This window comes from Macrotis lagotis, chromosome 5 (assembly GCF_037893015.1).
Source record: "Macrotis lagotis isolate mMagLag1 chromosome 5, bilby.v1.9.chrom.fasta, whole genome shotgun sequence".
Taxonomy (NCBI): Eukaryota; Metazoa; Chordata; class Mammalia; order Peramelemorphia; family Peramelidae; genus Macrotis; species Macrotis lagotis.
The window spans coordinates 224,223,384-224,295,472 of NC_133662.1; the positions used below are offsets into that span (position 1 = coordinate 224,223,384).

Sequence of the window (72,089 nt, forward strand, 5' to 3'; positions counted from 1 at the left end):
ATGGTCAGAGTCTCTAAGCGGATAGATCATGACCTATAATGTGGTTTTGTCTATATAACTTAAGGGAAGAATAATGTTAAGACTGTTCCTTAAAATAAATTGACACCAGCCTTGGAGTCAGGAGTACCTGGGTTCAAATCTGGTCTCAGACACTTAATAATCACCTAGCTGTGTGGCCTTGGGCAAGCCACTTAACCCCATTTGCCTTGCAAAAAAAAAACCCTAAAAAAAATAAATTGAGGCTGGAGGGGGGATGGAGGGCAGATCTTGCTGATGAAGGAAGGGAAAGAGGTCTAAGTGGCAGAGTGGGGTTTAGGCCCTATTATAACATTAGCATCAGGAGACATAGATCGTATGCTTTCCAGGTGACAGAAGTAGTCACTGTGCTCCCAGCTAATGAACTGAACAATGGGGCTAAATAACATTATAAGTCACTTTGTAAAATGCAAACTTTTTTGACCTTAAATTCAAGGCCCTCTAAAATATGGTGCCACTTTACTTTTCAAATGTTACCCCATCATACTTCTCTCTACATACTCTGGATACTGACCGGTTCTCCTATGCTCCAACACCCTCTCTGCTCACTTACCTCCATATATATGTGTGTTGAGGTTGCTCCCTGAACCCTCTCTCCTCTTTACCACTGAGTTCTTGTCTTTCCTTGAAATTTCTTCTTAGGCTTCCTTTGTGAAGATCTGCTGGATCTCACTGATTAATAATAACTTTTCCTATACTTCAAATAAACTTTTCCTATACTTCAAATAAAACTCCATCTTTCAATTTTCTAATGGGTGAATGAAGCTTTGGGATGTGGCTGCTATGCATGCAATAGTTTCTTGGAGCCACAGGAGAGAGCTGGACATCAAAGGTGGAAAAGGACCTGGCAATTCTCACAACAGAGGTTCTAACCTTCCTTGAGCATACCTTACATCCCCTGCCGACTCTATTCAGTTCATTTTTTAAAAGAAAGTTAATTTTATTTTAATCAATTTTGTTAAATATTTCCCAATTACATTTTAAGCTGATTCCCACCACAGTTGAAAGTATTGAGGGTCCTTGGTTTGATATTTTACATTGAGTATATATTATCTAATCTTTGTCTTTCCTAACACTTGTCATAGTAACGTATAATAAATTTGATTTTTTAATATGTTAATTGCATATAAAATAATTTTAACATTTATTTTCTTAAAATTTTGAGTTCTGAATTATCTACTTTTCTCCTCCCCTCAACTTACATTGAGATTAACAATAAGATATAGTTTATTCTTGTGCAAATCACATTTCCATTTTAGTTGTGTTGTGAAAGAAAACCCAGACCAAAAATATACACATACATACATATATACATACAGAAAAGGAAGTGAAAAATAGCATGCTTTAATCTGTATTCAGAATCCATCACTCTTTCTCAGGAAATGAATGGCATTTTTCCCCAAAAGTCCTTTGGAATTGTCTTGAATTGTTGTATTGCTGAGATTAGCTAAGTCAGTCAGAGATGATGGCAATTATACAATATTGCTATTACTGTGTACAATATTCTTCTGGTTCATTTTGCATCAGTTCACATAAGTCTTTTCAGATTTTTCTGAAGTCATTCTGATTGTCATTTCTCATAGCACAATAATATTCCATCCCAACTATATATAACTGGTTCATCTATTCCCCAAATGATGGTTATCCACTCAATTTCCAATTCTTTGGCACTTTTATAAAAAGAACTGCTATAAATGTATTTATACAAATAGGTCTTTTTTATTTTTTGTGGGGGGAGAGTAAGATAGGAATCTTTGGGGAAAATAAACCAATTGATGGTATTGCTTGGTCAAGGAGCATAGCTTTTTGGTTCTTTGTTCATAGTTTCAAATTGCTCTCCATAACTAGATCAGTTCATAATTTCAATAGTAAAAAAATTTTCCAAAATGATCTACATTTTCTCCAACTTTTGTCTTTTTGTTCCTTTTCTGTCACTTTATCCAAACCAATAGATGTAATGTGGAACCTCAGAGTTGTTATAATTTGTATTTCTCCAATGAATAGTGATATAGAGCATTTTTCATAGGACTATAGCATTGGTTTCTTCACTGAAAACCTCATGTGGGGCAGCTAGGTGGCACAGTGGATAGAGCACTGGCCCTGTAATCAAGAGGACCTAAGTTCAAATGTGGCCTCAGACACTTAATAATTACCTAGCTGTGTGACCTTCAACAAGTCACTTAACCTCATTGCCTTGCAAAAACTTAAAGAAAAAGAAAATCTGTTTATATCCTTTTACCATTTATAAAATGGGAAATTACTTACATTATCAATATGACTTAGTAATCTATATATTTAAAAATTAGGTATTTATCAAAGAAACTTACTATAAAACTTTTCCCAGTTTCTGTCTTATTTCTAATCTTGACTGCATTGGATTTGTTTGTGGAGAAAAAAATTAATTTAATGTCATCAAAATTATCCATCTTACATGTTAGCAATGCTCTCATTCTCTTGTTTGGTCAGAAATTCTTCCCTTATTCATAGATTTGAAAGGCAAAATATGGCATTGTTTCATTATTTGCGTATGGTATCACCCTTTGTTGGCATCGCACTTTGTGTAGCTGTGACTGATCAGCATCTCTACTATTCCTACTATGTTCTGGATCACAGTTACAGGGAGGAAAGGAACACTTCTTATCAGTCACAAGGTAACAGGAGCCCTTATTTCACTTCCAAGGCAGGCAAGAGCACTAGGACTTGTAGCTACAGGAGATCAGGGAATCTAGTCACAATTCTAGGGTCAAAAGTAGTGCTAACTCTTGCAGCTACAGGGGAGCAGAGTGAAGACCGACCAAAGATCAAACCTAAAGTGCAGTAACCACACCTCTGCCATGATTATATCATCTTGGAAGTACCAAAAACTTGTAAACCTCCCCCCAACTCACTCTGAAAACATCAGTATGAAAAAGTCGGAAGTTTGGAATAGTGCCTTCTCATCCTGAGGTGAGAAGAGCCCACTTTTAACAAGACATTCAAAGTCAAGAAATAGACTGGGGAAATGAACAAATAAAAAGCATCTATGTTGGCAGAACATCAAATCCAGAAGAAGATAATAATGTAAAAACAACTACAAGCAAAATCTCTAAGAAAATGCTAATTAGACAAAAGTCCAGCAAAAATTTCTCTAAGTGCTGAAGAAAGTCATATAAGTGAGAAAAAAATGGGGGGGGTGAGATTGAAGCAAGAAAATTTTGAAAAGAAAATTAGTAGATTTAAAAGGCACACAAACCCTGAATAATATAATACCTTATAAACAGAAATGTTTTAATGGTAAAAGAGACACACAATTTCATTGAAGAAATTGACTTCTTTAAAAGGAAGATAGACCAAATGGGAAAAGATTTAAAAAATTCATGGAAGAAATAATTCCTTCAAAATTAGGATTGAGCAAGTGGAAGCTAATGATTTTATGAGATATCAAAAAAGAAAGAAATTTTTTTAAAAGAAAGTGTGAAATAACTCACTGGAAAAAACAACTTATCTGGAAAATGGAGGAGAGAAAATTTAAGAATTGCTGGTCTATTTTAAAGTCATGATCAAAAAAAGAGCTTAGATATCATCTTTCAAAAAAGTATTAAGAAAAATTGCCCTGATATATTAGGTCCAGAGGATGAAATTGAAAAATTTCACTAATCACCTCCTGAAAGAGACTTCAAAATGAAAACTCCCAAGAATATTATAGCCAAATAACAGAGTTCACAGGTCAAAGGAAAAGTACATCCAGTAGCCAGAAAGAAATAGTCAACCATCATTACAACATTGCTGTTACTATGCATATTGATTTTCTAGTTCTTCTCATTTCACATTTTATCATTTGGGATGAGGCTTGCCATACTTTGTTTTTCCAAAGCCATCCTCCTCTTGAAGCACAATAATACTCCATCACAGTCATATGACTCAACTGCCTTCTTAGGAGGTGGAGGGAGAAGAGGGAGGGAAAGAATTTGGAATTCAAAACTTAAAAAGAAAAGAAGATTATGAATAATTTGTTTTCATTTGGACAGCTCTAAAACTATTATATATTTGTTATACCTAGATGTGGTAACTGCTCAATATGTTTGTTAATTTATTGAATGATTTTGCCCATCCATCTTTCCATTGATTTCAGCAACCTAACTTGGGATTCTTGAACAAATTCCTATTTAGAACAATTGCATGTTAACTTTCTCTGATGAAGCTGTAGGAAACAGGATACAGAATTCTCTTTGCTCTACTGTTCTCAAGAGCTGGATAGCATTCTATGCTTCCACAGCTGTCACATTCCAACACTAATACAAACACATGTGTGTGAGTATAAGCTAAAGGATCCCAATAATGTAAAGAGTTTATTTCTTGATCTGTCTAAACCCTTAAAGTACTATGAGATCAGCCAAGCCTGAAATGTCAAAGTACAATTTTGAACTGTTATCACAAAGGGTATTGCTTAAAACATGAAGCTTTTCTTTATTTCAGAAATTGCACTATTTTTCTAAATTTCTAATTCATTTGTGTTTTCTGTAGTTTCAGATTTACACAGCTTTCCCTTCCACCATTCAAACAGTCTTGTGAGCCAGGTACTACAATTATTATCATTCATATTTTGCAATTGAGGAAACTGAGGATCAGAAAGCTTAAGAAAGTTAAACCTGACTGTATGGTTAGTAAGTGTCATCAGATTTGGATTGTGACCCCAGGGTTCTGGAGTATAAATGAACTGTTTTTCCAAGACACTCAGGGGATTGCTACTAGGGTTCATAGAGGCAATTGTCAGATTTTCAGTGTAAACATTTACACCTTGGAAATCAAAAGATACCTCAATCATGACTTGATCTATTGTCTTAGTCCTTCAAGAAAATGTTAATTATGATGAAGATTCAACTTTAAAATGTGTGGTACATGCATTTCTTTATGAGGATAGATTGTTAAACATTTAGCAGCACACTTCTAACTACATAAAACTGCTGTTCTGCTAACATGACACTAAGATTACCAATGAATGCAGGACAAAAACAAAGCAAAGAAGAGGTTTCGTTTAGACCACATAATTGGTGGAATGATTTTTCCTCCAATTTCAACTAAGCTATTTCATCATCCTATATATAGGATTTCTCTTTCCTACTTGATGATCAGTCAAGAAACATTAACTAAGTATGTACCATGTAGAAGACACTCTGCTAAGTGCTCAGGATACAAAGAAAGGCAAAAGACAGTCCGGGCTCTCAAAGAACTCACTGTCAAATGGAGGAAACAAAATCCAAACAACTGTGTACAAAGACACTATGGACAGGATAAATGGGAATAATTAACAAGAAGGAAGAAGGGGCCAGAAAAGGCTTCCTGGAGAAGATGGGATTTTATCTGGGACTTGAAGGAAGACGGAGAAGACTGTAGATAGGGATGAAAAAAGAAAGCATTCTAGGCAGGAGGACAGCCAGTGAATTTGCCTATATACAAGATATGGCATGTCTTCTTCATGGAATGGACAGTAGTTCAGTTTCACTGAATCAAGGAGAATATGTTATAAATTTTAAGAAGACTGGGAAAGTCAGGGGTGGGGGAGTATGAAGAGCTTTGAACATTAAATAGCAGATCTTTTATTTAATCTTGGAGGTGAAAGGAGTCAAAGGAGCTTATTAGGTACAAGGCTAACACATTTAGACCAAAATAGAAAGGCACCTTCTCTAAGCATTATTGATACTCCTCAGAATATGGAAAAGTTAATAGATATTTTGATCCTAGATATTCAGAAGCTTCTGAACAAAAGTACTTGAAATGGAGTATTCATCATTTTATAACTGTAATAATAGTAACAAGGGCACATGATTTGAAAATAGAAGACTTGACTTCTAAATATTAGTTCTGTTTCAGTCTACCTACATCATTTTCTGCACCTCAACTCTAATCTTGACTGCAGTTTTGACTAGAAAAAGATTAAAATGGGGCGGCTAGGTGGCATAGTGGATAAAGCACCAGCCCTGGAGTCAGGAGTACCTGGGTTCAAATCCGGTCTCAGACACTTAATAATTACCTAGCTGTGTGGCCTTGGGCAAGCCACTTAACCCCGTTTGCCTTACAAAAATAAAAAAGAATAAAAAAAAGAAAAAGATTAAAAAGATCTCCAGAGAATAGTAATTTTATCAAGATCCCAATGTGGACAGATTAACAAGTGCTGTGACTTTTTAGATAAGAATACTTCAAAATAGACAAATATCACCATGGGTTGGTCATGTGCAAAGGATGAGAGAATGACTGTACTATTTTAAGTGAAACAAGTTTCACATATCTTGTATTAATTTTGAAAATAATTATATTTGAAAATAATTAAATAGAATTTCATAGAAAAGGAAATAAAAATATTGCTTGTTAAAATTTTTAACTTGCTCATCAAACAGAACTGCAGAATATTTTTTTCTAAAATTCAACAACTTGCTAGGCTAGAATAAAATTTACTATACTTAAATTAAATTCAATTAAGCAAGATTTTCAAGAATTATTTTAAATGACATAACAATAAAAAGAGCCAGTTTAGAGAGTCATACCTGGAATCTACATTATGATTAAAAGGATACATAATGAAACAACTCAATATAAAATGCACTGAATGTCATAAAATCTAAGTACTTATGAAAAGAGATATGAAATGCAAAAGAAACCCCTAAATAATAACAGAATTTGAAAATGACTTTGCATCCATTTTTCAGAAGAAACTATTAGGAAGACAAAATAGCAAAGAAGGAAACTATATTTTTGAATAAAATTATAAAAGTTGAATTTGATAGGCTTACAGCAATGTTTAGTTGATTTTAAAAAGCATACTAAATTTGTTTGGCTTTAATATTTTGCTTTCAAAAATCGATAGTGCTAAAATGGATGGAAGAATAGAAGAAAAGAAATGAGGAAGGAAGGAAGGAAAAGGGAAAAGGTAGTTATTAAGTATCCATGTGCCAGATACTGTCCTAAGCCCTTTAAATCATTATTTCATTTTATTCTCATCTTTGAGGTAAAGTAAATGTTATTCCTATTTTACAGATGCTAAAAAAGTGTGATAGATACTATTAATTTCTAGCATTAAAAATAGAGAATTACTGTGTAACTGAAATTCCCTTCTCCTTCCAAAGGAAGCTCCCCTTTGATATAGTTCTCTGTTCATCTCCAAATATTGATGTTTCCTCCTTCCTTCTCAAAGACCATCATGTAAGGGAGATGATACTATGACAGACACTTGAACTGGATTTGAATGAGTGGTGTTGTGCTAATCACCAGCCTCACTTTCTCCTCCAGAATCATCTGGATCTAGTGCCCAGAAATGAATCAGGATAACAGGAGATGGCCCTGGATGAAGGCAATCAGGGTGAAGTGACTTGGCCAATGTCAAACAGCTAGTAAGTGTCAAGTGTCTGAGGCTGAATTCGATCTCCTGTCCTCCTGACTCCAAGGCCGGTGTGCCACCTAGTGGCTCCTCTCCAGATATTATTGCTTTCAAGGAGACCAGTGCCAGGGCTTCCCTCCTCAAGGGATCATGGTTCCCTAAAGCTGTCTTTCCTCAGATGACTATCATTCCTAGCTAACTTTGCAGTCTGATAATTTTGGCAATGGACGAGCAGAGAGAAATTCAGTTTGGCTGGATTATAGAATGTGGGAAGGAGAGCAATGTGGAAAAAAACAGATTAGAATCTAACTTAGTAACCTAAAGAAGTTTAACAGTCAAGCAAAGAAGTTTATATTTTAGACTAGAAATGATAGGGAACCATTAGGGTTTACCAAACAGGCAAGTGATATGGTCAAATTATCATTTAAAAATAAGTTCTGGAGTAAGGAGAGATAAATAGGTGTCAACTTGAAAGGCCATTGTAATACTGGGTAAGAGAAAATGAGGCTTTAAACCAATATGGTGACCTTATTGGTTTATAACATTTGCCTAGAGGCAATATCAACGCAATTTTTATATTTACTCTCCATAAACATGGTACATATAATGTTTTTAAATGAGGCGAAGAATATTAAAGTGGTGCCTTGTCTGATAATGAGAATTAGCCTACAAATGTGTGCTGCTCTGCCTCACTGAAGTTCAATTCATGTACAAGTCAAGTTATGACTCTTGTGATGTCAGTGGTTTGCTTGGAAGACAAAAGATGAACAACTAGATGGAGCATATACGGTAATCTCTAGCGTGACTGAGTATATTTGACTGAACTCTTCTCACTCCCCCAGTCTTGATGGACTAAGAATAAGGAATGACAGGAAAGGAAATAAGCAGAGGAGAAAGTTCTGCCCTAGCCAGCCTAGTCAGCAGAAAAGGACTATGAAGTTTTCATCTCTGTCTTTTTCTGGTTGAGAATGGCAGAAATTAGGATGCAAACAGTCAATATATTGACTAGGATTTCAAACATGTTGAGTTTGAGATGTCTCCAAGACATTCAGTTGGAAATTTTCAATTAACAATTGGTAATGTACTAGTGAAGCAAAGGGGTGACACTAGAATAGTATATAAAGACACCAAAGTCATATCCTTTGGGATGATAGTTAACCCCATCAAAAATGCTGAAGTGATTAAGATAAAGGGTACCTAGTTACATTTCTTTATTTTGATTAGGCCATTAAAATGTTGATAACCACACATTGAATAGCAGGAACTGAGTTAGAATCTTAGGGAATAATCATAATTAAGGGAAATGGTATATGGATAATCATCCAGAAAAATAACAGGCAGGTCAAATGAACCTGAAGAGGGTAGTATAAATTAATAATTAGACAGTGAATAGAGGAGAAAATTTGTAAATGGCTCACATCCTTTGACCCAGATATCCCAATACTGGATTTTTACACAAGGCAATTAATGACAACAAGAGAAGACCCATATGTACAAAATATTCACAACCGCCTTATTTGTAATAACAAAAAGCTGGAAACAAAATATGTGCCTAACAATTGGGAAATGGCTGAACAAATTGTGGAATGTGAATATAATATAATTTTACTGTTCCGTGCAGTACAACAAATGAGAATATTTTTTTTCAAAATGAAGACTTGCTTAAAACAAAGAAAGAAAATTATAGACCTATCTCCTTGATGAATATAGATGCAAAAATCTTAAATAAAATCTTGCAAAATGATTACAACAAGTCATCACTAGGATAATACATTATGATCAAGTAGGATTAATCTCAGGAATGCAGGGTTGGTTCAATATTAGGAAAACTGTCAGTATAATTAATTATATCAATAACGAACCTGTCAGAAATCATATGATCACATCAATAGATGCTGAAAAAGCTTTTGACAAAATACAGCACCCATTCATACTAAAAACACTAGAGAGCCTAGGAATAAATAGCTTGTTCCTTAGAATAATAAGCAGTATCTATCTGAAACCATCCACAAGCATTATATGCAATGGGGATAGGCTTAAGGCATTCCCAATAAGATCAGGGGTGAACAAAGGATGCCCATTATCACCACTACTATTCAATATTGTATTAGAAATGTTAGCTGTTAGCTTCAGTGATAAGAGAAGACAAAGAAATTGAAGGAATTAGAATTGGGAAAGAAGAGACAAAACTCACTCTTTGCACATGACATCATGGTATACCTAGAGAATCTCAAAAAGTCATCTAAAAAACTACTAAAAATAATTAGTAGCTTTAGCAAAGTAGCAGGATAAATCCTCAACATTTCTATATATGACTAGCAAGATAAAGCAGAAAGAGCTAAAAAGTGAAATTCCATTCAAAGTAACCTCAGAAAAAATAAAATACCTGGGAGTCTACCTGCCAAGGCAGACTCAAAAAAAAAATTTGAAAACAATTACAAAACACTTCTCACACAAATAAAATCAGATTTAAATACCTGGGCAAACCTCAACTGCTCATGGATAGGCCAAGCTAATATAATAAAAATGACAATTCTACCAAAACTAAACTACCTGTTTAGTGCCATACCAATCAAAATTCCAAAAAAATACTTTAATGAGTTAGAAAAAATTGTAAGTAAATTTATATGGAGAAATAAAAACTCAAGAATTTCCAGGGATTCAATGAAAAAAGTGCAAAAGAATGTGGCTTAGGCTTACCAGATATAAAATTATATTATTAAAGCATCAGTCATCAAAACTGTCTAGTATTGGCTAAGACATAGAGTGGTGAATCAGGGGAATAGACTAGGTGCAATAGCAGGAAATGATTATAGTAATCTGATGTTTGATAAACCCAAAGAGTCCAGCTATTGGGATAAAAGCTTGCTCTTTGATAAAAACTTTTGGGAAAACTAGAAGTTAGTATGGAAGAAACTGAGATTTGGCTAACACCTCACACCCTATACCAAGAAAATATCAAAATGGATACAGGATTTAGACATAAAATACTATTATAAGCAAAGTAGAAGATCAAGGAGTAGTTTACCTGTCAGATCTATAGAAAGGGAAGCAGTTTATGACCAAGGAAGAGATGGAGAACATCATAAAAACAAACTGGATGATTTTGATTACATTAAATTAAAAAGGTTTTGCACAGACGAAACCATTGTAACCAAGATCAAAAGAAATGTGGTAATTTGGGAAACAATTTTTACAACTAGTATTTCTGACAAAGGACTCATTTCTAAAATATACATAGAACTGAGTCAAATTTTCAAAATTACAAGCCATTCCCCAATTGATAAAATGTCAAAGGATACGCAAAGGCAATTTACAGATGAGGAAATCAAAGCAATCCATAGTCAAATGAAAAATTTCTCCAAAACACTACTTATTATAGAAATGCAAATTAAAGCATCTCTGATGTACCACCTCACACCTCTCAAACTGGTCAATATGACCAGAAAGAACAAAGATCAATGTTGGAAGGGATGTGGGAGATCTGGGACACTAATACATAGTTGGTGGAGCTGTGAACTCATCCAACTTTTCTGGAGGGCAATTTGGAATTATGCCCAAAGGGCAACAAAAATGTGCATGCCCTTTGATCCAGCAATACCACTACTGGGTTTATACCCTGAAGAGATTATGAAAAAAAGGTTAAAAACATCACTTGTACAAAAATATTTATAGCAGCCCTATTTATGGTGGCAAAGAATTGGAAATTAAGTGAATGTCCTTCAATTGGGGAATGGCTTAACAAACTGTGGTATATGTATGTCATGGAACACTATTATTCTATTAGAAACCAGGAGGGATGGTAATTCAGGGAAGCCTGGAGGGATTCCTGAACTGATGCTGAGCAAGAGAAAAACACTGTACATCCTAACAGCAATATGGGGGTGATGATAAACCTTGATGGACTTGTTCATTTCATAGGTGCAGTGACCAGAGACACTTTTGGGCTGTCTGCAGTGGAGAATGCCATCTGTATCCAGAGAAGGAATTGTGGACTTTGAACAAAGATCAAAAACTATTACCTTCAAGTTAGAAAAAAGAGCCATTATCTTACTGTGTAATTTTACTACCTTATACTTTGTTTTTCTTCCTTGGGAATGTGATTTCTCTGTCATCACATTCAACTGAGATCATTTTATACCATGAAAACAATGTAAGGACTAGCAGAATGCCTTTTGTAGAGGATGAGGGGAGGAAAGCAAGAATGAGGGGGAAATTGTAAAACTCAAAATAAATAAAATGTTTCTTAAAAAAATAAAATGAAGACTTGAATAAAGTTATACAGAGTGAAGAAAGCAAAGCCAAATTAATAATTTATACAATGACCACAATAATGTAAATAAAAACAGCACTGAATGACAAAAGGCCTCTAATAAAAGTCAACAAACAATGCTGGTGCCAAATAATTAGTATTAAAACATCTATGTCTCCTTTTTTTGTTAAAAATGATCAACTACAAAATGAAAAACAGTCATAATCACCCTATTATTTGGTTTTGTGAAACTCTTTCAGAGAATGTACTTTGTGGAGAATTACTTAAGAAAATATTAAATATTGTGTCAAAAGAATTATCAATTATTAAAAAAATAAAGCATTTGCTTGGGAGCTCAGAATTTAGTCCTGCAGCATGGCCTTGATGACACTTGGGTTCTGTGCTCTTTGAAGGCCTGGGCCCTCCAGAATGTAGAGTAGTAATTCAGTCCATGTTGATGGCCAATTTGGATTTGATTCAACAAATAAATCTTTGTTGAATTGAATTGTGTTGCATAATTCTGGCACTGAATGTTAATATTTTTTTGGATCGAGTAGACATTATTGACAATATACACAATTTAGGTTCCTAGGTGATCACCCACTCCTTTGTCCACCTTGCTTATTCGGCATAGGAATCAGAATGGGACTTGAAGTCAGAGGATCACAAATTTAGAGTTGGAAGTGACCTCATACCTCAGGTCCAACATGTTAACAGTTGGATAAAGTGAGACTCGGAGACGTTAGGTGATTTGGTCAGTATCCCATGATAAGTATATACTGGAGGCAGGATTGGAAGTCAGGTCTCATAGACTTCAAGCCCAATGCCACTGAATTGGCAAAGAGAAGTCTCAAGAATAGTTGAACATTGTTCTCTACCATCTGAATAGTTCCACCTTATTGTTATTGTGAAGATCAGCTGAGAGAAAATAGGTAAAGAATTTTGCAAACTTTAAAGCCCTATATAAATGTGAACTATTGCTATGATGGTGGTGATGATGATGATGATGATGATGATGGTAATGAGGGTGATGATAATGGTAACCACCTTTGAGAATAAAATTACTCTCCATGCACATCCCTTTTGATATTGTAAAAGGAAAGAGGCTGGAAGTAAAGAAAACAAAGAGCACATGATTGATTTTCAGCTCTGATAAGCCTGAACTGAAATACTCTGAAAAATCACATTGAAACAGTTCCCTCTTTCTAATAATATTGCTATTTTTGTTCTAGTTTTTAAATTGTAAGGTAATTTTTAATGAATTTCTCTCCTTCATCCCTAAAATAACTAGTCACTAATTGCCTATTAATCATTCTAAATGTTTTGAATCTGTTCTTTAATTGCAGTCCCCATGCCTTAAGTCAAGATAAATTCACCTCACATCTTAATTATTACAATAAATGACTTCCAGTTTTTCCCTCTGTAATTTATCCTTCTCCTTCCTGAAAAGTTAATCTTCTTAAAATATTACTTTCATTATTTTACTCCTCTGCTAAAAAAAATTAATACCTCTCTATTTTTTGCCACATCAAATCCAAATGCCTCTGCCTAGCTTTCCAGATTCTCTTAAATCTGAGCCTCTTCTTCATCTCTATAATCCCCAAAACACTTTCCCCACCAATCAGGGGAAACTACACTATAACACGCCTACCTCAGTCTTTAACATAGTCCCCCCCGCCAAGGATGCTATACCTCTCCTATCTTATAGACTTCTTGAAGGGGGATAACTTTTTTTCAGTTTTACAAATTGTATTATCAATAATAATAGCAACTTTAATGCACTATCTTTTAGATATAAAAGGGGATGGGAAAAGATCACTGATCCCTACCCCCCCCAAAAAAACTACATGAACCAAGTCTTTTATACAGCAGATCTCTTAATTGTTTGAAGTCTTAAGTTTAATTATGAGGCATTAAACTGATTTATGAATTGTCACTTACAATTGCAATAAATTAGAAACTAAAATGTTCTAATTTTTTCTTTAGTGGAAAAAACTTAAAGCTCCACCAATTATAAGAAAGTATTCAAATACATACATATATGTATATATATATATATGTATATGTGTATATATATATATATATATATATATATATATATATATATATATAAAGATATACTTGGTACTTCAGATCTTCAATAAAATGTGAACAGGAAAAGGTTTATCAAAGACATTTATATGACTAGGTTTAGCCACTTTTGGTGGTCCATATATACAAAGATTTCCACTCCCCTTCTCCTCCAAACCCCAACTCCCAGAAAAACACATACCAGGAATGTTAGAAAATTTGGTTTGCTCTGGTTTTTTGGTTTGTTTGAGGTTTGTTTTCAGTGTTATAAGGGATCCCAGGGCAAATTCTTTACACTTCAATTGCCACTGTCAATAGAGCTAAACCTAGATCTGTCCTTTGGCAATACATAGATGTCTGGAGATTGAGAGCTACTTGAAGACCCCCATTTCTGGTCCTTCTCAGATCAGATTTGATAAGGCTCCAACTTCTAGATTTTTAGCTATGAGAATGAGATGGGCTCCAGATCCACAAAAGCTCCTAGTGAGGAAACATGATTATCTTCTCAAATGATTGTATCTTTTGCTGCCTTCCATCAGTTTAATTTTTTTCCACTTATTTCTCTTCCAGAAAATTTTTCATTAGCATCTTCTAAGTCACTGTAAGAGGCAAACCCAACTACCCCTTAGCTTAGTTTGGAGTCATAAGCATATGCAAAAATTATGTTCCTAGCTTGCCTCATGAAATCTCTGAGTTTCTACCAGTTGACTCATAAAGATAAATTCTCAAGTATAAGACTATTTTCTATTTGTATAGACAGGGTCATTTCTCCTATTACTTCAAGAATGATAGCTACTAAAATGATTAGAGAATTGCCCTCTTCCTTGTCCATCCCCAGAAAGAGCTGTAACATGTTTGATTGTAACTCCTTCACTGCAGAGTTCCTTTCCATTAAGTTTATAAATAGCAACATCATCCTACCTTGGGTCTTCAACTTCAGCACTGATCCATAGCTTTTAAAGAACCTTTCTACATCTTTTTTTTTTCTTGCTGCTGAATTTAGCCTCTCTAAGATATTCTGTGTCAATCATGTCCCACTTTTAATTCTAATATAAATAGGTAGGTTTTACAGCATCAGATCCAACAGAGGTAGATATAGCAGAGTGGTCAGAAGTCCACAGATGTCATCCCACTGGAGGAATGGGCCAGATGGAGGGAAATAGAAGCATGGCTGGAAAGAGATATATGTTTGTATATGGGTCTACAAAATCAACTTTCTTTTTTTTGGAGGGGGGTTGCAAGGCAATGGGGTTAAGTGATTTTCCCAAGGTCACACAACTAGGTAATTTTTAAGTATCTGAGTCTATATTTGAACACAGGTCCTCCTGTCTCCAGGATCAGTGCTCTATCCATTGACACCTAGCTACCCCTAAAATCAATTTCAATTGTTTAGGGAAGAGTGGATAAACAGGGTAAATTGCAAATCAACTTAAATCTCTGACCAAAGTGATAAAACTACAGGGAGTATCTCTTTGTTTAGGAACAAATAAGGAGTGCCTTAACCTGGAATATAATCATGCTTATTGGAACTATACTAATTGGACTTGAGTGACTGGAAGTGTCTTGACAATGATCAGCTGCCCCTCACCATAGACTATAAGAATGAATTGTGCTCTCTCTTTTTCTTTCTCTTTCTCCTTCTGTAAGTTTGTGTAAGTTTGTGTCTGTATCTCTCTCTGACATACTCTCTCTCTGACATTCTCTCTCTCTCTCTCTCTCTCTCTCTCTCTCTCTCTCTCTCTCTCTCTCTCTCTCTCTCTCTCTCTCTCTCTCTGTCTCTGTCTGTCTGTCTCTCTTGCACCTCCCACCTTCCTTTGCTATTTCAGAAGATGGACTGCAAACTGAACTGGAATTAAGGGAAATCATTTAAAAAACTCCAAGTACAAAGGTGGGGTATATAAAAAAATAAAAACCTTCCCTTTCCCACATCCTCAGTCCCATCTCCCATGTTTTCGTACTGACCTTCATAAAATCACTCATTGCCCGAGGTCAATGGTCACCAATAGCAAATACCCCTAGAAACCCCAATTGCCTCCTTTCTACCCCTCCCCCATCTCTTGTTATGGATAATGAAAGGATGTGATAAATCTTACTTGAAAGGACACCAAGATTACTTCTACCAGGCTGTTTTATAACATAAGGCCTATGGACATTCTCTACATACATACATACATACACACACAATACATATACTTCTCTCCTCTTTACCACCTCCCTTTTCCCCTTACCCAACCCCCATCTCCACTACCCCTGTGAAAGCTGGCACCAATTGTGGTAAGTTTCTTATGGCCATCTCTGGGAAGTGGAGGGAAAGGTGCAGAAAAAGCAGCCCTATCTACAGCTCCCTTCTCACAAGAAGCATGTATCCAATTAAAGGATTTTAATTAAAATGCTTTCTGTAGCATCCTGTTTCTACTCACTGCTGTAAATTAAACTTGACATATTCTGATTTAACAGGTGGGTGAGATTATTCTGAAAGCTGCCAGATGGAGAGAACTAGAAGGAGGGTTAGAAGGAGATGGGTGAGTGTGTGTATGTGTGTGTTTGTGTGTGTGTGTTTGAGAGAGAGAGTGTGTGTGTGTGTGTGTGTGTGTGTGTGTAGGATTAACTTCCCATTGTTAAATTTCAAGTAAGGAAGGGGGGAAGAGAAGGAAAAAAGGAAAGGGAAAAAAGAGATGGAAGGAAAGAAAGGAAGGGAGGAAGGGAAGGAAGGAAGGAAGGAAGGAAGGAAGGAAGGAAGGAAGGAAGGAAGGAAGGAAGGAAGGAAGGAAGGAAGGAAGGAAGGAAGGAAGGAAGGAAGGAAGTAGGAGAAGGGATGGAAGGAGGGAAGGAAGGAGAGAGGGAGGAAGGGAGAGAAGGAAGGAAGGAAGGAAGGAAGGAAGGAAGGAAGGAAGGAAGGAAGGAAGGAAGGAAGGAAGGAAGCAAGGAAGGAAGGAAGGAAGGAAGGAGGGAGGGAGGGAGGGAAGGAGGGAAGGAGGGAAAGAGGGAAGGATGAAGAAGAGCAAACTCTTCAAGTACAATGATGTACAATGAAATTTCTTGAAAATGCAACCTAAAGGGACAGGTTAGGTGGTACAGTGGATAGAGCGCCGGCCCTGGAGTCAGGAAGACCTGAGTTCAAATATGACCTCAGACACCTAGCTGTGCAGCCTTGGGCAAGCCACTTAATACCATTGCCTTGCAAGAACCTTAAAAAAAGAAAAAGAAAAAACACAACCTGTGTCTATTCCTTTCTTTATTCCCTAAGCTAATTTTTATCTTCAAAAATTGCAAACAAAGACCCAGAAAGGTTCTATAATCTCCATAAGATTTTTCTCCCCCGAGAGCATTATAAAATTTCAGGGTTCCCTTAAAATGTCAGGGGAAGGGCAATAGTAGTACTACATTGGAGGTTATAGTTTGTAAGCCACATTTTAGTCATATGCCCAAATTCCAGATTACCCACAAGCGGACATTTGGATGGGAGGAAAGTCAATAGCCAGTTCCAAGTAATGAGTTACTTTCGATGGTCCATTATGTCCTAGGAGCTGAGAATGATTTGAGGGAAGCTATAATTCTGATAGATTGCAAGATATCACTCACATCAACTGAATTAATATGTCCATTATCTCCTCATTAATCCTTTCACCCTCAAATTGGTACAATCAACCACAGTCAAACACAATGTACTTTGATTCCAACATCATGAGGTCATTTTTGGTCCTCTTCCAGTAAGAATGAATAATTTTCCCATCTCCTTATCTCAGTTTCCCCCTACACTTAGAATGCCCTTTTCTCTCCTCCAAATTCTTCCACCACCCCTGCCCATAATGAACACTTTCTCCTCTGAATTCCAATAGTACTCAAAGTCAGCACTTATTTCACACCTACTTATGTATTATATTCTGAGTACTTTATACTATTATATTGAACTCATTTACTACTCATTTGTTACTCACTTTGCATATTTAGATGCCTTATTTCTCCAACTAGATTGAAAGCTTCTTGAGGATTGGGTCATATACATTTATATAATGACCCCATGATGCCAATCATAGCACCTTGCAAATAATAACATCATAGTAGAAGTCATTTACTAAACCAATTCACTGGTGAAGGATAAGATTAGGACTTCGGTGCTAACTCTGGAAGATACCATATCAATATTCCTGACTTCTATTGGCTATATTCTTTGTCTCCATACCTCTATGGGGGTATGCATATATTTATAGATAGATGGAGACTGAGATAGAGAGAGACAAAGAGACAAAAACAGATAGGAAGACATAGATAGACACATCCAGAGAAACAGGAGAGATAGAAGCAAAAGAGAGATGGAGATGGAGGGGGAGGGGAAGAAAGAGGGGAAGGGGAGGGGGAGGAGGAAGAGGAGGGAGTGAATGAGCCTAATAACAAGGAAAAGCATAAGAAAATCAGAGACCTGGAGAAGATCCAAAAATAAGCAACAAAATGATCAAGGGATTCCCGTATTAATTCTGACTATCAAAGATTAGTCCTTGTCAGCCCAGAAGAATCAAGGTTGAAAGGTAGTATGATCAAAGTCTATAAAATCATGAAGCTTATGCCTGGTATGAAGAATAATCAGGGCTTATATTTTAAAGAGTGCCTTAGAGATATACTTTACAGGAAGGACCTGGTTTGGAAACAGCACAATGTGGCAGAATAGAGTCAGAAGTGAGTTCAAATTCTAACTCCACCAGTTAATAAATTGTTAACCTCTGACTCAGTTTCTATAGCTGTAAATTGGAAATGATGATGCTTATAGTTTGAAGAATTGTTGGGGTAGGGGAGATAATGAAAAGGGGGAAGCAGTACAAATCTGCCCTCCCTACCCCATGAGCCTCCCTAAACTTTGAGGAAGAGCACCAAACTGAGTGAGGAGTGTCCTGCCTGAGTTCTGAGGTGGGAAAGAGAGAATAACATTTAGTCACCCTAACTTGATTGGGAGAGAAGTCCAGAAGTCCTTGGTTGAAGTAGATAAGTAAGGAGGGATGTTTTGGTATAAAGGAAAGGATTACTTAAAAAAGAACTCCAAATTGAATTAGGCACATGGACTATCTTACTGAAAGATCTACAACATTTCTGGGGTATGAGTCGATAGAAATGGAAGCCTGGATGGGGTCCCAGCAATGTTCATACAATAGGGAACAATAGTTGGGATTACAGCAAGGCAAGGCTGATACATTGAAGAAGGGTAAATTAATAGAGATTGATTTTTGCTGAAAGTGATGGAAGAAAGGTAGAGGTTAGGGAACAAATAATATTGAGGTCAATCCCCTCTCATCACCACCTCCACTGCATATGGAAAGGAGAATTGGAAAGAAGATGCAATGAGTGACCCATACAAATCAGAGCGATACCCTGAACAATGAATGCAAAGCCAAGGTGAGATACTTTGCATCAGGGAGACCAACTGGCCTAGAGTTGGTTTGGACTATGACTCCAATGTGTTTCTGGGCTTTTCCCTTTAGAAATAGAGGAGCAAAGAAGCAAAAGAAAAACTGAGAAACACAGACTCTCAATGGAATCCCTCGTTGATACAACAGGTCATAGAGATTATTAGAGATTATTATTGATTATTACTATAATTATAATAATAATTATTATTATCTCAATATTATACCAAGGCCTATCATTTCAGAGATTAGAGGATGACAATCATTTTTGAGTATGAAAGCTCAATGAAGAAACTTAACTGCTGATACTTTCTTCAACAGCATGGTCTTATATCTCATTATTCTTTAACATGTTCTCTACTATCAAACCAAATCAGCCCAATCGGTTTTCTACATATTCCTGTCTCAAGAAATGTTCTTAACTTGCTTGGTATCACTAGAATATCTGTGCTTCTCTTACCTCCCTCTGCCCAAACTTCTGCCTCTTAAAATGGTATCTGCCCTTCAAAGAATCATAAATGCTTTTCCTGATTTCCAGAATGGATGTGACCACCTCTAATGGTAAACAACATTTTGTTCCTATTTTATGGTAAATATCAAATTTGGCTTGTTATTAGCACTGACAAAGTTGTAAGACTCTTGAGGAATTATATCTTGCTAATCATATTTCCTCCAATTCCAAATATAAGGTTATTGTTCAGATGGCTTTCAGTCATGTCTGATTCTTCATGACCCTTTTGGGGGTTTTGTTGGCAAAGATACTAGAGTACTTTGACATTTCCTTATCCATTGTGAATGGATAAACAAAGCATCACATGAGATCCAAAAGGGGAGGATTTTTAAAAAAGCATCCTGGAGGAGGCATCAGTTGAGTGGGACTTTAAAACAGATAGAAATTTAAGAGATCAAGAAAAGGAAAGAACGCATTCCAAGCATAAGAAATAGCTTGAGCTAAGGCAAAGAAGAGAGAGAGAAGATCATGTACAGGGGAATAGTCCAATTTGGCCATATCATAATGTGAAATGGGAAAGGGAATATAATAGAGTATTAAGGATGGGAATGTTACAATATATGGCTGAAAAAGACAAGCTTCTCCAGATTTGGAGTTATAGAGCAATTTAAATTTCACTAGGTAAGCCATAGGGAGCCACCAGTAGTTTTGGTCCAAAGTACCATGATTAAATCTGTGTTAGAGAATACAACAACAATAGTTCATGTCAGGTTGAAGTTGAAAAGACAGTAAAGGTGGGACAGATTATAAGGTCCCTGCAATATTCCAGTGAATCATAAGAATCTATATTATTGAAGTGACAATTTTAACAACTCTTACAATATAAAATAAATCCACATAAATTTACATATATGTCACAAACAAAACTGCATAATGAGATAGTAAAAATAATCCCCATATAAAATAACTCTAGATAATATAAAATCTTGGGGGTATACCTGTCAAAACAATTCTAAAAAGTATGTAAACAAAATTATAAAAATCAGATTTAAATAATTGGAGGTGTTAATTGTTCAGGGGTAGGCAGAGTCAATATAATAATGGCAATTTTACCCCCAATAATTTATATATTCAATGTCATTGCGATTAAACTACCAAAGAAAAAATTTTAACTGTATTAGAAAAAATTACATAATTCATTTAGAAAACCAAAAAGTCAAGAATAATAAAAGATTTAATGTGAAAGATGTAAAGGAAAGTGGTTTAGTAATACCAGATCTTAAATTATAAGGCAGTAATTATTAAAACTATCTGGTACTGACTAAGAAATAGAAAGGTAGATGAATGGAATAGAGCAACATACAATATATAGCAGCAAATAAATATAAATATTAAAATAATATAAATATATTATGATAAATATAAAAACTTAAGATTTTGGACTAAGAATTCATTATTTGGTAAAAATTGTTGAGAAAATTGGAAAGCAATATGGCAAAAACTAGGCACAGACAAATATCTTATACCATTTACCAAGATAAAGTCAAAATGGAAATGTGACCTAGATATAAAGAGAGATTTTAGAGGATAATTAAAAGAACACAGAACATATTATGTATTACACTTATGGATAGGTGAATAATTTATGGATAAACAAGAGATGGAGGACTTCTTGGGATAGGCAGTTTTCAGATGAACAAATTAAAGCTGTCTATAATCATATGAAAAAATGCTCCAAATAATTATTGATTAGAAAAATGCAAATTAAAACAAATCGGAGATACTACCTCATACCTATCAAAGTAGCTAAAATGACAAAAAAAAATGAAAATGATCAACGTTGGAAAGGATGTGGGAAAATAAACTCTAATGCACTATTGGGGGAGTTGTGAACTGATCCAATTATTCTGGAGAGTAATTTAGAACTATGCCCAAAGGCTAATAAAATTGTGCCAACCTTCTGATCTAAAAATATTCCAAAGAGATCATAAAAAGAGGAAAAGATCAACATGTTCAAAAATATTTATAGCAGTTCTTTTTATAGGGAGAAACATTAGAAATTGAGGTGATGCCCCTTAATTGAGGAATGGCCGATTGGTATGATGAATGTTATGAAATACTATTGTTCTGTAAGAAATCATGAGGAGTGGAACTTCAAAAAAGTCTGGAAAGACTTGCATGAAACAATACAAAACCAGGAGAATATTGTGCACATAAAAACAATATTGTGAGGGGTGGCTAGGTTGTACAGTAGATAGAGTACCTGTCCTGGAGTCAGGAGGACTTGAGTGCAAATCCAGCCTCAGGCACTTAATAATTACCTAGCTGTGTGACTTTGGGCAAGCCCATTGCCTTGCCAAAAATGCCAAAAAAAAAAAAAAAAGAAAACCAAAAAAACCCATTGTGAGATGATCAACAGTGTTGAATGCAGCTTCTCTCAGCAAGTTCAAGAAAGGGAAATCCTGGGAGACTTACTATGGAAAATGCCATGCACAGCCAGAGTCTGAATGAAAAGTAAAGTATACTATGTTCACTTTTAAAACTTTGTTTTTCTTTCTTTCTCATGATTATTTTCCCTTAGTTCTAATTCTTCTTTTACAACATGATTAACATGGAAATATGTTAAACATGATTATACTTGTAAAACCTATATCAGATTGTTTCCTGCCATGGGATGGGGAAGGAAAAGAAGGGTGGTAGAAAAATGAGGACCTTAAAAGTGCAAAAAAGAAGAATGTTGAAAACTGCCTTTGCATGTAATTTGGAAAAACTAAAATAAAATGAAGGAAAAAAACTAAAAATACCAAGAGATAGAGAGCAAAGTTAGGAATAAAATTAATAATTTTGATTACATTAAATTTAAAAGGGGTTACACATATAAATGTAGCCAAGATCAGACAGAAATCAGAAAAATTTGGGAGAAAATATTGTAGTTAGTTCATCAGATTAAAGGTTTCATTTCTAAAGTATAAAAAGAACTTTCTCAAATCTTTAGGAATACAAGTCACTCTCTAGTTGACAAATAGTCAAAGGATATGAAGAAGCAATTTTCTGAACAAAAAAATCAAAGCAATTTATAGTCATATGAAACATACTCTAAATCATTATTGATTAGATAAATGTACATTAAAATAAGCCTGAGATATAAATTTATACTTAACAGATTGATTAAAATAATTGAAGGGGAAAGTGACACATAGTGGAGAGGATATGGAAAAATTGGGACACAAATTCATTGTTGGTAGAATTATGAATTGTTCCAACCATTGTGAGGGAACAATCTAGAATTATGCCCAAAGAGTTATTAAACTATCTATTCACTTTGACTCAGCAATACTTGGTTTTGGTCTGCTTCCAAAGACGATTAGGGAAAAAGGAATCTATGCTCTAAAAATTTTTATAACCTATATATTCTAAAATGCTTATAATCAGTTATCTGTCATGTCAAAGAACTAGAAATTGCAGGGATGCCCATCAATTGGGGAATGTCTGAACAAGTCATGTTTTATGATTGCTTATGATTGTATTACTTTGCCATCAGAAATGATGAGCTTTATGATTTTAGAAAACATGAAAAGATTTTCATGAAATAATGAAAAGTAAAATGAACAGAACCAAGAGAATATGCATGGAGTGACAGTAATATGATTATTTTAAGAATGACTTTGAGGGAGGAAGTTATTTTTACTATTACAAGTATGCAAATTAATTTTAAAGGACATGTGAAGAAAGAAATGCCATCTGAATCCAGAGAAAAAATTAATAAATAATGTATGGAACAATCTCATATATATATATATATTAAAACATATATGTATAAATGCCTATTTATGTTTAATGATAGCCATCTCTAGGGTGGGGAGGAGGAATAAAAAAGAAATTTATATAATAATTTTGTTGTGCATTTGAGAGGAATAGCAAGTTGTACAAAATAGCTTTACAATTTTGCATGCAATCATTTTTATTGTATTGTTATGGAAGTGTTTGTTTTATTTCATAAATTAAAAATAAGAAAATAAATGTTGCAAAGCTGGAGTGAATAATGCATGGTAATTGACTGAAAGGAGGGTGTAAGAAAGAAAAGGCTCCAAAATAATCATCATAAGATTATGAACATGGGAAACAGGTCACCACAGACTAAAACACAGAAGTCAGAAGTAGGATCAGAATTGGAGGGTGGAGAAAGGGAATAATAAATTTAGCTTTGTCTACATTGAGGTACAAGGGAAGTACATGAAAATGAAAACAAATGAATGAATGAATGAATGATAAGTATTACTAATGAATGGATAAATGAATAATCGAATGGGTGAAAAGACAAGCATTTGTTTACTATGGTCTACTATGTTTACCACAAAGCATTATAAAAATTCTAGGTTATATAAATAGAAATGGAAGACAATCCCTGTTCTCAAGGAATTCATCTTCTAATCAATGAAGACAAAACTTATAGGAAATTTCAATTGCAAGTCATATGGAAAAATTCAGTGGTGCTTAGGGTACAGAGGCATAACATATGGTAATGTCTCTATTTTTTGAGATTTCCCTATTGACAAAACCATACCTTTTTTTTAAGGTTTTGCAAGGCAAATGGGGTTAAGTGGCTGCCCAAGGCTACACAGCTAGGTAATTTTATTATTATTATTATTATTATTATTATTATTATTATTATTATGTGTCTGAGGCTGGATTTGAACCCACGTACTCCTGACTCCAAGGCCCGTGCTCTATGCACTGCGCCACCTAGACGCCCAGACAAAACCAAGTACTTTTTCATTGAGAAATTCTTTTCTAGAACTCTAGTAGCTAGGGCTTCTAAGAAGAGAAGAACTATAGCACCTCCAGAGGCAATTGAGAGAGGTCATATGTCCACATGGATTGCTTCCTTAGAATTGTATGGGCCAGGCTGGCTGTCAGGCTGTTGGTTTAGAGGGGAGAGCACTGCTATTACTGGGGTTCTTGGCCTTACCTGTTCATTATTTGCTGCTGGTTGTTAGATGATGGTGGTGATAGAGTGGATCCCTTTTCTGTAAAGGTTACTCCCTTCAATGATGGCTGTAGAGACTAGGCCGAAAGCAAAATGAGTAGAATGGTAGAGGGACTGTAATTTCCAAGGGTCTTGGGTTCTCTGTCCCAGGCTATCTTCAACAAAGTTTGAAAAGGTCAAGATGATTTGATTTACCTGGAATGTATTCCTTCCTATTTCTCCCTCGGGTGCCTTGCTTGTTCCACTGCAATTGATTGACGTTTGGTGGGAGAAGGGGGATGATGAGTCCCTTTTCCACAAGGTTTAGTCCATGTCTGAAGGGTGCAGAAGCCAATCCCTAGAATTCATCTTGAATTGTGAAGATTTTTTGGTTGACTCATGGCAACTACACAGATAATGGATAGTATGTTGGATCTGGAAGGGTAAAAGATGTGAATTCATCTTACTTCAATCCTGCATTATCTAGGTCACTCTGGACAAGTGTCTTAATATCATGTCTTTTCAAATATATCTCACAACTCTCTAAATAGGGGTGTGTGAGGCTCAAAATGAGATATAATGTATAAAGTATTTTGCAAAACTTAAGGGTCTTTATAAATGTTAGTTAGCTGCTCTTATAGAATTGAATTGGGATCATGGAATAACAGGGCTGCAAGGATTAATGAATAAAACCTTCTCATTTTATAGATGATAAAACTGAGATCTAAAGAGATGAAATTTACTTTTACTTCCCAAGATCACATTGTTGTCGTTGTTGATGTTGATAACGGTTATGGTGATGATCCTTCATTTTTGAAGAAGACCAATGTCTCAACTTAAGAGACAGATTTAAGTGAGGCAAAGGTGAACACAGTCGTCCACCTCATTCTTTCTTCCAGAGTCATAGAAACCCATTGGCAATTCAAAAATCAAGATGATGGGGGATGACCCAGGATACAGTAAATGATCTTGGCATCTTTGATGTCTAATACAATTCTAAGTGCTCCAAATTGACTGCTTGTGCTGCATGCCTGGTCATCGAAACAAATTGTTCTCGTCTGACCATTCTGCAGGGAAAAGACTACTTGATGTTATCACCTTAATTCGCCAATGTGTTTGAAGTCTATTGGCTACTCTCAACCTCTAGTTTAGCCTGTCTGTCAATATGTCAAGGCTGCCTCATGTTATATCTTCTAGGAGCCATAGATGAGAGGTGGGTGACATGCTCAAATACCAAAGGTGGTGGCACAGTCCTAAGAAGGACTCAGAAGGTCCTCTTATCAGAGGTGCTAGTACGGGAATATTCCATACACTGCCCTCCCAAAGTCACATAACTAACAGGTAATAGAACCAGATTGTGAATCCAGGATACTTGACTCCTAGTATGCTTCCCTTTCTATTTAACTATGACATCTCTCAACCAAAATTAATTGACTGAACCTCAGTTCTTAAGGCAGGGGCTCTGTCATTTATTGCTAGATCTCCCTGAAGATGACTAATCACATTCCAGTACATCTAATTGTCAAAGTTGTCTTCCTTGTGTAGATCTAATCTAGAGTTCCAAACAAAAGACTCCAAATTCAGGGGACCTGGATTCAAATCCTTTCTTGGTAATTACTGTCTTGGGAAATAACAATGTGTAGTAAAGACCAGGTAAAGAATTATGGAACACTATTGTTCTATTACAAACCAGGAGGGATGGGAATTCAGAGAAGCCTGGAAAGACTTGTGTGAACTGATGCTGAAAGAGATGAGTAAAACCAAAAGAACATTGTACACTGTAACAGCAACATGGGGATGATGATCAACCTTAATAGACTTGATCATTTCATCAGTGCAATAATCAGGGAAAATTTTAAGGTATCTGCAATGGAGAATACCATCTGTATCCAAAGAGAAAATTGTGGAGTTTAAACAAAGAGCTAAAACTATTACATTCAATTTTTTTTAAAGTTGTCTTATGTACTGTGTAATTTTCTATCTCTAATATTTTATTTTTCCCTCAAGGAAAAGATTTTTCTCTCAACACATTCAATTTTGATCAATGTATAGCTTGGAAACAATGTAAAGATTATCAGACTGCCTTCTGTGAGGGGGTGGGGGAGAAGGGAGTTTAGGGGAAAATTATAAAATTAAAAAATGATAGATAGAAACTACTATTGTATATGAAAACAAATGAAATATTTACATGTAAGGAAAAAAAGACCAAGTAATGACTTGGTAAATCATTAACCTCCCTAGATCACCAGGTGGAGCCATAGTGCATACCTGGAGTTAGGAAGACCTAAGTTCAAATTTAACCTTAACCTCTTTCTAGCTATAAGACCCTGGCCAAGTCATTTAACCTGTCTTCCTCCATTTCCTCAACTTCAAAATAAGGACAATAGTACCTTTCATGGTTGTTATGCATATTAAATAAGAAAATATGTGTACAGTGTTTTGCAAACTTTAAAAGTTAACTTACAGTATTATCATTATAATGATTAATTTCTCTTAGGCTATGTATAAACTCATGGAAGTTCCAGAAACTGTGATTTTTTTATATTTCTTGAGAACTTCAAGTGCAAAACACTTTAAAAATATTTCATTTTATCTTGCCCTGAGAAGTAGATACTATTATTACCCCTACATTATATATGAGGAAATTGAGGCAGATAGATGAAATCATTTGTCCAGGTTCATATAACTAGTAAGTATATGAGGTGGGATTTGAACTCAGGTTTTTCTGACTCCAAGTTCCAGATTCTTTCTTATTCCCTGGACAAAGTTCTGCATCTCTCTGGCCCTCATCTTCTCCAACTATAAAATGAAAGATTTGAACTTGATGAAAGGTTCTTTAACCATGGTATACATATGTGTGTGTGTGTGTGTGTGTGTGTTGGCAATCAGGGGAAACTTATGGACATCTTATCAGAATAATGTATACAATAAAATACAGAGGAATACAAAGAAAAGCAATTATATTGAAATATAGTTATCAAAAATTTTTATTTCATAAAACTAAGATTAAAAAAACCCTAGACAAGATGGACTCCTAGGTGCCTTCAACCTCTAAGATCCCTTCTACCTCTAAAGTTATGACTCTGGAATAGCAAATACACAATACAAATAGATTGGATGAAAGGTGATTTTAGAGGCAAAGATGGCACTGGGAAAAGTCTTCTGCTGAAACCGGAGCTTGAGATGAGTTTTACAGGAAGCCTTCCATGTAGTAAATAATAAAAGCTTTTGTTGATTGATCAAATGATATAACCAAAGAAAATTCCAGAAATGATATCTTGATAGTAGCAGAAATAAATGCAATTGAAAGATATTTAGTAATTGATGGTATATCTATGTGATAGATATACTACAAGATTCATAGACCAGAGCAGAAAGGGAAGTTGGAATTAAGCTTATAGTCCTACTCTGACACTTACTAGCTGTGTAACCATTCTTCATCTGTGAAATGTTAGAGAATGCTTGTGCAGTCAGTGCAAAGGATGGTTGTAAGGCAAGTGCTTTGTCAGCATGCATGTAAATGGGAGCTGTTGTTATGGTTTTTATATAAAGTGAAGAAAAATTTCCATAAATTATAGGCAAGGACACTCTTGGCCTTCCCAACTGGCCCCAGAATGGCTCTTGGGAAACTCTTAGTGGAGAGCACTGGCAGTGGGATCTGGCAGGGGGTAGTTTCAATGGAATCCCTAGAGTGAGCTTTTATAGATAAATCAGAAGCTACTTATAAAAGAAAGTTGTAAATAAATTGTAAATAAATGAACTAATTAATTAACAAATTAATTCAAGTCAAGAAGCAAACCCCAAAATTGGATTCTACTCTGAATGTGCTCATGGTAGAATGCTGTGCAGCTTAGAACTGAAATCATTTACATTCCCAGATCCCTCCAGACCCATCTGTAGTGTTATATAACCATGAGTCATCCCATGCAGAAAATGATTGTAATATCTGGGATGGAAAACTTGTTAAAAAAAAGAATATAGACAGAATTCAGGTCACGTGGTTAGGAGAGAGTTGTAGCTTCTCAAAATTTTTCAGACCTATTTTGGGCAACCAGATGTATGTGGCATGGGAATTTTTAGGGGATTTACAAGAATTGTTCAGTTAAATGAGTTTGAGATTTGAGAAAGAGATGATGACTAGTGGTATGTCATTTAGCTCTGTTTGCTTAAATTTGCTCACCTGTAAAATGAGAAGTAGAAGAAATGACAAATCAGTCTACTATAATCCCAAATGGGATCATGAAGATTCAGAAATAACAGCACATTCATTTTGGAGGACATTTTTTTCTGAATCAAACTTATTTTAAAGCATATTATTTTGATGACAGTCCAAATAGATTGTGCTCAATCATCATATTATTCTTAAATTATACCCTGAGTGTCAGTAGGAGTTGGAACCCTATTACATTTGGGGAAATAGATAAGAGATACATCTAACTGTACTTTTGGAGGTTCCCACCATCAATTTTGGGGTGGGGGAGTGAATCACAGAGATAAACTGGTGATTTGAGGTCTCACCCCAGAAATGGACTGGGTCCATGAGGGTTCAGGGGATAGGGGCAAAAGAAGGGAGAATCATTCATGTGAACATAAATTGATAAATATACAATTTATAAAATATAATTGTAAAGTAATTTAGGAGAATACTGAATAACGGTGGAGAAGGGGAAGCTTGTTGTAAGAGGTAGCACCTAAAGTAAGCCTGAAAGAGAAATGGAAATAAGAAGTTGAAGTGAGAAGAGAAAACATTCCAGACATGGGAAACAGCTGTGTACAAAGACACAGGAGTGGAAGTGGAAAGTAATGTCACAAAAGGGAAATGGGAAGGTTCATTTGACTGGACTTGAAAGGGTATGAGCAAGAATAGTATGGAATCTATCTAGAGAAAAATATTGCAAAGAGTTTTAAAAGCCAAATAAAAAAGTTCATACATACCTTAACAAAGAAACGACAAGAAAACACTGAAGATTAAGGAGCAGGGGAATGACCTATGATCACTCCTGTACTTTAAGAATATCAATTTGGTACTTTTATAGAAGTTTAATTGGAAAGAAGAGAGATTGAAAATGGGGAGATCTATGAGGAAAGGATCATAATAGTCTAACTGAGAAGCAATGAGAGCTTGAACTAGTTTGAGTGGAGAAATCTGAGAGAAGTTGTAGGGGTAGACCCAACACAATTTGCAAATTGCAAATTTGTGAGGGAGAATAAAAAAATCTGGGCTAAACACATGGTTGTAAACCTGGAATCACAGATGCTCTTAACAGAAGTAGAGAAATTAGGAGAAGGAGTACGTTTAGGGGAAAAGAGAACAATTTCCAATTTAGATAGATGAGTTTGAGTTCTGTATGAATCAAGATGGAGATTTCCAGCAAGCAGTTGGAGATGTGAGACTGAAATACAGGAGAGGGGCAAGGTTATGTAGATTTTGCAGTCAAAGGAAAAGAACTGATAAGATCACAAAGAAAGTATAGAGAGAAAAGAAAAAAAAAAGAGAAGGGACCAGGACAAAGCCCTAAATTATACCCATGCCCTGAGTATAAAGCGTTGCCTATGATAAGAAGGCATGGATGGGCAATGATATTTACTGTCCCATAGAAACTAGGCTCTATGTTAAGCATTGAGAATGTAGAAGAAAATGTGAAATTAATCCCTGTGTGCATCAGTGGAATAACAGAATTGTGGAAATATTAATAAATAAGTGCATTAGAGAAGTAAAATACCACATTCAAACTAAAATAGGATTTGCTAGAGTTTGATTTATTTTTAAAGGATCCAAATTATTTTGTTTCCAGAAGTCATTCATCTCCCATCCCCCAAAATTGTTGCCTGTAACTTCTTGTAGAAATCACACTGCTCAGATATAAAATAAATCCTCATAAATCTGTGACATTTCTATATACGACTAGAAAGATACAGCAGGAAGACCTAGAAAGAGAAATCCCATTCAAAGTAATCTTAGACAATATAAAATATCTGGGAGTCTACCTGCCAAGGCAGACTCAAAAATTTTTTGAAAACAATTACAAAACACTTCTCACACAAATAAAATCAGATTTAAATAACTGGACAAACATCAACTGCTCATGGATAGGCCAAGCTAATATAATAAAAATGACAATTCTACCAAAATTAAATTAACTTTTTTAGTGCCCTACCAATCAAAATTCCAAAAAATTACTTTGAGTTAGAAAAAGTTGTAAGTAAATTTATATGGATAAATAAAAAGTCAAGAATTTCCAGGGATTTAATGAAAAAAAGTGCAAAGGAAGGTGGCTTAGCCCTACCTGATCTAAAATTATATTATAAAGCATCAGTCATCAAAACTGTTTGGTATTGGCTAAGAAATAGAGTGGTGGACCAGTGGAATAGACTAGGTGTAAAAGCAGGAGATGATTATAGTAAGCTGCTGTTTGCTAAACCCAAAGAGTCTAGCTATTGGGATAAAAACTCTCTCTTTGATAAAAACTGCTGGGAAAATTGGAAGTTAGTATGGAAGAAACTTAGATTAGACCAACACCTCACACCCTTTACCAAGAGAAGATCCAAATGGTTACAGGACATAGACATTAAAAAAAAAAAACAATACTATAAGCAAATTAGAAGATCAAGGACTAGTCTACCTGTCAGATCTATGGAAAGGGGAGCAGTTTATGATAAAGGAAGAGATGGAGAACATCACTAAAAAGAAACTAGATGACTTCGATTACATTAAATTAAAAAAGCTTTTGCACAGACAAAACTCACTGTAACCAAGATCAAAAGAAATGTAGTAAACTGGGAAACAAGCTTTACAACTAATGTTTCTGACAAAGGACTCATTTCTACAATACACAGAGAATTGAGTCATATTTTTTTTAAAAAGCCATTCCCCAAATTGACAAATGGTCAAAGGATATGCAAAGGTAATTTACAGATGAGGAGATCAAAGCAATCCATAGTCATATAAAAAAACTGTTGGGAAAATTGTAAGTTAGTATGGGAGAAACTTAGATTAGACCAACACTTCACATCCCATACCAACATAAGATCCAAATAGATACAGGATTTAGACATAAAAAATACTATAAGAAAACTAGAAGATCAAGGAGTAGTTTACCTGTCAGTTCTATGAAAAGGGGAACAGTTTATGACTAAGGAAGAGATGGAGAACATCACTAAAAACAAACTAGATGATTTTGATTAAATTAAATTAAAAAGTTTTTGCACAGACAAAACCACTGTAACCAAGATCAAAAGAAATGTAGTAAATTGGGAAACAATTTTTATAACTAGTATTTCTTTCAAAGGACTCATTTCTAAAATATAAAGAGAACTGAGACAAATTTTCAAAATCAAAAAGCCATTCCCAATTGACAAATGGTCAAAGGATATGCAAAGGCAATTTACAGATGAGATCAAAGCAATCCATAGTCATATGAAAAAATTGCTCCAAATCATTACTTATTAGAGAAATGCTAATTAAAGCATCTCTGAGGTAGCACCTCACACCTCTCAGACTGATCAACATGACCAGAAAGGACAATGATCAATGTCAGAAGGAATGTGGGAAATCTGGGACACTAATACATTGTTGGTGGAGTTATGAACTCATCCAACCTTTCTGGAGAGCAATTTGGAATTATGCCCAAAGGACAACAAAAATGTGCATATCCTTTGATCCAGCAATACCACTACTGGGTCTATACCCTGAAGAGATTATGAAAAAGGGTAAAAACATCACTTGTACCAAAAATATTTATAGCAGCCCTGTTTGTGGTGGCAAAGAATTGGAAATTAAGTAAATGTCCTTCAATTGGGGAATGGCTTAGCAAACTGTGGTATATGTATGTCATGGAACACTATTGTTCTATTAGAAACCAGGAGGGATGGTAATTCAGGGAAGCCTGGAGGGATTTGCATAAACTGATGCTGAGTGAGATGAGCAGAAGCAGAAGAACATTGTATACCCTAACAGCAATATGAGGGTGATGATCAACCTTGATGGACTTGCTCATTCCATCAGTGCAACATTCAGGGGTAATTTGGGGTTATCTGTGATGGACAATACCATCTTTATCCAGAGAAAGAATCATGGAGTTTGAACAAAGACCAAAGACTATTTATTACCTTTAATTTAGAAAAAAGAAACCATTATCTTATTATGTAATTCTGTTATCTTTTATATTTTATTTTCCTTACTTAAGGATATGATTTCTCTCTTATCACATTCAACTTAGTTCAATGTATACCATGGAAAAAATGTAAAGACTAACACACTGCCTTCTGTGGGGGGGGGGGGGGGGGGGAGAGAAGGAAGATTAGGGGAAAAATTGTAAAATTCAAAATAAAATCTTTAAAAAAATTTAAAAAGTAATCACTGCTCAAAGAGTATGATTCTGAAAGATTTTTTTAAGTTCTATTCTATGCTCACTTACTTTAGCTATGAATTTGATATTTTAACCAAGCTCTGAAGTTCAATGAGTCAATCACTGACATAGGATGTAGTCATGATTACAGGAAGAGAGGAGAATTGGGATCTTTCCTCTTCCAAAGTCCCTGAGCCAGGGAACACCATAGTCTTATATCCACATTGGGGAAAAGACAATTTACTAGGTTGGGACCCTACTTAGACTTTATGGACTGTCTCCTTGAACAACATTCCCACCCTTTGAATGGGGAGAATCAGTGCTCTCTTGGCAGAACTTCTATTTCCTGTGTCAAAGTAAATAGACTCATGGAAATGGCTCAGGAGACTACTTGGTTATCCAATAGCTCTTAGGAGACACAATTTTGATAAGTGAAGTGTAAAAGAATCAGAAACAGATGCATTAAATTTCCCACAAAATATCTTGGGTTTCAAAATTAACCAAGAAAAGAAAGAAGTTTTAAAAAGGGATAAAGGAAATTGTGTTTGGGAGTTGGCTGGGCCTCAGAGCCTTGATGGTGAATTTGGATTGATCAGCCTAACACCTAACATTGACAGGTTCACTCATATCCTATAGCATCCTTCCCATGAAGTTTAGTGAAGCTGGAACATAAATTCCAAAAATCAAATAGAGAAGGGGCAAGATGAGACCAAACATGGATGTTTGTATGGACAATACACCTGGAAGACAAACCTGGGAGGGAAAAATCAAGTCAACATTTGTATTTTTAGCTTTTGCCACAAATATCTGTGTTATTTTTTGAATCTGTCCATTTTTCATTGTGGATGCTTTGGTACTTTGTTCAGTTGTTTCTGTTGTGTCTGACTCTTTGTGACCCCATTTTGGGTTTTCTTGGCAAAAGTACTAGAGTGGTTTGCCATTTCCTTTTCCAGTTCATTTTACAGATGAGGAAACTTAGGCAAATTGTACTTAGGTGACTTGTCCAGGGTCATAAAATCAGGAATTATCTGAGGCCAAGTTTGAACTCAGGAAAATGTTTTCCTGACTCCAGATCCTGAGCTCTATCTCCTGCACCTCCAAGTTGCCCTTTGGCATTACATTGGCATAACTTAGAGGAATGGATTTGGAGTTGGAGACAAAGGTTTTGAATCCTCTCTCTGATACTTGCTCTCAGCATATCCTTGAGCAAACCTTCCCTTACTTCAATCTCCTCATCTGCAAAATACAAAGACTGGACTAAATTATTACCAAGTTTTAAGTGGCATGAACTTTTATATATCTTTGAGACAGGCCTCTAAGGCAGAGAGAAATGTTCAGATTCTGGCTATGTTGTCCCTAAAAGATGCATTTTGGAGAAGGCAGTGCTGTCTTCACGCGAATCTGTAAAAGACTTGAAGTTCCCCACAGAAAGAGGGCTCTGAGACAGGCATTTTAATTGAACCATCCAGGGGAGAAGATGGTAGAATCACATAGAGTGGGAGAGAGGATCATTGAGAACATAAACATACAAGAAGCAGCCATTAAATCTGAAGGATCTATAGGACCTGAGTGTTGCCAGTATAATATCTGATGAATTCTTTCCCTTTTCCCTTTTTCTACAGGAAAAAAGTTTAAATCCATAATTTTCTATTTCTTAAAATTGATTAGTTGCATTTCAATTGGTATTCAAGAAAGACAATTTAACATAAAGAATCAATTCTAATTGGTTTCATAAAGGCAGTCTGGAAAATGTAGAGACATGATCAGCTCAGCTGATGCAACCTCTCCCTGCAAAGGATGCTCAGGGACTGGTTTCCGGCCTTCCAGGAGAATGGTGATGATGTATACAGGAACTATGAAGCACGCACAGACATCCTGCAACTGGTTCCAGTTATCCAACTCCATGGTCAGGTCATCTTCAAACTATCTTTTCACTTCATTTGGTAATTCCTTTACTCATATGTTTAATGAAAGATTATGACTTAAAGGAAAAAAAATATTTCCCCCCTCAGACTGTAGGGTCCCTAAGAAAAGGCCCTCAGTCCCTGACCTTTTCATTTATTCCTTTCCATTTTTAGATGAGGGAAGTGGAGTTTCCAACCTTAGGAATTTCAAAGGTAAAGAGAATAAGATACAGGAATCTGGGATTTGGGATGCAGCCTGGATCTGACAGCCAGATGCCCTGAGGATTAAGGAGCCACCTTCAAGAGTGACCTTTGAGACCTCAGTCCAGTAGAAGGACCCAGCTGGCATACATGCAGCATCTGGATGGCATTTCAGTGATATACTATGCTGGAAATGATCTAAATTTTAAACTAAGACAAAGATAGCATAGGAAAGAGAATACAGTGGAAGTATGAGAAAATGTTTGTATGTTTATTCTTTCTATATGTTTTTTAAAAGTAATCTCCCTTTATGGAAGTTAACAGCTTTTCAATGATTGATGATGAGAGAACACAGCCATTATAGGCTTGGACTGATGGCAGTAGAGAAGAGAGTCCCTACTCCCTCTCCTTAAGCTCCCTTAAAGGTCTGATCTTGAGAGAATTAGGGCAGAGAATACATGCTAAACTTATGAGCTCTGTTTTTTTTTTCCTCATTTGCAAACAGGAGAAGTTTAATTGAAATGAACAATATTTTAGGAGAGACAGAGACAGAGACAGAAATAGATAGACAACAGACAGACAAACAGAAACAGAGACGGATAGAGGCAGAGATAGAGACAGTGACAGAGAGAGAGATAGAGACAGAGACAGAGAAAAACAGAGAGAGACAAACAGAAAGAGAGAGAGACAGAGAGAGAAAGAAAAAGAGAGAGAGAGAGAGAGAGAGAGAGAGAGAGAGAGAGAGAGAGAGAGAGAGAGAGAGAGAGATGGAGAGAGATTAACTAGGGACATAAAAGACCTAAATTTTAGCTTTGGTACAAAAGTGCCAACTTTTTGTCTGCTTGAGAGTGGAGCCAAATTGAGAGAAAATCATAGGTTTTGATGATTAATAATTTATGATAAATTTCCCAAAAGGCAAAACTAAATAAAATCTGAATTTTTTTCCTTTCTCCTAGACTGAAAAAAATAATCAAAGTCTCATTTTATTTTATTAGTGCCTAAACAAAAGCATAATTTTTAAGCCAAGTTCCCTCATCCATTTTTTTCCCCTATTGTGGACAAGGAAAGCTTTCTAACAGAGGTGGACTTTGGGTGATGACCAGGAAATAGAAATTGCCTTGGTGAAAAAGAGGAAAAGTATGACTGGTTCTGACTGGTTACACCCACATTCCAAAGGTAGGGGTCAGAAAAGGAAGTAGCCCTTTAGTCTCTACTCCCCAAACTCCCAGGTAAGCACAAAGTTTACACTTGAAAGAATGCACTCACATTCTTAAGAGCCTCTTTAATCATTGCTATCATTATATACACATTTATATGTATTTATTTATAAGAATGGGATAGCTACGTTCAGTGGATGGAGTATCTGATCTGGAGTCTGGAAGACTCATCTTTCTGAGTTCAAATGTGACTTTAGACACTTAATAGCCATGTGACCTTGGTCAAGTTACCTTACACTATTAGCCTCAGTTTCCTCATCTATTAAAATGAGTTGGAAGAGAAATTGGCAAACCACTCTAGTATTTTTTCCAAGAAAACTCCAAATGAGATCACGAAGATTCAACTATGAATGAAACAACTGAACAACTTACAAAGATGCATTGGGAATCCCAAAGTCAGAAACTCAAGAGGATTCTCAACAGTTAACAGTGGAAGTAATACTAAAGAAGGCTACCTTACAATGTACAAACCAATACTGTTGATTGAGATAGAGAGATCACATTGACTTCTAACTTTCTCCATAAGCCTTATGACTATTTCTATTCTAGTGAAGCAAATTAAAGACAAAGAAGGCCAGGCTGCAAGAGGTGAAGTCATTTGTCTTTTCTCCCTAGATGAGATTGGAATTAGTTTCTCAGATTCTGTAACCTAGGATGTATTGCCTAGACAACTTTTCTCCCTGCACAAACACTGATGATAATGGCTTTTTTTATAACACTAGGCAATGACAAACCACTTTAAATCTATTGGTCTATTTAATATCTATAATATTGTCATTTACATGTCCCAACAAGAGGTGGAAAATGCTTTATATACATTATCTTCTTTGGTATAATGAAAAAAAAGTTAGGGAATTCTAGCTTTTTCACTTCCAGACTGTGGATACAAATTTAAGCAAGAGTATAGATGCTTAATTATATTTTAATAAAGAGCAAAGGATAGTGGATACAGCATGAGATGTGGAGAACAGAAGACCTCAGTTTTAATTTTTCTTTTGATGTTATGATAGGACTATTCTTTACCAATGAATAGAACTGCACATTTCTCCCCTTCTTTGACAAGGATTAGTTTTCCCTAAAAGAGATGAAGCTAGCGCCGGGTGTGTTGCTTCCCTTGCTAGGAGTAGCAGTAATAGCAGTAGTGGCATCAGCAACAGTAGTAAGAGAAGGAAGAGGAGCAATCAGAGTAGTAGCAGCCACAGCAGTGTTAGTACAAGGAGAAGGAAGGTAGTAATAGTAGGAGTGGTGATAGTAATAGTAGTAGTAGTAGTGGTAGTGGTAGTAGTAGTGGTAGTGGTAGTGGCAGTGGTAGTGGTAGTGGTAGTGGTAGTGGTAATGGTAGTGATAATGGTAGTGGTAGTGGTAGTAGTAGTGGTAGTAGTGTTGTAGTGGTAGTACTAGTAACAGTAGTAGTAGTAGTAGTAGCAGCAGCAGCAGCAGCAAAAGCAGTAAGAGAAGGAAAAGGAGCAGCCGCAATAGAGGTAGGAAGAGCAGCAGCAGCAGCAGGAGAAGATTAATAGTAGTCATAATAGCAGCAGCACTAGTAAGAGGAGCAGTAGCAGCACAGCAGCATTAGTAAAAGAAGAAGAGTAGTAGAAGTAGCTGCAAAGATAACAATAACCAGTAGTCATGATAGCAGTTATAATAAAGATAATAACCTGTATAGAGTAGCTACAAAGTACCTGGACATTGTATTATGTGCTTTATGAATATTATCTCCCCATAACACAATACATATTATTACCGCATAACAATCCTGGGAGGCAAGTGCTTTCATTATCACTATTTTACAGATGAGAAAACTGAGGTTGTTAGGAGTTGAGTGACTTGCCCAGAGTCACATAAGCAGTTAGCATCTAAAGCTGGATGTGAAGTCTTATCTTCTTGATTTTTGGCCCAACATTCTAGCTACTGCAACAGAGTTTGCCACAGTTTCTTGGCTGTCTAAGGACAGAAAAAGTTCCACCCACAAGGAGACGGGTCTTCTCAGACTTGGTAGTGTCCGAAATCACATGATTCACTATATACCCATTCTTGCTAATGGGATCTGTTTCCTTAAGCAGCAAGGGAGTCTACCAAATCTGAATCTTGGGACCACAACTGTAGGACCTCATTGCAGACCGTTACAGTGTTAGTAGAAAATAAACCTCTTTTTAATAAATACTCAATGACTTACAAATGTCTCATTTCATCCCGAAATCAAATCTGAACTAACAGGTTGCTGCCAATAGGCCCTCCCATAATGGGCAATTATTAGTCTTGTAATATTGTTTTATTTTTGTTATTATTTTACAGATGAAACAGATTCAGAAAAATGAATGAAAAGTCTTAGGATGTGTCAAACCTTTTAAATTATGGAAATATAAATATAACAACAAAAGTCTATTCCCTCAAGCAATTTAAATTCTAATGAGTAGATGAGGTAAACAAAAGAGTTTCATCATGGTGTAGTTGGCAAGGTCTGATGGTCTGAAGGGAGATGCAAGACCTGGCTTCAGATAGAATAAAATGACTTACCAAAAGTTACATCATTAATAAAGATAGAGTCAGAATCTGATTTCAGGTCCACAGGGCATTGCCAGTATAAGTTTATCTCTGTCTTTTCCCATCACACCCTGAACTCTTTTGTGGGGTTCCCTATTGGTCTATCAAAATATCTTTGTCTTTGTGTCATTGATCCTGTTAAAAAAGATGCAAGCCAACTCCTCCAAGAGAACAAAGTGGTATGTATGTTTGGGTTTTTTTCTTGTTTTTGTTCTTAAGGTAAATCTCCCTTGGAAGCAATTCAGTTGGAATATGACCAAGTAATTTGTTCTCATTGTGTGATGACAAACTTTGCTACTATTCAGGTATTAAAGAAACTGATATTCTCTGTTGAACCACATAGTTGTCCTGTAATTTCAATAGATGCCATCAGTCTACATACAAGAGCAACCTCCTTGTTTCTGTCTTTCTCAATCTCCATAGCTCTCTTTGTTCAGGCTTGGATTTGATTCTCTGCATCTTAGGTAAATGTCTTTTTTTCTGCTTCCCTCTAATGTCTCCCTTCAGCTGATTTTCATCAGAAAAAAATCATTTGGCAGAAGAAAGACTACTAAACCAGAAGACAGAAGCACTGGTTTCTATTGTGTTACTTTCCCTTGTTGGAGAGCTGAGATGTGGAATGTCGCATACAATGGCAGACAAGATTTCTGTAACTGTTGTTTTTAATTTAATGATTTTTCTTGTTTACAAGAGAAGGCTCCCTTGACTGAGGGCAGGATTATGGAGCATTTATGAAAATGAACATTTGGTAAAGACCAAAAGTATCAATAAAGCATTCTTTAAAAGAATTGCATTTTAGATCTTCAATAAGTCACATAACCTATCAAAACCCTAGTTTCCTCATCTGAAAAATGGAGATAACACCTATCCTGTCAACTTCAAATAGTCCCTGGAAGGACTAAATAAAATAATAAATACAAATGGGTTCAGAAAATCCCAAGAAAATGTACCAATATTTTTTTCTTTCTTTCTTTTTGGATTAAAGCACTATTTATTAAAAAAACAAATCTCTCTTTTGTAGATTCTTCTCCAAAATACCATTCCTATAGCAGTTCCTCAAAGAAAAGTTTTATTTTTTTAAATAATCTTTGGTTCTGAGGTAACTTGATTTTGTTCTGTATGGAAAGTAGGACTCTTCATCCTTTTTTGTTTAAAAAGAATTCAATTAGGAATCATCTATTTTTCTCCTGCCCAGAGATGTGATAGAGCCAGCTACACCTCCACAATTGACAAAAACTACAAATGATGGCTTGATTTCATGTTTTGTTGATTATCTCTAGATTTAAGAAAGTAATGAAGAAAATGTTAATAATGCAATTAAAATTAAAAGTATGCCTTGCTTTTTGGAGAGTTTGTTTGTTAGACATTTACAAGCACACCAATGTTCTTCCCCTAATTGAAAAACAGAAACAGAAACAAAATACTTGTAATTATCTATATTAAGACAAAAAGGAAAAAAATTTCCCATATTGGTCATATTTCCTTCTATATTCAGAGTCCATATCAGGAAGTGGGTAACATGTTTCATCATTGGTTTTCTGGAATATTGGTTGGCCATTGAATTGATCCCAGTTCTTAATTCTTTCATGGCTAATTTTCTTTATTATGTTGTTTGTATAATGTAAGTCATTTTCTTGGTTCTGCTGACATCACTCTGCCAATCCATCCACTCTTTTTTGTTGTTGCTGTTGCTTTGATTTTGTTTTCTGTAAGTCAATAGGTTTCAGTGACTTGCCCAAGATCACACAGTTAAGTAAGTATTAAGTGTCTGAGATCTGATTTGAACTCAGGTCCTCCTGACTCCAGGGCCAGTGCTCTATTCACTGTACCATCCAGCTGCTCCTGATCCATCACTCTTAAAATAATAAAGGAATATTGAGAGAGCATGAGAGAAGTAACACTTCCAAACTCTTTTACATTTTCTCCTTCCTTGAACCACTCTCTCAAAAAGAGGTGGTATCCTCATTTTCAAGACCAATCCCTCAACTTATGTCCTAAATTCCTCCCATTTCAACAGGAGTTTGTTTCATCAATAATTCTCTTAACCCCACTGATTTTCAGTATCTCTTATTGTTCATCCCTGCCCCACCTCCCCCAAACATACACAGATATTTTCCATAAAATAAAATTAAAAACTTGCCCATGACTCTTCCACCCTCTGAAGCTACTGTCTGATATCTCCAAACCTTTTATAGTCAAACTCCTGGGGGTGGGGGAGACATCTATATACTTACTTTGCTTCTTTATTTAAACTCACTTCTAATATCTTGACATCCTGACAATCAAATATCTGACCCCATCACTTACTTGAAACTCCTCCCAACCCCAAATACAAGCCAGTGGATTGCCTGTGAGAGTCATTAATTCATCATTCTGTGGCCAACCTAGTGATTAGTGGGTCTCTTCAAACTAATCTGCATTGCTCTTTGAACAATAGCCCATACCTGGACTCAAAATACCCAAATCCTTTTCATCTTGATAGGATTTACCAAAGTGTGGATTCTGTGGGCAAATCCTTTGAAAATTCAGACTCATCTCCCTCCAGAAGGAGAGACATCAGAATCATAGAATCATGAAGGGAGAAAATTCAGGAAAAAAAATCTATCCCTTCCCTCAAGATGTGGGAGTGGAATCAAATACAGGAATAATAAAGACCATCCAATGTATTATTATCATATTGCTTTGCACAAGAATAGGGTATTGAGAGATTGAATGAATGATTTTCCCCCAGCTCAGTGACAAATATCCTAATTCTAATCCCAGGTCTTTACCATGCCAGTAGTGGGATTTTTATCCCTTTGAAAGATCTGGTTTGGAGTTCTAAAGAGGATTCTAGTGACTGAGATGATAACCCTCTAGTCCACATGCTTGACAGGGTGAAGGAGGGAATGGATGGCAAACCCTCACAAGGAGCCCCAAACGCCTTTAGGCATCATAGAAATGGGTCTTTTGTTCAGGAAAAGGAGCCAAGAAAAAAAGTGCGGAGTTCAAAAGATCAAGATGTGTTTTCATTGATCTTGGACTTGTAAGAGCTGTGCCATCAATCACCGTCGTTTAAAAATTCCTATTAATGGCCTCAAGTGCTGGGGCTTCCCATATGGTTTGTCTTTAGAACGTTCAAGTCTAGGGCATCTCTTTGGAATCAGTGTGAGAATCTGTCAGTGTCAGACTCAGAACCTGGATCTTCCGCCTTGCTCCTTGGCCAATGGAGACAGGGAGAAATGAAGGGAGAAAGGGATGAATGAAGTCCACTTTCTTTCTCCTTTGCTTTCATAAAGTTGAAAATGCTCTTGTCTTCACCAAGAGGCCCAAAACTTGAACATTCCCCACTGGAAAAAAAAAAAACAGTAAACCAATGCCAGGAATTCAACAAGGTAAGGAAGGTCCTGGTGGATCACAGAGGAAGCCAAGCATCTAGAAGAAATTCTCCTATGTTGAATATATCACAGGATCTACCCATAGCAATGGGATATGAGGGTCAGCCCCTTGTTCTGTGACTCTGCTGCAGAGATAATCTGAGGAATGGTACCAGTCAGGGAAAATGAATGGATGTTTCAAAGATCTAATGGAAAAGACCTTTCTGCTCACTCACTCCCCAACCCCCAATAAAGCAATGTGATACACGTTTACTTGAGTCAGGAAAGTATGGTTGGACCTGCCTTTTAATGGAAATACGATCTCGATTTTCTCCTGTGTTTAGGAAGGCACCAATTTTCCAGATACAAGATTGAGAATACAAGGGAGGGAATAAGGCCAACATCCCCGTCCCTGAACCATGCTTAAAGATGTGGGTTTATGTCTAGAGCCTACAGGGTAAGAGAAGTGAAAGTCTGAGAGTCACACTTCAGAGCTAGTCTTAGCCAAATGACCCCGGGCCAGTCACTGACCTCTTTGGGCCTTAGCTTCCTCACCTGTCAAATTGGGATAATACTTGCCCCCATTTAATTCTGAAGTCATTTGGAGTATTAAATGATATTATTTTATATGAACACTGACTTGAAAAGAATTAAAGGAATCTACACGTGCATGGTATTATCACAGACCTCCAAGGAAGAAGATATGTTGGCCCAGTACATCAGGAATTTTGATGGGGTTCTTGGAGGATCTTGAAGAAAACATTTAGCTGAGGGCAGGAAAGGGAGCTAGGTCACTGGCATCCTCAGACAGCTCAATTGGTCACCTATGCTTATTGTCCTCCTGGAAAGGAAGGAAGAGAGGAAGGGGGTAAAGACCTAGATGACCTAAGACCCCTGTCTCCACAGCTTAATCTTCCCTTTAGTCCACAGGATTTTGACTCAGTGGCTCAATTTGGAGGTCTTATGCTGGAATTTATTGCCACATGTAAAGACTAACCCTTCCTATTTCTATTAACTTAGGAAAAACAATGATCCTTAAGTAACCAGGTCTCTTGCATCTAATTATGCCCCATCCAGGACCAGGGACCAGACCTGACTAGGAGCTGAATGATGCAACATGTATAGAACAGCTTCAAGTTATGTTTCATCCCTCATGATCATGGATTAAGGCAAAGAAACTGGCGCTGAGTACAAATTAAGTCAGATCCTTGCAAACTCCATAACTAGGAAGTGACTGACTCATGAGCTAGACCTGATCTCCCTGCTGCCTTCATCGTCTGATTCCCAAGTGTTTGGAGAAATAACTAAGTGGTTCTTTGGTTCCAGAGGCAGGAGGAAGTTAACTAAGGGGATTTCTGGGGTTAGTAAGCACCAGAATAAAAGGCACATTTTGTACCATCACACACATGCCATCTTCAAAAATCCACATATAGAAAGGTAGCTATAATCCTGATAAACACAAGAGGAAGTATAATTGGTATATTAAGGCTAAGTAATGCACCATTCTTGGTTTAAAAAAATCAATCACAGTCTATTCAGGAATGGATTCTGTATCTGTTTCCTCATTTGTAAGCATTCATCTATTTCCCACTACATTGTTAGTTTTATTGTATAGTCCAATAAAATAATTTCTGTTCATTTCATATATTACCTCTTCAATTGAGCTCTTTTTTAGATTTTTGATACAATTTGTTTCCTTTTTCAATTTGTTTCAAACATTATCTGCTTTATTAATTTTAATTAATTCTGTAATTTGAATTTTTAATCAAAGATATTTTACTTTTAATTGTATTAATCTTTTATTTTTAGAATTTTTGCTGTGGCTTAAGTGGATATTTTTATTTGTTGTTGAACTTTTTAATTTGCATGCAATACTAATTTTTTTCTTTCTTATTGATGGAAGCAGTTTGAGATAAATCTTTCTTCAGAACTATTTTAGCTGTATCACATAAATTTTGTGTTTTTTTAATAAGTGTGATTTTCTATTGGTCTTGTAATTTGACTTTTTTGCTCAACAGTTCCTTAAAATCAGATTGTTTAGTCCCTTCTTACTTTTAATCCTCTCTTTAAATACCATCTATTGAACACAATTTTATTTCATTATGATAATTAATTGATGTACCTCATATTTCTGCTTTTATTCATTTAGGGATGAGGCTTATGCCCACAACTTCATAAATTTTTATAAAGATTCCATGTGCTAAAAAGAAATATATACATATAAATTATTTTCTATCCCCATTTAATAATTACTATAAATCCATCATCCCTAATTTTGCTGAAGTTCTTTCAGAAACTTAGTTTCTTTCTCATTTAAGTTTTGGTTAAATTTGTCTATCCAAAAGAGATAAATTAAGGTCCCTCACTATCAAAGCTTTTTGTTTATTTCTTCCTCCAATTAATTTTTATTTTAAGATTTTGCATGCTGTGGTAAATATTGATATTGATCCATTTTCATTAGTGCCCTTTAGGCATAATGTAATGTCCCTACTTAATCTCTTTTTATCTTGTCAATACTTACTATAGCTTTATGTAAAATTGTAATTTGCACTCCTGAAGCTAAAGTACAATAAACTTCACTCTAACTTCTTTGTTGTTGTTTAGTCATATTCAGTTTTCAGTCTTGTCTAGTTTTCTACGACTCTACTTGAAGTTTGCTTGGCAAAGATGCTGCAGCGGTTTGCCACTTTCCTCTTCAGCTTTTTTGACGGATGAGGAAATTGAGGCAAAGAGAGTAAAGTGATTTTCCCATGATCACACATCTAGTAAGTGCCTGAAGTTAGATTTGAACTCAGGAAGATGAGTTTTTCTGACTCCAGGTCTAGTGTTCTATAGTGCCACCTTAGCAATTTATTTCAACTCTGATTTTTTTTCTTGTCAATAATGTATATTTTCTTTGTTTTGTTTTGTTTTTAGGTTTTTTGCAAGGCAAATGGAGTTAAGTGGCTTGCCCAAAGTCACACAGCTAGGTAATTATTAAGTATCTGAGGCCAAATTTGAACTCAGGTACTCGTCTCTATCCACTTAGCCAACTAGCCACCCCTAGTCAACAATATATTGCCAGAATCTATTTTCTTTTCTTTTATTTTCCTTGATTGATATTTTATTTTCATTTTCCAATTACATGTTATGAAAGTTTTTCAATATTCATCCACTTGCATATTTATAAGTTACACAATTTTCTTCAACCCTCCATTCTAACCCTCTCTCTGCCCTCAATGGTGAACAGTCTAGTAAATGCTGCACAATTATGTTTAACATGTATACATATTAGTCATTTTGTGTAGGAGGAATTAGGCCTAAGGGAAAAGAAAGAAAACCATAAGATAGGAAGGAAAAATGGAAAATAATTTAAAAATAAAGTGAACCTAGTATCTATTCAGATTGTATGATTTTGTTGGATTTTTTTTTCTCTGCTGTGAATGGCATTGTCCATAACAGGTCTCCCAGGGTAATCTTAGCTCTCTGAATTGCTGAGAGGAGCTGTATCCATCATGGTTGATCAAATCACAATGTTGTTAATGTATACAAGGTTCTCTTGGTTCTGCCCCTTTGGTACAGCATCAGTTCCTGTAATTTTTTCCATGCTTCTCTACAGTTCAACCATTTGTGATTTCTTATAGAACAATAGTATTCCAAAACATTCATATACTATAACTTGTTCAGACTTCCCAAATTTATGGGCATTCACTCAATTTCCAATTCTTTGCCATTACAAAAAGAGCTGCTATAAATATTTTTAATGTGGTACTTTTCCTATTTTTTATGATTTCTTCTGTTTATAGAGCTAATATTTGTATTGCTGTATGAAAGGTATGATCAGTTTTATTGCTCTTTGGGCATAGTTCCATATTGCTCTCCAGAATGATTGGATTAGTTCACAGCTCCACCAATAATGCATTAATGTCCCATTCCTCCCACAATCTCTCCATCACTGATTGTTTTCCTTTTTTTGTCATCTTGATCAATCTGGTAGGTTTGAGGAAATACCTCATAGCTGTTTTAATTAGCATTTCTCTAATCAATAATGATTTGGAGCATTTTTTCATGAGTGTGTACACACACACACACACACACACACACACACACACACACACACACACACACACACACACACATATATATATATATATATATATAGAGAGAGAGAGAGAGAGAGAGAGAGCTTTAATTTCTTTATTTGAAAACTGTCTGTTCATATCAATTACTTACCAATCAGGGAATGACTTGTAGCCTTATAAACATATTTTAGAAATGAAACCTTTACCAGAATCCCTAGCTATAAAAATTGTTTTCCAACTTTCTGTTTTCCTTCTAATTCTGGCTACCTTTGTTTTTATTCATGCAAAAACTTTTTAATTTAATAATCAAAATCATTAAATTTTTGTCTTTATGTCTAATTTATGTCTTTATGTCTAATTCCTTTATGTCTAAACCCAATTGACCTTATTTGGGTATAGAGTGTGAAATGCCAGTCTATGTTTTTGCCATAATATATTCCAATTTTCCCAATGTTTTTGTTTAATAGAGAGTTCTTATCCCAGAAGTTAATTTTAATCTTTGGGTTTGTCCATCAAAATATTACCATAGTCATTTATTATTGCTTTTTAATACCTGTTCTAATCCACTGATTAATTACTCTATTTCCTAATCAGTACCAGGCAGTTTTGACGACTGCTGCTTTATAGTATAGTTTTAGATCTTGTACAGCTAGGTCAACTTCCTTTGTATTTTTTTCATCAGTTCCCTTGATATTCTCAAACTTTTGTTGTTTCAGATAAATTTTGTTACTATTTATCTAGCTGTATAAAATAGGTTTTTTTTGTTAGTTTGATTGGTTTGGGACTGAATAAATAATTTCATTTAAGTGGAATTGTCATTTTATTATATTAGCTCAGTCTAACAGGAGCAATTGATGGTTTTTTATTTGTTTAGATCTGACTTTATTTGTGTGAAAAGTATTTTGCAATTGTGTTCATATAGTTTCCTGGGTTTGTCTTAGGAGGTAGATTAATTTCCAAGTATTTTATATCATCTACAAATACTTTAAATGGAATTTCTCTTTTTATCTCTTGCCCTTGGGCTTTGTTTTCATATATAGAAATGCTGACTATTTATGGGGGTTTGTTTTATATCCTACTGCTTTGCTGAAGTAGTTAATTGTTCCAACTAGCTTTTTACTTGATTTTAGAGGGTTCTTTAAGTATATCATCATCATATCATCTGCAGAGTCAGTTTTGCTTCCTCATTGCCAGTTCTAATTCCTTCAATTTCTTCTCTTATTGCTAACCCTAACACTTCTAATACTATATTGAATAATAGTAGTGAAAATGGGCATCCTTGTTTCCTCTCACTGGAAATACTCCTAGTTTTTCCCCATTATATATAATGTTTATTGATGGTTGTGGGTAGATACTGCTTATTATTTTAAAAAAAATTCCATTTATTTCTATACTCTCTAGTGTTTTTAATAGGAATGGATGCTGCATTTTGTCAAAGATTTTTTCACCATCTCTTGAGATAAACATATTATTTCTGTTAGTTTCGTTTTGGATATGTTCAATAGCGTAGAGTGTTTTCCTAATATTGAATCATCCCTACTCACCTGGCATAAATCCTACATGATCATCATGTATTATCCTAGTTGCAATCTTTTTGCTAAAATTTTATTTAAGAATTTTGCATCAGTGTTCATTAGGGATATTTGATTTCCTCTTCTATTCTGTAGATGATTTATTCCATTCATTTTTATAATTATTGTCATTAATTGTCTATTTTTCCTTTGTTTTGTCCTCATACTTTTTTCCTCTCTTTACTCCCCACTTTCCACTTTACAGATTAAGTGGTAAAAATAGGGGAAATTTACCTTACATTTTTCATTTCCTAAGTAGAACCACCTGTTTCCTCTTTTTTGCAACTCTTTGCTATGCCCTTTCACTATGCTCTTTCACTATGCCCTGTCCAATTCCAAGTTTCCATTTAATCCTCCTTTTCATTTTAATGAACTTTCTTATAATTTTAATTTAAGGAGTAGCTAGGTGGCATAGTGAATAGAGCACCAGCCCTGGAGTCACGAGGACCTGGGTTCAAATTTGACCTCAGACACTAAAAAAAAAATTGCCTAGCTGTGTGACCTTGGGCAAGTCATTTAATCCCATTGCCTTAAATAAAAATAATTTTAATTTAACTAATTTCCTTTTAATCCTTCATGTGACTCCCTCCAAGATTCAAATTTGTTTTATTGTGATTATTCCTTTATTATACCCTTTCTATTAAAACCTTATATACTTTTTTCTTCTTTTGTACATTCCTGTATCCCTTTGAGATTAAGGCATTTCTATATCAAAATATCTGTGTGCAAAAACTGATGGTAATAATTTTGTTTAATTTTTTAGAGGTTCAGTTGAAAATAAATTTCATGGAACATTTATTACTCTACTCCTACCTCCATAACTATATTTATTCTTCAACTTACAAACTGCCATTATGTGATAGTGATTTTCCTCTCCTTTATAGAATTTCATCATAGTATTTAGAAAATCTTTGACTTTCTCATCTCATTAATCATCTGAGTATCCAGGCATGAATTTGTGTCAATCTCCACAACTAAGTAAAATGGGCAGGGACTTCCTGTTCTGAAGTAAGATAGCCTAAATTAGGTCCCTCCCTAAAGAGATTCTTGGACTTCTCCAGTTCTGAGCTCTTTTGGAGACCTCCCTCTTGCCACAGGATTTCAGAACTTTCTGCTGTACTCAGCTGAGAAGGATCTTGCTTGCATTTAGGCCCAGGGTCTACTCCCTTGTTTGTCTCTCACAGGCTTTAGGAATGACTCAGGCTAAATTTTGACTATGTCCCCCCAGTTCAGCTTAGGTGTACAACATGTGTACAACACAGACCTGTTTTGAAATCCCTTGGAATCTACTTCTTTGGTGAATTTCTCTGCTGGTATGAATTCCTATAGTCCTCATGCTTATGATTAAAATATACATATTAAGATTTAATGTCTTCCTTGATTTCCAGTTTTTCACTGGGATGTTCCATGGCCATCTCACACCTTATTATGTCTAATAGGAAACTAGATATTTTCATTTAAGCCTTCCCTCTCCTCTAACCTCCCTATTTCTGATGAAGATATATATGTAAGACTATTTTGTGTTGCTGGGGAAAGTGGGAAAGATATATAACTGTTAGGCCTTCTCTAGCCATCCCAGACATTATTATTTTCATAAAAAAGGAACTTAATAGGATGAGAGTAAATTTTCCTCATTACAGTGCTGCAACATGTTTTCTTTCATTGGAAAAAGTAGAGCCCTTGAGATAATTGCCTAAATCCATGGGCAAGAAAAGATCTAAGAAAGTTAGGTGTCTGTTCATGCTAGGTGATAGTTAGACTGAGGGAAAAGAGAAGAATCATAAAATATTCACAATAGGTGAGTTCTAGATTAGCCAAAGGGAAAATTTAATCTATCCTGACATCTGTTAACTTCTGATAAAGCCTAGCTGAGAAAGTGTTTCATAGACACTGGCTAATAAAGCAGAGGAAGTTGAATAGTGCTTTATATCTCCTGGCAAAGAAAGTCAGTTTATAAAAGTTATGCTTGCTCCAGTACCAGGAAGAGGCTTACTAATCACATTTCCAACATCTATACGACAATGTTAGCAGGTACCTCAACTGAGAACTATAGACATATCCTAGTTGAAGGAGCTATTATAATGGGATTATATGTTTCTGGAGAAAAGAGATTTACTAACTGTAGCATCCTCACTTAATATTGGATAGGGTTGGGGCGGCTAGGTGGCACAGTGGATAGAGCACCGGCCCCGGAATCAGGAGTACCTGAGTTCAAATCCGGCCTCAGACACTTAATAATTACCTAGCCATGTGGCCTTGGGCAAGCCACTTAACCCCATTTGCCTTGCAAAAAAAATATCGGATAGGGTATTAGGTGAATTTAAAGACAGTTACTTACCTCAAAATTACTAGAAGAGAAACATGATGCCTGTTGGCATGTATTATTCCCAATACCATTAAGAAATAAGATATTTCCACAATTCTGAGACTCTATATTAATTCTCTGAAGTCTCACACAAGTATTACTATGCCTGTGATGGGCTCCTTTCTCCCTACACCGAGACACTTGATTCTTACAATCCTTATATTCATTCAAGCAAAGTTCAATTCAGATGTCACTTCCTCAATAAAACCTTCCTATCTTCCCAGTAATGAATGTCCTTGATTTTCTTAAATTTACTCACATAAATTTAATTGTGCCCATGTTCTATTTCCCTAGTAGAATGAAAATTCCTTGAGAGGTAATATTCTTTTTGATCCTTATATCCTCAAAGCCTAATACAATACTTTAATAAATGCTCAATAAATGTTTATTTAACCAAATCCTGCATAGCAACAATTGGAGAAATCAAAGAGTTCAGTTTTCAAAGGAGGAAAACGGTGTGAGAAAACAGAGAAAATCATCAATACTCTGAAACAGATTATAGGAATTATTTTAAAAAATAACTCAAGACTTCCAAGTCATTTATCTATAAGGACTAAAGGTTGGACCTTATTCTCTATGAAAGAAGACAAAAAAAGGCTGGGGTGCATTCAACTTCTTTGGGAATTAGACAGGACAAGTTCCTTCCACTATCTTGGAATGAGTGAAGGAGACCCTGCAAATGCCTAAATTAGAAACATTAGCTGTTTTTCATCAGGCCTAAGGAGTTTGTTTGCTTTCAGATTGTTTTGTTTGGCAAATGCTGGCCAAACCATCAGTGTATTCTTTTCACTAGGCAGATTGTTTGTGTTTTTAATTGACCATTTTACATACAGGGATCATGAACCCCATGATGGGGACGGAAGCTGTTGATGAGCATTGGCATCTCACTGAAATATAAGAGAGTTGAGAAAAACATCTGGGAGACCTCCAGGGTCTAGCTCATGGCCGGCTGGCCCATCACATCTTCTCATCGCTCCTGTTAACTTCTCTACTGTTAGCAGCACAATCTCCTAGCCTTCAATATGGGTTTGATTCATAGTGGATCATCTCTCCCTTCTTAGCACATCTAAAATAGAGTTCAGTGTCTTTCTAATCAAATACACCCAATCCTCTTCAAATTTTCCCTGTTTCCCTATCAAAAAACATCAATATCTTTATGGCCATTGAAGTTTGATATCTTAGAGTCATTCTCAATTTCTCTCTCTCTCTCTCTCTCTCTCTCTCTCTCTCTCTCTCTCTCTCTCTCTCTCTCTCTCTCTCTCTCTCTTCCTACTTGTCCAATAAGTTCAATCTATACCGTTTCTTCCCCTTCTTATGCAACCATAGTTCAGACCTTCATCAATTCTTCCCAGGGCTATTGCAATAGCTCCCTAGCTGATTCCTATGTCTTAAGTCCCTTTTCTTTCTAATTTATCTTCCACATAGCTGCTAAAATGACAGTCCTAAAACTGTCCTCTTCCCACTCCTAATCAATGAACTCTGGTGGTTGCTTGTTCCTGCTAAGATTAAATACATCTATTCCTTTTTTCCTTCCTACATGTCCAACTTTATTGACTGTTACTGTCCTTTATACATTTTAAAGGTCAGAAAAACTGACATCCTTGATTTCTGTTTTATGCCATATTGCATTTCTCACCTCCAAGCCTTTTACACAGGTTATTTCTCCTTGCCTGGAATGAATTCTTCATTTTTACTTCTAATAACTTCTAACTTCTTTCAAAGCTCTAATGTCACCTCTTGTGGAAAGTTTTTCTGATGCTCTCCAGATGCTAATATGCCCCATTTATGTTATACTTACATTGTAAATCCTTTTATGTCTGCATGTTGTTTCCTCTTATATAATGAAAACTTTTTGAGAGAAGAAAATAATTTACTTTTATCTTTCTGTGTTTAGACCCTAGTTTCTAGCATATAGAGCTTAATATATGTCAGGCTAGCCTTGACAAAATTATAAAGTAGGCATCATTTGCCTTTGGTTGCCCTATCAAGTGAGAGAATCAGGAAGGCATGCTTATTGCCTGAGCCACAAGGACAAGAAGAGAAGGATGTAAGGAAGATATGGACTCCAAGGATGGAGAATGGACATTGAAAAGGCCTAAAGATCAGAAGTGAGATGTTGTCTGAGAAGAACAGAGATGAAGTCAAGTTGACTTGTCCACAGAATACAAGAAGCAGAGTAACATCTGAAAGAAGTGGTCATCCAGTCTCCATCAAAAGATTTCTGTGAGACGGAATCCATTAAGTCTCAAAAAGATCCCATTCTACTTTTAGCTATCTCTAATTTTTCTGAAATTTTTTCCTTTAGCAAGACAAGAATCTTAGACATTAAGGGGATACCATAAACCAATTAGGAGTGCAAGGATAGTTTACCTGTCAAATCTATGAAAAGGAGAAGAATTTATAACCAAACAAGAGATATAGATTATAGATTATAAAATGCACAATGAATAATTTTGATTATATTAAATTGAAAAGGTATTGCCCAAACAAAAGCAAAGCAAATGTGATAACAAAAGGAAAAATCTGGGAAACAATTTTTACAGCTAGTGTTTCTGATAAGGCCTCATTTCTCAAATATATAGATAAGTGAGTCAAATTTATTCCCCAATTGATATGGTTAAAGAATATGAACAGGCAGTTTTCAGTTGAAGAAATTAAAGCTATTTAAACTTATATAAAAATGCTCTAAATCAAACTTAATTAGGTAACTACAAACTAAAGCAACTCTTTAATTAAAGTAACTCTGAGGTAGCACCTCACACCTATCAGTGTGACTAATTTGATAGAAAAGGAAAATGAAGGGAAATTAGAACACTAATGTATTGTTGGTAAAGATGTGAACAGATTCAACCATTTTGGAGAACAATTTGGAACCATACTCAACAAACTATAAAAAACTTTGATCCAGCAAAACCATTACTAGGTCAGTATCCCAAAGAGATCATTAGAAAGAGGGGGGGAAGGATACACATGTACAAAAATATTTATAGCAGTTCTTTTTTGTGATGGCAAAGAATTGAAGAGTGAGGGGATGCTCATCAATTGGGGAATGGCTGAACAAGCTATAGTATGTGAAAATAATAGAATACTATTCTCCTATAAGAAATGATGAGCAAGTGATTGTCGGAAAAATCTGAAAAGACTAACATGACCTAATGCTGAGTGAAGGTAGCACCAGGAGTAATAGCAATATTGTGTAAACATCAACTATTATAGTCTTAGTACTTCTTAGCAATACAGGGATCAAAGACTTATTCTAAAAAGTACATGATGGAAAATTCCAACCACATCCAGAAAAAGAACTATGGAGTCTGAATATAGGTCACAGCATACTATTTTCTTTTTTAAGAATTTATTTTTTTCTTTCTCATAGCTTTTCTCTTTTTTTCTGATTCCTCTTTCACAGCATGACTAATATGAAAATATGTTTAACATGATTGTACATGTATAACCTAAAAAATGTGAATGGAGATAAAATGAAGGGACAAATGATAAGTGTTGGAGAGACTAAGGGAAAAGAGGAACATAGATAATGACCCTGTGAATCAGTATTCATTGGTGGAACGATGAATTGGCACAGTCTTTTTGGAAAGTAATATGAAATTATGTCCAAAAATTTACTCAACTATGGATCCTTTTTAACCCAATGATACTATTACTAGACCTATAACTCAAAAAGATCAAAGATAGAAGAGGTTCTGAACATTATGTGTGTGTGTATGTGTGTGTGTGTGTGTGTGTGTGTGTGTGTCTGTGTGAGTGTGTGTGTATGTGTATGCTACTCTAAGAAATAGTGTTTCAGAGAGACTTTGGAAAGATTTGAATGAATTGATTCTGAGAGAAAGAGTAGAACCAGGAAAGTAATTTATACTCTAACAACCATATAAACACTAACAATTCTCAAAGGCTTAATAACTGTGATCAGTGCAAAGATGTAACACACTAATGATGAAAACTACCCATCTCCCATGAGAGAGGATGGACTAAAAACGTGAAATACAACACAAAATTTTAGATATGGCCAATATGTAAATTTATTTTTCTTAATTATACTAATCTGTTATATGAGTTTTATTTTCCCTTTTTCCTCTAGGTACAAGTGGAGGTGGGAGCAGTGAGATTTAAGAGAAGAAAAAATAAGTAATTGATAATTGAAAGAAATAAGATTTAATTTAAAAATATAAAAGTCAAGAACTGCACATTAATACAAAGATAACTGTCTAGAAAATAATAAAAAATAATAATGACAAAAAGGCACTGAAAGTAAACTACTTTCTGCTTCAATTTTCACAAATCTCTCATTTGCCAAACATCATTAGTTCATTGACTTTTGATCTGAAAAGATTCATAGAAATAAATATAATAATTATAATATAAATCCAGTTCTCATAAATATATAAAAGGAAGGTAAATATCAAATCATGTGAGAGCTCTAAATGGGAGGAGGGAGAGAATCATCATGGTTCAGTGGAAAGTGTGCTGACTCTGGACTCAGAAATCATGGATTCTTACTGCCTGAGAATTTTATTTTCTAGGACTTCAGATTCATCATTTGTAAAATTAGTCAACAAATATTTATTGAGAAAAGAAAAAAATAGCCAACCACTACCAGTATTTACCTCCAAACAATTTTAAAGTAACACCTCAAATCTAATTCTCGAATCACAGAGCCAATATTAGGTCAGAGTAAGACATTTTCCAATCCAATACAACATAGGAAGTCATAAAGAAAGATCTGTGACACAGGAGTGAAGGTTGGCTCAGAGTCCACATGGATGAAGCATTAGTGGTGGGACTAGGTGGAGACATCAGAAGCAACAGCAGCCAAGAGAGGAAAAAGAAAAAAGAGAGAGAAAGAGAGAGGAGAGAGAGAGAGAGAGAGAGAGAGAGAGAGAGAGAGAGAGAGAGAGAACACATAACAACTGTTTCAGAAAAATTGTGCTAGCACCAGCTACAGATCCAGATACTGTTTGTCAAATCCAATGCTTGTACCCATTTTGGTTTAGTTCAAGAGCAGAGAATAATAAGTCAAGAGAGAGTAGAACCCCTGATGAACAATATCACCTCTTATCCCAAGAGAGCAGGGGACCTTTCTGGGAAGGGTCACAGTGCAGATTGGGAAAGCAGTGAGCTCAAGAGCAATGATCACATCTTTCCCCAGATCACACAACTTGGAAACACTGAGAACTTCTAAATCCCCAGAATTTGCTCTGAGAACAGCAGTGTGAAAAAACCTAGAACCTGATTCAGTGTACTACTACTCCCCATGCTAAGAACAGAGAACAGATTTGACATAAAGTTCAAATTCAAGAAACAGATTCAAAAAATAAGCAAACAAATAAACAAAAAATATCTGAGCATAAATATTTACTGTGATAATAGCAAATATCAAGACACAAACTCAGAAGAAAACAATGAAATCAAAATATTTATAAGCAAAGCCTCAAAGGGAAAAAATATGAATTGGACACAATTCATAGCAAGAATTTCTAGAACTATAAAATTATCTTCAAATTCAGTTTAAAAAGAGAGTAAAAGAAGAAAATTATGAGAAGATAATAACTTGTCAAAAATGAAGAGGCAAAAAAATGAAGAAAATATCTTAATAGAAACAAAATTGACCAAATGAAAAAGGAGGAAAAAAATAACTAAAGGAAACAATTCCTTAAAAATTCAAATTAGGCAAATGGAAGCTTCTCATTCCACAGGACATCAATAAAATTAAATCAAAAGAATGAAAAATGAAAAAAATGTAAAATATATCATTAAAAACAACTCCCCTGAAACTAGATCAAGGAGAGCTAATTTAAGAATTGGATTATCAGAAAGTCATGATTAAAGAAAAAGCCTAAGCATCAGATTTCAAAATGAATCAAAGAAAAGTGCCCCAATATTCTAAAACCAGAGGGTAAAATACAAGTTAAAAGAATCCACAAATCACTACCTGAAAGAGATTCTAAAAATAAAAACTACCAGTAATAGTATAGAAATATTCCAAGGGTCTCAGGTCAAAGAGAAAATACTCCAAACATTGAAAAAGAAATAATGTAAATATCATGCACACAGTAAGAAAAACACAAGATTTAATGACTACCATTTTAAAGGAGTGAAAGGTTTGGAATATGATATTCTGGGAGACAAAAGAGCTGGGATCACCAAGAATAACCTAACAAAAAATTCGATATAATTTTTCAAGGGAAAAATCGATATTTAATGAAATAGAGGACTTTCAAAGATTTCTGATACAAAGAGGAGAACTGAATAGAAAACTTTACTTTTAAATACAAGACTCAAGATAAACATTTAAAAAAGATAAAGAGGAAAGAGAAATCATAAAAATTTCAATAAGGCTAAGCCACTTACCTTTCTGTATGAGAAAATGCTACATGTAACTTAAGATCTTTATCATTATTAGGGTAGTTAGAAGTAGTCTCCATAAAAAGGATATAGGGCAGAGTCAATTATAGTGGGATTATATAAAAAATGTATGAATAAGAAAGAGAAATGTTCTGGGAATGAGAGGAAGGGAGAGGAAAAATGGGGGAATTACATAAAAGAGGTTCACAACAAGAACTTTTACAGTAGAGGGGAAAAATAGGGTGGGGTAGCACAGTAGTCGATGCTTGAACCTTACATCTGTAGTCATTCAAAGATGGACACGTGCGCATGTGCACACACACACACATACACACACACAGACACACACACAGACACACACACACACACACACACACACACACACGGTAATAGAATGCTATCTTACCCAACAAGGAAGTAGAAGGAGAAAGAAATAAGAAAAAAGGGAGGGAGAGATAAAAGGGAAGGAGGATAAAAGAAGTCTGTGGTCAGAAGCAAAACAGATGTTAGAAGGGGACAGGATAGAGAGAGGAAGAAAGATAAACAGGAGAAAATAGGGTAGAGGGAAATGCATAATTAGAAAACATAACTATGAATATAGTTGGAATGAACTACCCATGAAATGGAAATGGATAATAGAATGGATGAAAACCAAATTCTAAACCTCTGTTATCTATAAGAAATGAACTTGAAATAGAGAGACACACACAAAGTTAAAAAAAATAGATTGTTGTAAAATCTATTATGCTTCACCTCAAGTTAAAAAGCCAAAAATAACAATCATTATTTCAGACAAAGGAAAAGCAAAAAGAGACCAACTTAAAATCAATAAGAAAGGATCTTTGCTAAAAGGCACCATAGACAATGAAGTAATATCAATATTAAACACATACACACCAAATGGCATAGCATCCAAATTCTTTAAGGAAACATTAGATGAATCACAGGAAGAAATAATAAACCTCTACTAATGAGGGAATCTCAACTTCTCCCTTTCATAGATAGATAAATCTAACCCAAAATTATTAAAAATTAATCTTAAAAATTTTTAAGACTTAATCTTTAAAAAGTTAGACATTATAATCCTCTGGAGAAAACTGAATAGAAATAAGCATATATCTAATTCTCATCTGTAACATGGTAACTTCATAAAAACTGGCCATGTTTAGGGCCTAAAAATCTTATAACAAATATAGAAAAGCAGAAATATTAAATGCAGAACTTTAAAATCCTAATGAATAAAAATTACGTTCAAAACTGCAAAAAATAAAAATAAATATTTATTAAATGCCTATTATATGCTAGGGACTGCTGTGCTAATCACGGAACTAAAAATAAGAGGGTTGGATGAAATGACTTTCTAATTTCTAAGGTCCTTTCCAGGGATGCTATATGGCCATATATTTCAGATGAAGAAAACAAAACTCAACATTTTTGACCATACAACTAATATTGGCAAGAGGTAGAATGGAACCCTGTTCTCTCCTAACTATAAGCCCTTCAAGTCTTCCCTGCACAAAGATACAAAGCAAAATCTCAGCAGGAGTTTGCATTGTGGAGATAATCTTGATTGAGGTTCCCTTTGCCTAGTACCTGAAAGTAGCAATGTCAAACTCAAATAGAACCACAAATAAGGATTCCTACAGACTATATATTAACTTAGTTTTAAAACATATTATCTGTTTAGTTGTATTTCTATTTAGTAAAGTATTATCTAATTACATTTTAATCCAGCTCAGGCTATACTCAAGAGTTTTGAGGGTTTCCTGAAGTCATGTTTGACACCTCTGCCTTAGAAATCCCTGGAGACTCAACCCTGACTAGTTGAGCATCTTTCCCTTCCAACATTTTGTTTACAGTCAGAAAGGCAGGAGTGCATGTTTGTTTGTTTGTTTGTTTGTTTGTTTTTCTTAACTAAAAACTTGAGTTTTCCCAAGTGTCTCATGATAGCTTTATCCTTCAGGGATGCCTCTGAACTGTGAAATTTCAGATTTCATTTTCCTGTAAAGGGGTAGGAACTTCCTCCCACTACTGATTACCACCTGTTTCAAACAAAATCCAGTTTCCTAGGGGATCAGCTATGTCCTGGTTTGATTAAACATGTAGTTACTTCACCCTAATGATTCAGATGTTAAATTCTAGTTTCTTCACTTCACGAAATACCTGTCCCCATGACCCATGATGTTTCTGAATGGTGCTGACTATAAATAGTTGACGATATAAATACACAGGGACAGGCAACTCATAATCTGTTTTGACCTGTGAAATGATTAAATGATGTAATGTTACCCCACCCCAGACCTGAGGTCATCCCACTCCAAGTCTCCTATTTAATGAGAGAACTTTTCAGTTGAACCTTCTCTCTGTACAAACTAGGCACTGTGATCCATAACACACACACACACACACACACACACACACACACACACACACACAGACAACACGTCTTCCTAGGAATGATCTAAAGAAACTGATCACTCCTTATTCCATTAAATACAAGTCAGTAAAAGTGTAGTTCAGGGTTTCCCTATTTGAAATTTGAAATTGAAAGTCTGTATATCTTGTGAAACCCTATTTCTTGACATTTCCCTAGATTGTAGAAGATTCAAAGGTTTCCACACAACAAAAGATATGCTGGTAAATATTTAACAACCAGATTGAGGTGAGATGGAGGGTTGAAGTAGGGATTTATGCATAGACATTTTTAAGTTTAATCTTAATACTTTCTAAAGTCTATCCAATCAACAAAACAAAAACAGTACTCCTTTACTGAGAGGAGGGATGATTTCATCATAAATCCACTTTTATCAAGACTGATCACTGAACTTAAACTGCATTCTAATCTAAAACAGTCTGATAATCTTTACATTGTTTCCATGCTATACATTGATCAAAATTGAATGTGTTGAGAGAGAAATCATATCCTTAAGGAAAAAATAAAATATAAAAGAGAGCAAAATTACATAATAAGATAGTGGTTTCTTTTTTAAATTAAAGGTAATGTCTTTGGTCTTTGTTTAAACTCCACAATTCTTTCTTTAGAAATAGATGATATTCTCTATCACAGATATGCTAAAATTGTCCCTGATTGTTGCATTGATGAAATGAGCAAGTCCATTAAGATTGATCATCAACCCCATGCTGCTGTTATAGTGTACAATGTTCTGGTTCTGCTCATCTCGCTCAGCATCAGTTCATGTATATCCCCTCAGGCTTCTCTGAATTCCCATCCCTCCTGGTTTCTAACAGAATGATAGCATTCCATCACATACATAAACCACAATTCATTCAGCAATTCCCCAGTTGGTAGAAATTCACTCAATTTCCAATTCTTTACCACCACAAACAGAGCTGCTATGAATATTTTTGTACAAATGATGTTTGCCCTTTTTCATGATTTCTTCAGGGTATAGACCCAGTAGTGGTATTGCTGGATCAAAGGGTATGCGTATTTTTATTGCCCTTTGGAAGTAATTCCAAATTGCTCTCCAGAGAAGTTGTATGAGTTCACAGCTCCACCAACAATGTATTAATGTCTCAGATTTCCCACATCCCTTCCAACATTGATCATTGTCTTTCCTGTCTGAGAGGTGTGAGGTGGTGCCTCAGAGATGCTTTAATTTGCATTTCTCTAATCAGTAATGATTTAGAGCAATTTTTCATATGACTATGGATTGCTTTTATTCCTTCATCTGTAAATTGTCTCTGTATATCCTTTGACCATTTGTCAATTGGGGAATGGATTGTTTTTTTTAATAAATTCAACTCCATTCTCTTTGTCAAAAACAACAGTTGTAAAAATTGTTTCCCAATTTACATTTCTTTTGATCTTAGTTATAGTGGTTTTGTCTGTGCAAAAGCTTTTTAATTTAATGTGATCAAAATTATCTAGTTTTTAAAATGATGTTCTCTATCTCTTCCTTGGTGTTAAACTGCTTCCCTTTCCATAGATCTGGCAGGTAAACTATTCCTTGATCTCCTAGTTTATTCATAATATTGTCTTTTATATCTAAATCTTGTACCCATTTTGACAATATCTTGGTATAGGGTGCATTCTGATGTCTTTTAGATCTTTTAACATTTTTTCACTTGTAGTTTTCATCTATGTTTTTCTCATGGTTCTATTTTCATCACTTGTTTATAATTTTTTTCAATCAAATATGCTAATGGAAAAAAGATATGTGTTAGTGGAGAGAAAGGCAGTCTCAGAGTTGGAAATACTTAGATTCAAGTCTTATCTCTTATGCCTACTTCCTCTGTGCCCCAGAAAATTAATATATAGAGGAGAAGCGGCTTATATAATGGAAAGAGCTTTTACAGTTTATATATATATATATATGTATATATATATATATATGTACATATATATAAAATGGAAAGGACTTACACACCTTGATTTGTAAGGACTGATAGCATCTAAGGAATGAATGTTCACAATGCAACTTTTGCAATAGGTTCTCTGGAGCTGTGTTTTAGCTGGATCCATCCTATGCCTGGCTTCACCTTTCCACTGTGCAATAGCTCTTGGGGATTGTCTGAAGATAATGTTTGTCCTTCATTCTCAAAGAAGACCATGACATCAGGAGATGATGCTATGACAAGTACATGAATTAGATTTGAGTGAGGAGTTACTGTGCAAAGTCATCAGCCTCACTTTATCCTCCAGAATCATCTAGGTCCAGAGACCACATGTGAATAAGGACAACTGGAGATAGTCCTGGATAAGAAGCAACCAGGGTTAAATGACATACCCAAGGTCACACAGTAAGTTGTCAATTGTCTGAGGCCAGATTGGAACTCCCATCTTCCTGACTCCAAGGCCAGTGCTCTGTCCACTCATCACCTAGCTGCCCATTTGCCTGAAGACTAAGAAGAGTGTCACCCATGAACTTCCTCAAATGAGGCTAATTTCATCATGCAAAGAGAAGTTTCTCCAGGTAAATAAAAGGCTATCATTTTTCTTTATGAGTATTAAAAGCAGCTGATCAATCAGTAACATTTAGTAAGTGCAAAGCACAGTATTGGACCCTGAACAAAAGAAGAAGAGGGGAGAAATCAGAATAAAAGATTAAGAGTATACCTAGAACAAATCCTAACCTGTTCAGAGTCTATTCTGCTACTGATGATCCATAAAGTTTTAGAATTAAACACAGAAAGGACCTTAGAGATTATTGAGTCCAAGCCCCCATGTTTTCACTAAGATAACTAAAACCAAGAAAGGAAAGGTGACTTACCCAAGGTCACATGGGTGGTAAGGACTGGGAAGGAAACCAGTGATGATTCTCTATCAGTGCTCTTCCTATCACATTTCTTTCACTGTGAGATCTTACAAAAGTTTTTTACCCTCTCTGAGATTCTACCAGTAAAAAGTAATATTTGAACTAAGTGTTCTTCAAAGGCACTTCTCTGGTCCTTAGGGACTACAGAATGATGCTTCCTCAAATAGGACAGATGTCGTCTAAGCTGTATTGGCACTTAATAATTGTTTGTTTTCTTCTTCTCTGTCCATCTAAAATGGTTTATCAGAGGCTTAACCAGAGGCAAAGGACTGAACCAGCTGCTGCCACAGCTTCCCTACCCATTAATAACTTGAGAGTTCTGACTGCAGAGTGGGAAAATTTGTTGCCTCTGTGATCATTTTCTCGTAGGTTGTCACTGACTTTCCTGCTATGGTATGATAGAGTGGGTCTTATTAACCATGTCACAGGCTCAAAGAAGAAGGTCAAGTTAAAGAAGGAACTAGGACTATTCTGATGAATTTCCCTTCCTGGCTTCAAAGGATCCATATGGACGTGGTTCTTGGGTACATGGGTAGTAGCACCAGTCCCTAAGGTAACAGACACATTGGCTCCAAACCCACCCTCAGCCCAGACAAGGGAATCAGTTTATCAACCAAAGATTTTTTCCTCCTATCTTTGATATACATCCCACTTTTCTTAAGGCAGTTGAAATCCTCTAATGTCAAACTCTGACTTTGCTTTTGTGAGATGAGCAGCTGTAGTAGGAAAGTCATCTGAGTTCTTTCTACTTTATGTCCCTCACTTATAAAATGAAATTAATTATATTAGACTCTCTAAAATGATGGAGTGATATTTCAGAGTTGTGATTGCCCACATCTATTGACAACAAAGGAATGAAATAAAAGTCTGTTTTCATTTCTAGAGCAGGATTAGGAATAGTTCCATCCCCAAAGGCAGCAGTAATGGTCTCAGAGAGAGCAGTCTGTCCAAGAAACTCCATCCAGAACACAATTAGCAGCCATGACTTTATACAGATGTATAGAAAAGGTGGCAAAGTCACTTTGCAATGAAGAAAGGCTCTGACTGATGTCCTTGATCTTTCTTGGTTACTATGTCTAGTACAAAATGCATGTTAAACAACTGAGGTGGATTAGCACATAGCTAACCTATAGCTTCTGCTATAGAGCATTCATTGCACACTCTAGCAATCCAGGATTACATGGTCTCTTTTATTTTTTCTCTCTGTCTCTCTTTGTCTGCCTTTCTCTGACTGTCTTTCTCTGTCTCTATGTCTCTGTGTCTCTCTCTGTCTCTCTGTCTCTCTCTCTCTCTGTCTCTCTCTCTCTCTCTCTCTCTCTCTCTCTCTCTCTCTCTCTCTCTCTCTCTCTCTCTCTCTCTCTCTCTCTCTCTCTCTCTCTCTCTCTCTCTCCATCCCTCCCATCCTTTCTTTCTTCTTCTCATCATGGCAATGGCTTCAGAAATGAAGTTATCAGAACAGTCCAGTGGGAAAAGAGATGGATTGAAATTCACAAGAAACACAGTTTTAAATCCTCTCTTTTTAGCATCTGTGTGACCATGGGCAAATTTCTTACTTCTTTGAGCCTATCATCTTTATTTATAAAAGAAAACTTATGGTACCTTTGTCACAGGGTTAGGAGGTGGGGTTCTAATGACAATTTGTGTGGGCTGCTTTGAAAATATTAATCAACAATATAAATGCAAATTATTATACCTCTAATGGGCAAAATTAGAAAGATTATAGATTGCAGGGAGAGCAGGAGAGAAAGAAAAAGGGAAAGGGGAAGAGAAGGGAAAGAGAAGGGGAGATGGAGAGGGAGAGAGAGAAGGGGAGGAAAAAAGGACAGAAGAGAGGAGAGGAGAGGAGAGGAGAGGAGAGGAGAGGAGAGGAGAGGAGAGGAGAGGAGAGGAGAGGAGAGGAGAGGAGAGGAGAGGAGAGGAATGATATAAAAGCTTAAAAGATGGCAGTTTTTTAAAAATTAAAATTAAGTATTTCCCTATTTCCATCTTATCCTAGTCTAGAATTATGTCTCTTGATTTGGTTCCAGTTTCACCTTCTTCCTTCTCTTCCTATCACAGCATACTCCTATTCTATGCATAGACTTCTGCAAAAATGTTGTCTTTTAGCACATAAGGGATATGAAGGGCTTGTGAGCCACAAGAACCTGTTGTGATAGGATAGGTACTGAGACCACAAACATCTGCTCTTCATTCCAGTCAGATGACACCTCTCTTTTTCTCCCATCCTTCCCTTTTCCCCCTAGAAGCTTCAGGGGACTGCATCCTCTGTTGACTAATTTGAAAGATTATATTTTTCTTTAGAATCTGGAGTCTCTTTGGGATTTGCATTTCCATTGCAAAAGTCTTTTTAAATCCTTGTAACTGCTTTTCCTCTAAGATAAAGGATATTCCCCATTGGATCCTCTTTAATTATTTCTCTAAACAGAAAAAAAAAATGGCTATGTCATCGAAAGCATGAAACGCACCTAAAAAAATATTCTTAAATAAAGACCAATGGAATCAAGGTGTGACATCTCTAAGAAGAGCCAAGTCACAAAAGAGTCAGTCGTGCTGGTGGCCAAGTTAAATAACTCATAATTTTGGATCCCAGAGTCCCTCTGGAGCCTTTGATTGTGGGCTTATGGAAGGCCTGGACAAGCAAGAGGGCCCCAGTTGTGTCTTGTTTAACTTGGCCCTTTGCATCACTAACCCTTTTGCATTTTGGCTCTCCTTGCACATCTCACACCTTTCCACAAATGACCTTTTCACTCTGTGCTTGGCTTTTCTGTTGTAGGTTAAGTGTCTGCTTGCATTCACGTCACTGGGCTCTTGGCCTGAAGAGGATGCTGTGGATGGTGCTCTCCCTGTGTGCTAGGAGACTTGAAGGCACAGATGGTTGTTTGGTCATTCTCTCTGTACCGGGAACATGTAAAAAAAACCATCTTGGCAATTTTGCCAGACATATCTCGTGGTGGGTATTTTGGACCAGCCAGTGTTTTTGTCTATACTGAGCCTCCTGTTTTCTGAGACAATAATAGCCAACAGACTGATAAACAAAGTATTCATTAACATGTAGTGAGTATCCCAAACCATCTTTAAAGTTAATGATGAGGCAACTTTGCCAGTTAATCATGATATTATGGAAGACAAATTTTGAAATGATGCTTATTCCAATGCTACACAGTCAGGTGTGCATGAGAATATTGTGAGTAGACACTGTGCTATACTCCATGGAAAATTAACCAGCAAGATTGTATTTGCTCTAAGAGCTTCTTTTATAACAGAGAAAGATTAAAACAAAAAGGGGAGAAGCAAATGGAATGGGAAGGGAAATACTAGCATGATCCGGAAAGAATAAGGAAAATGGGTCCTGGGCAAGAAAAAAGTGAAAGTTCATCTGTTGGACACCATGATCCCTGGGAAGGGAATTCAAGATTCGGAATAAGAGGGAAATAAAACATGAGAGCTGGAGGACTGGCAGAAGGGTGTGGAGATCACAGTCTCTGAGTGAGAAGGGGTTTCAAAGGCAAGTTATCTAGTCCAACACCTTCATTTTGAAAATGAGGTGGAATTTGAACTCTGACCTTCTTTACTACAGATCCAGTGCTAGCACTGTCTCTAGAAATCCTCACACTATTATCAACAAATCCCCTCATATCCTTAAACTTTACAAATCTACCTCTTATTTTTGAATAGTCCTTATAGCCTTATTCAAATAAAAATTATTCTTCCAACTTCCCTAATTCACAAGCATAGGAGAAAATATTTGCAGACTCTGCTCTTTCTGTAAATTTTACATCATTTCTCTACCAACTTCTCTTCCTCTAGGGCCAGCTCTTTCACCATTTCTCCATCCTTGTTACTATTATCTACCAATCCACATCATTCTCCCTCATTTTCAGTTGCTTTATTGCCTAACCCATTGTATTCTCCACTCCATTCCCTGGAATAGTCTTTGTAAACCTCACTTTTCAAGTTGGCAGTTCCTCTGCCAACATAAATATTCCACTCTATTCCACCCTATTCAAGTCTCATATCCAAATAGGAATATTTATTATCTCTCTGAATTGCATTGCCTCCAAACTCTAAAATTTAATTCTCCATTCACAACCTCTTATCCTTCGATTTTTAAGCCATACTCTCCTATGCATGAAAGCAATTAATTGCAGTTATCATAACCTTTGGTGACTGGACCTATTTCTTTTCTTCTATTTCCCTGTGATGGCATTATTTGTTTCCATGCCCAAGACTGACTCCTAGATTTTTTAAGTTTATGTTTCATCAGTTATTCCTCTAGAATTTCTTCTCCTTCTCCTTCAGTCATTCTCAATCTACAGATTTTCATTTTTGAGTAATATCCATCCAGAGGTAATATCTACCCTCTGGTTTCCCTGTTCTTACAGAGATTTTCTAGTATAAGTTGCCAAAATCAAATTGATTTCACCCACTATAATTTTAAGTTCTAATTTTTATTATGAACTTGATAAACATTTTAAATAATATTTCAATATATAAAACATTCCACTTATAAACAATTCAATATGAAAAACTATATATTTCAATATACAGAAAAGGAGAAAAGAGGGTTGTAAATGAAACTGTGACTATCTATTGCATGAATTTTGGTTTTGTGTCTATTAAAATGAACATGATAGTAACAGAGCCGCCCTGCTGGTCTGCATCCCTTTCTGAACTTCTTTCTTCTCTGTATTTTTAAATGTTTCATTGATACTCACATCTTTATTTTTAATGCATTATCATAGTTTTTCATCAATCCCAGTCCCTCCCCATATACTACATTCCTAAATAGAAATCCTACCTGAGAAAGTTCACAATGTCTTTGAGCCTCAGTTTTTCCTTCTTTTCCCCCTTTTTAAAAATAGTTTTATTGTTTAATTTATGAAATAAAACGAGCTTTTTTCAAATAAATGTTAGACTAGGTGATCCCTTACATCCATTTGAACCCTGACTTTTACACTTAATACCTATGTGACTTCGGGCAGATCACTGAATTTTCTGTACCTCAATTTCCCCATCTATAAAATGAGGGGATTGGAATAAATGACCTCTAACCTCCCTTGCAGGTCTAAGTTTATGATTCTATGATACTTTGGTCACTTTTGCTTTGAACTGACCAATTCTATAAAAAAAGCATAATGGAAGATGTATATAGAAGCTTCAGCATAGGAGAATCATGTGTCCTAAAGGTTTAAGCTATCCACATTGAGACATCTGATTTTGAGTCTTCACTGTCACTTTTCAGAATGGAATTAAAAGGTCCTGGATTTGCAGTGCCAGTTGTATGAGGTCACTCAAATAATATCAGAGAATCATCTGAGGTTTTTGCATTTCTAAGACTTCTATTCTTAGGGATCAAAAGTAGTCTCAATGGCAATAAGCCCAAGTCTTAGTTAATTATATGTAGATAGTTAAAGATTAATTTTAGCCTAGAAATCAGATTGGAGATTTTGGGGGTCAGGAAAAAGAAGAAGGAGAGGAGTTGAGCCAAGAAGGTTCCCATTACATGGTCAGCATCTTGAATGGAAAATCACATGCTATGTCAAGGCTTTTCTCATGGCATACAATATTTCTTCTTCTGGCTGACAGTAGAAGGTGTTGCAAGCAGAAACCTATGAAAATAGCAAGCTAAGCAATGTGAGAAACATCATAGTGCAGAGTAGATGAAAACATACACTTATACTTTGCCTGCTTGATTCCCCCAAAAGAGCTGAGTTGGAGGAAAAGAGAATAAAAGAAAAACTTAGTCAATTATCAGCCACTTTCAGAACTTTCATTGATACTCATGGAGAATCTCTCAGAGTCTCAATACTATTCACACATCCATGGAGCCTAATATGATTCATTTCATCATTGCTAATAGGAATGCTGACCTTTGTTGGAATGAGACCTCATGAGTCTACAGATGGGCTGAGATACAGTGGGAGTGAGTCCTAAATCCTATCTGCTGGTCCCTCTATTAATATTTAACATTTATGTAGCATTTACTAAGTCCCAGTCACTGTGCTGAGCTCTTTACAATTTGATGTGTTTGTATGGATGCTATTATTATCTTCATTTTACAATTGGGGAAACTGAGGCAAGCAGGTTAAGTGACTTGCCCAGGGTAATACTAGTAAGTGTCTGAGTCATATTTGAACTCAAGTTTTCCTAGCTTTAGTCCCAGTGTCACCTAACTGCTTAGTATTAAAAATAAAGATATAAATACTCAAAAAGCAAGGCATGATTACACTATAGACTTAAGAATCATTTTCCTTCCTGAGGTAGGCATAAAGAGCTTAAAAATGGAAATGGAATTTGGTGGGGATTAAGAATGAAGTAGAGTCATTTTCTACACACCTGAATTCTCCTAGAATCCAAATCCCCTCTCTCAAATATGAGGATGGGGGGAAGGCTATTGGCATGTTTTTTGTTTATTTTTGCATTGCATCATGTTTATTCTAAGTATAACCCCTTTATTCCAATGCCTAGGAAACCTTACATTGTATTTAAAGCTTAGACACTAAATTTCTACTGGTTTAAGAAAATTTACTTATCAACTGTTGTTGAGTCCCACTTCTGGACTCCCTCAATATTCCCCAGGTGAACATTGGAGGGACCGAACACAAGGATGACAAGGGAGACAAGTACTCCATCAACATCTCCAAGTGCTCTATTTATTTACCAAAACACCAGAGCTTAAATACCTTTCCAGTCTCTAATCCACTCCCATTCCTGTGGCATTTATTAAGATAAGATTCTGGTACTCAAGGACACCAGGTGATGATAGTTTACAATGCTCCCTTACACAATTGACCCTAACAAACTGTATTTGATAGCAGGCACAATATTTCACATCTATCATCATCCCCTCCTTCCACCCTCCCCCCCCCCAAATAAACAAACCTTCAGTGAAAGGGAGAAGATGAATTTTCTCATATTCTCTGGGGCCAGTTAAACAAGATCACAAACTTAGTTATTCAAAACACACACAATAAGGGTTTTTAAAATTGCTTTCATTTGCATTTTAAACACTTACTTTTGTAGTCATATGTATTGTTTTCATAGGCAGGTAGTTGGCACAGTGGAGTGAATAGGTTGCTGGGCCTGGAATCAGGAAGACCTGAGTTCAGATTTGACTGTTTAATCCTGGGCAAGATACTTAACACTGTTTGCCTCAATTTCCTATAAATTTGTAAAATGAACTAGAAAAGAAAATGACAAAACACTCCAATATCTTTACCAAGAAAACCTGAAAAGTGGTCACAAAGGGTTTACACAACTGAAAAGCAATTTTAAAAACCCAAAAATATTATTTTTCATGTTTTCTCTGCTAGAAATGTAAGTGGGAAGACATATGAATATAGAGTGATTCCATTCATATGCCTTCCCACTTTCATTCCTCAAACTCCTATTATTCATCATTTCTTACAATGTCATAATATTTCATTAAATTTACATACCACAGCTTATTTAATAACTTTCCTACCCACCAATCCATTTTCATTTCTAGTTCTTTGCCACTACAAATTGTGCTGTTCTGGACATTTGTTGTATGTGAGACCTTTCCTTCAGCCTTTAACCTCTTTGGGATCTATGTCTAGCACTGGGACAAGAGAAATTTTAGTCACTTTTTTTTCATAATATCAAATTGTTTTCCAAAATGGATGGGCTGGTTCACAACTCCACCAACAGTAAATGAGTGAAAGTTCTGACTACTTGTGATCCAATTTCCTTTTGACTGTAGTCCAGAATTATGAAAAAGGAATCAAATGTCTAATGGTGTTCCCAAAAAGGGCAGCAGTGAAGTTAAAAACCAGAAAGCATGAACAGGAAGTATCTAAGAGGGAAACAGCATTAGGCTAGGTCATAAAAGATGAGTGTTATGGGCAGTAAAATGAGCTAAGGAGGAAAACATGATGAATGTTTTCTCCGTTTAGCTGAGTAGGCCCTCTTTCACCATACAGTGTGACATTGGGAACCTAGATAGAATTTAGGGCTACTGTAGCAGGATCTTACTCAGGAAATGTGAGGAGGCAATTCTATTGTAGGCAGCCAAATCTGAAGAAAGGACCAGTGCATGCCACCCTCCTCCTCATTCTCCAACACCTTATGAATTTAAGTATGTGGACTCTTCCAGATTTCTACCAAATCCAAAAGAAACAATTTTACTAAAAATAGAAAGGATAGATTTTCTAACTTTAAAAAAAGTCTTTCATTAAAAAAGATTTCTTGACCTTGGAAGGAGATCATGTACGAGAACAGATCTCAGAGAAGATATAACTTCAAGAAAGAGGTCTACTTTTTTTCATAACATGCTCTGCTCATTCCTCTACCTCACCTAGAAAGCACCACTTGGCCACTCTACATTCCATCCTTCCTTTAAGGCCCAGATCAAATGCCACCTCTTTTAGGAAGTCTTCTCTAATGCCTCAATTATCATTGTCTTCCTTCTTTTGGAGGGAGCTATTAAATGTGTCCCATTTGACCCTTATGGTTGGAACCAGGAGTAGTGAGTAGAAGTTGCATATAAGCCACTCTAGGCTTCATGGTAGGAAAATCTTCCAAATAATGCCAGTTGTGTAAATAGAGAATCAGCTGCCTCTGAAGGGGGTCAGTTTCTCTTCTTTAGAAATCTTCATGCTAAAGGTGGATAATCATTTATCAATAATGTTAAAGTGGGGGTTCTTTTCATGTTTGCATTAGACTGGATAGCATTTCAAGTCCCTATCAACTCTCAAATGTGATTCTGAGCTGCTAGTTCCTTAAGCAGCCAACTATCAATCATTGACTTTCATAGATTTTTGCCTTGTTTCCCTAAATGTAACATATATTTTCTTCATTTCAGACATAATGTTAGGAGCTGGGAATAGATTAGGAGGAACTTCTCACTACCATAGTCCAGTTGGCTAAAGGACCTGCTCATAGGCTTTACCAAGCAGGAAAATTAAATTTTCATCTCTAAGCAAGTGATTCTGGGACATATTTGGTCTCTCTGGGGTCTTCTCAGGCTCATTTATTGGATAAGAATATATGGAAAGTACATATTTGGATAAATTCAAAATAATTCAATGAGGAAAATAAGCTTCACAAAGGAAGTGACATCTAAGATCAACTTAAAAGTGACAGGTGTGAAGTGGGAGTTCCAAAAAACTTTTAATACATAAAAAAAGGAAAAAAAGTTTGGTTGGATAAGACACATAGAGATGTAGACTTAGGACCTACCATAGTCTTATTGTATTATGGATAATTAATTTTAAAAATTTCTCACAAAGGTTAGATGTCATTTCTTATCAACATATAATTAATTCCATTTGGATCCATTCTATTTGAACTCAAAAGTGGTCACCTCTAATATTCTTCATGAGATGACAGAAATGCACTAGAAAACAAACATCATCTTCTGTGACCTTATTCTGTTTCTTTTCCTTCCTTCTCCTTCCTTAATTTCCTTTGCAAGAGTGTTATCCTAACCATAGGTTTCCTTCAAAGTCATCTCAAGATCTCTTCACTCTCTCTGCACATTCTCTTTTGCTGATCCCCTTAACTTCCATGAATTTGATCAAATAGCTGAACTTGGAGTCACAGGACCTGAATTCAAATCCTAATTCTTCCACTTATCTGAATAACCTTAGGCAAATCACTTAACCTCTTTTGTCCTCAGTTTCCTCATTTGTAAGGGTTATGTGCCCAATAAAAAAACTGCAAGATGTAATGAAATAATGTGTTCCAAAAAATAAAGAAGCAAAATATGCAACCCAAAATGCCATCCTGCAAATCCTTATAAAAAAGATGCATGATAAATAAAAAAGGAGGCATTTAAAGGATCCTACAAAAAAATGAAACCTGAGCAGACTTTTTTTTTGTTTTTCAAATATTCCAGACAATCTAAATAAAAGAAATGTGTTTTTTAAAGGGGTAACTAGGTGGCATGTCAGAAAGAGTGCTGGGCCTGGAATCAGGAAAATTCATCCTAGCTTCAGCCACTTATTAATCATGTGAATTTGAGAAAGCACTTAATCTTGCTTGCCTCAGTTTCCTCATCTGTAAGAAGAACTGGAGAAGGAAATGGTAAACTACTCCAGTACCTTTTCGGTTACAAAGAATTGGATGTGACTGAAATACTGCTAAACAACAACAAAAATGAATAAGCAGAAAAAAAGGAAAGAATAAAAAGAGAAAGAAGTCTATGGGAATTAAAAACAAAATAACAGAGATCATTGAGAGATTTCTTTCTGAAAATACACAAGGAGAAATTCACTATCATATTAAATGGCAACAAGCCACTATCATATTAGATTTGCATACTCCCAATCCCTTCAAAACTAAATTAACAAAGGAAACAATAATTAAAATAAGGAAATATATAATAATAATACAATCATGGC

The 72,089-nt window shown here is 35.6% G+C and overlaps 1 pseudogene; it reads right to left on the reverse strand.

Moving 5' to 3' along the window:
• Positions 1–14,206: 14,206 nt before the first annotated feature.
• LOC141489479 (serine/arginine-rich splicing factor 5-like) lies at positions 14,207–34,775 on the reverse strand (annotated as a pseudogene).
• Positions 34,776–72,089: the final 37,314 nt, after the last annotated feature.